At 44.8% G+C, this 71,012-nt stretch overlaps 2 protein-coding genes and 2 pseudogenes across 2 annotated transcripts; 3 read left to right on the top strand and 1 right to left on the bottom strand.

The window, feature by feature from the left end:
- The first annotated feature begins 5,807 nt into the window (after positions 1 to 5,807).
- Positions 5,808 to 6,855, top strand: LOC147977228 (uncharacterized). The gene is made up of 2 exons (XM_087521104.1): positions 5,808 to 6,543; positions 6,824 to 6,855. Exons 1-2 carry the CDS (start codon positions 5,823 to 5,825, stop codon positions 6,853 to 6,855), a joined length of 753 nt encoding a protein of 250 aa, XP_087377230.1. The 5' UTR covers positions 5,808 to 5,822.
- Positions 6,856 to 24,746: 17,891 nt separating this feature from the next.
- Positions 24,747 to 28,208, top strand: LOC125554983 (uncharacterized). Its single transcript, XM_087521103.1, has 2 exons — positions 24,747 to 25,882; positions 27,898 to 28,208. Exons 1-2 carry the CDS (start codon positions 24,919 to 24,921, stop codon positions 28,206 to 28,208), a joined length of 1,275 nt encoding a protein of 424 aa, XP_087377229.1. The 5' UTR covers positions 24,747 to 24,918.
- A 36,236-nt stretch (positions 28,209 to 64,444) lies between these two features.
- Positions 64,445 to 70,522, top strand: LOC125532405 (uncharacterized; annotated as a pseudogene).
- A 233-nt stretch (positions 70,523 to 70,755) lies between these two features.
- Positions 70,756 to 71,012, bottom strand: part of LOC147977227 (uncharacterized) — a 2,431-nt pseudogene continuing 2,174 nt past the window's right edge.

Raw genomic sequence — 71,012 nt, 5'->3', positions numbered from 1 at the left:
CACTCTTGATGTGGAAGAAAAGGCGAGAGCAAAGGACACACGTGCTCGAGGTATTGAGGGAGGATCTAGTGCCAATGTGGTACAGAGGCAGAACTTCCAGCCCAACAAGTTCAAGAACAAGGGCAAGTTTGATGGTAAAGCAAAGGTTGATGGGAAGAACAACGCTGTCTAGCACAATAACTTCAAGAAGAAAGGTGCCTGTCATGTGTGTGGGGATCCTTATCATTGGGCTCCTAGTTGCCCTAATCGCTATGACAAGCGTCATCCTGGAAAAGACGGCAAGACCGCTAATATTGTCATTGGAGACATTGATATGAAGGATGTTGGGTATGGTATATTTCCCACTATTCTTTCAGTATGTCATTCTCCTGATTGGTTGATTGACACGGGTGCTAATGTGCATGTATGCGGTGATATTTCCATGTTTTCGTCTTATCAGACCGCAGGGGCATCAACCGTGCAAATGGGCAATGGTTCAAGTGCTTCTGTTCGTGGTGTTGGCACGGTCGATCTGAAGTTTACTTCGGGGAAGATCGTGCGGCTGAAGAACGTGCATTATGTCCCCTCCGTCAATAAAAATCTTGTTAGCGGATCTCTTCTGTGTAGAGATGGCTACAAGCTTGTCTTTGAGTCGAATAAATTTGTAATATCCAAGTATGGAACCTTTGTTGGTAAAGGTTATGAGTCAGGAGGTTTGTTTCGTTTATCCTTATCAGACGTTTGCAATAAAGTTGTCAATCATATTTGCAACAATAGTGAATCCAATGTGTGGCATTCACGTCTCTGTCATGTTAATTTTGGTTGTCTGTCACGACTAGCGAAGTTGAACTTAATCCCTAGTTTCACCACTGTCAAGGGATCTAAGTGTCAAGTTTGTGTGCAAGCTAAGCAACCTCGTAAGTCTCACACGACTGCGGAAACGAGAAATCTTGCACCACTAGAGCTCATACATTCAGATCTATGTGAAATGAATGGTGTTTTTAGAAAAGGTGGAAAGAAATATTTCATGACGTTAATTGACGACTCCACTAGATACTGCCGTGTGTATCTTCTGAAATCTAAGGATGAGGCTTTGAATTTTTTCAAGATCTATAAAGCTGAAGTGGAAAACCAACTTGATCAAAAAATCAAGAGGCCTAGGTCCGACCGTGGTGGAGAGTATTTTTACAATGAATTTGATACTTTTTGTGTGGAACATTGTATAATCCATGAGAGGACGCCTCCCTACTCACCACAGTCAAATGGGGTGGCCGAAAAAAAGAACCTTACTCTAACTGATTTGGTTAACGCCATGTTAGACACATCGGGTCTCTCCAAGGCATGGTGGGGGAGGCGATATTGACAGCATGTCATGTCCTGAACCGAGTCCCCACAAAGAACAAAGAGATAACTCCATTCGAGGAATGGGAGAAGAAAAGGTTAAAACTCTCTTATCTGCGAACATGGGGTTGTTTGGCGGAAGTCAATGTTCCAATTCCAAAGAAGCGGAAGCTTGGACCAAAGACTGTGGATTGTGTTTTCCTGGGATATGCTTTTCATAGCATTGGCTATAGATTCTTGGTTGTAAAATCTGAGGTACCTAACATGCATGTCGGTACCATCATGGAGTCGAATGATGCGACTTTCTTTGAAGATATCTTTCCCATGAAGGATATGGCTACCTCATCTAATCAGGAGATGCCTAGTTCATCGAATCAGAAACCAGTAACAATAACCGAACCTGCCATTTCGATGGAATACTTTGAAAGTTCTGTCGAGAAGAACAATGAAGTTCCTACTAGGAGCAAGAGAGAGAGGACTGTAAAGTCCTTTGGTGATGATTTTCTTGTGTATCTCATAGATGACACTCCCAGTTCTATTTCAGAGGCCTATGCATCTGAAGATGCTGACTACTAGAAGGAAGCGGTTCGTAGCGAGATGGATTCCATCTTGGCGAATGAAACTTGGGAAATAACTGATCGTCCTTATGGGTGCAAACCTATAGGATGCAAATGGGTATTCAAGAAGAAGCTGAGGCCTGATGGTACTATTGAAAAGTACAAGGCTCGGCTCGTGGCTAAGGGTTATACCCAAAGGGAAGGTGAAGACTTCTTTGATACTTACTCACCTGTGGCTCGACTGACCACTATTCGAGTTCTGCTTTCACTAGCTGCCTCACATGGTCTTCTCGTTCATCAAATGGATGTTAAGACTGCTTTCCTAAATGGAGAGTTGGACGAGGAAATTTATATGGAACAACCAGATGGGTTTGTACTAGATGGTCAGGAAGGGAAAGTGTGCAAGTTGCTGAAGTCTTTGTACGGACTTAAGCAAGCACCCAAACAGTTGCATGAGAAGTTTGAAAGAACTTTAACAGCTGCAGGCTTTGTTGTGAACGAAGCTGACAAATGGGTGTACTATCGCCATGGTGGGGGCGAGGGAGTTATCCTGTGCTTGTATGTTGATGACATACTGATTTTCGGAACAAATCTGAATGTTATTAAGGAGGTCAAGGATTTCCTATCTAGTTTTTTTGAGATGAAGGATTTAGGAGTGGCTGATGTCATTCTGAACATCAAGTTGTTGAGAGACGATGATGGTGGGATAACATTGCTTTAATCTCACTATGTGAAAAAGATCTTGAGTCGCTTTGGCTATAGTGAATGCAAGCCCTCGCCACCACCATATGATGCGAGTGTGTTACTTATGAACTGCGACAATAAAACTGTGATCACGAAAGTGAGCAGCTCAAAGGATAACATGAAGTCATCCAGACATGTTCAGAGAAGGTTAAAGTCTGTTAGAAAAATGAGAAACTCCGGAGTTATTGCATTGGATTATATCCAAACGTCTAAAAATCTGGCAGATCCTTTTACTAAGGGTCTATCACGTAATGTGATAGATAATGCATCGAGGGAGATGGGTATGAGACCCACAATATGAGTTGTTCACAGTGGTAACCTATTCTTTGTGATCGAAGATCCCGTGAATTAGATGTGGAAGACAAGTTGTTGGTCAACTGGGAGGACTGTTAAAATACCACTCCATAAAGATGCAATACTCTCCTAATCTGCATGGTAGGTTGATGTATATCTTAATGTGTTCTAAGTGGCTCTTTGAAGCAGAGATGTTGTCCTGCAGAACATCTTTTGAAGAACACACAGATATGAGTCTGATTGTTAAACGTCGCAATCTATGAGAGTAGGGTTCTCTCTAGTAAACTCATGAAAGTTCTCATAGTATGACGCATAAGCTCCATCCGCGGGGAAGACCCACGGTAGCCACGTATCGGTCAAGGCTTTATGTGAAGCTAGATTCGCAGAAAACTTGCAGTTCAAGGCCCAGTCCACTGTTCAAGTTGCTTACTAGTGTAGCATAGAGTTCTAGGTGGAAATTCAAGTTAACAGTCTCCACTCCAGTACCAGTATATAAAACAATGTTTTGGAACCAAAGGCAAATTTCTGTGTGCCTCTGGGATCTGGTGGGGGGTTGCTAGAATTTAGTCTATATTGGAGGCAGCCCAATAACTATTTCATAAATTTCTAATAAATCCTAGAGGCCCACTTAGCCCATTTGTGCAAAGCTAGGGATACTACTAAAGTTTAGTCCCATATTGCTAGTTTAGTGGGAGTTGGACCTCCTTATAAGGGAGATTCTTTCCCCACTTGTATGAGCATGAGAACAAGAGGGACATCCACGCGCGCTCCTCCGCCGCCGCCCGCCACGCCACGCCTCGTCACGACGCGACGCGACGCGGGTTGCGGGAATGAGCCGATGTCTAAATTTTTGCCATGCACTACGGGTATACAAAAGTTCACTCGGGAGCTGGAAAGTTTTTGCTGTAGTGGATATTGAATACGAACGCTACACCCTTCGGCTGATGTCTGTTCGTTTCATCTCCCGCATTCCCTTCAGCTCCCGGAGCAGCCTCTCGCCTGCTTCTCTTGTGCCTATAAAAGGGAGGTCGCTCCTCTTAGAGAGACGCACCAGAACCTCTTCCTCCTCTCGCCACAAGTTCCTGAGCACTGCGCTGCTGCTACGATCTTCCCCATCCCGGCTTGCGGCGTGCACCGCAGGTCGGGACAGTAGGCCTCCGAAACCGCACCTTTTGAGTCCTGTACGGGAGAAGGGTGATAAGGTTTTTGGGGAGCGCTCAGCGCGACTGCTGGCTGCTTCATCACGGACGATCCGGCCGCCGACGACTACTTCCCCGACGCCGACTTCTTCCCCGACGTCCACTACCTCCTCGACGACATGACAGGCGAGGACACCGACCCCAAGTCCAGCACTTCTACTGCTGTTGTCCCGTACGTGTTCTTGCTCTTTCTGTTAGATGTCATGACACTGTTCTTTGCTCTACTTTCCGTCCTACATGTGTTAGGTTCTACTTCATATATGCAACTTCATCTAGTGTTTGTTCTAGATGTGTTTAGTTCAAGTTCATATATGCAGATGCTCTTTACCTTCTCTCTGTCTGCACGCATGACTTGTTTTATCTCTACAATATTAGTCATGCTTTATCTAGTAGTTTTGTTAATAAAATCATTCAGTAAATTGCTCATATTTCCAACATCAGGCCCCATGGCTAGGTGCCGAGCGTGACGAACAACTCCTCCATCGGGAGCTTCTGCCAGTTCAGGTCGAAGGCGTGGTCCTCGTCGTCATCTTCAGCTGCTCCTCTCCCTTGCGAGGCCACACCGGGGGCGGGATGGCTCGGCGTCGTCGTCGTCCAGGTGCACTGTTTCCCGTGGTTGGCCATGGCGACGAAGGAGGTGGCGGCTGCTGATCGATGAGTTTGGCTTGGCGGGTTACTTCCGGCGGATCTGATATGGAGTATCTTCACACGAAGATGGTAAGAAACAAACACGCGGCAATGCAAAACCGATTCCAAAACCACTCGCTTTTATTTACACACAAGGATAGTTTTTTATTTCCATGTGTGTGTTTGTGCCTCAATATTTTGATTTCTTATTACTCCTTGCAAAGTTGCAAGCACAGAGTTCAGCCTCTGTTCGATTGCAAGAATTCGGTTGATCGACAAAATTCAAGTTCAGCCTCCAATCCAATTCAGCTCTGAAATGACAACGTGCTACGATTCTAATTTTCTTTGTTTGTTGCTAGCACAAATGCCCGTGCGTTGCAACAGAAAAAATAATTGACATGTCCATGAAAACATCCATGACCACAACACAACAATGACTAAACGGTGCCATCCGGCAGCGGCAGGGAAGCGCATGCCGAAAGCTAGCAAAAATGCATATAAGTCATACTCCCTCGGTTCCTAAATATAAGTCTTCCTAGAAATTTGAATATGAACTATATACAGATGAATATAGACGTATTTTAGAGTGCAGAATCACTCATTTTGCTGAGTAAACTGAAAAATAATTTATCATTCAAACAGCTTTGCATGAAGCAAAACCATAACGAAAGCACTGAAAAGTATGAAGGGCCATGAATGATGTCCGAACAACGGTTTAGTGCTCCTGAATAAACTGTCCTAAATTCCAAACTTTCAAAAGAAAACCATTAAAGAACTGAAAAACATTGAAGAAGTGATCATGGATGCACAAGTCACATAAAAAATCATAACAGTGACCCTGCTAGCACACTGCACTTGAACAAAGGCATCATTCTTGAACACTATGAATTCCGGTTGGATCAAACTAACAACGCAAAAAATACAAACCATGTAGTCACTACCATAGAAATCCAGACCAAATTGTGAAGCACTAGTACAATGGCAAAAGTCCATGTTGAGACCCCATGACGGGTCGCCAACGCACCTTGTTGTTTGGGACCCCATGACGGGTCGCCAAAGAAAGCTAAAAGTGCCCACATCGATGGGATACGTTGATGGGGCCACTGCACTCTTTTGTGCAGCGAGCGGTTGTGACCATCACGCGTGTCATGCAGGGCCCTTCCAAGTGGTATTCTTGGGCCTTGACATGACATACAATGACAATTGTGTTGCACACGCATGTGTGTCCGCGCCGGTGACAAGTGACTGGAGCAAGTCATGCTCTGATGTTGAGTGGAGCGATATGTGCTCTAGTCTACAACTTGCACCTGATGCATTCATCGACTCAATGCCCTCCATCCTTGTTGAAAACGCACTTCACTTCATGCTTACACACGATGATGATGATAGTGTAGAAATTCTCAAATATGACTTGAGCTCTAATTGCTTATCACTCATTGATGCACCATTGTCCGGGGCTATCGTTAGCGGTTCCACTATCCTCATGGCATTGGAGGATGGCAGTTTGGGTTTTGCGCATGTGGACAAGGTAACCCTCAACATATGGTCAAGAAAATTGGATGTTAATGGAATTGTGTCATGGACTATGCATAGAGTCGCCGAACTCATGAACCTTATCCCTATTCAAAATCCAACCAAAAGGCTTAAACTGATTGGATCTGTGGAGGGCAGTGATATCATTTTCATAACTGCGGACCTTGGCATCTGTGAGGTTAATATCAGGACACTACAATGGAAGAAGCTATGGAAGAGAGAGAAATTCCGTTATTTGGTTCCATACATGAGTTTCTACAATCCACCAGGTACATCTATATGTCATTTCTTTCTGGATTTGGAACAATTTTTATATAGATACGTGTACATTAGTTAATGTATAATTAGATTAGTGATGATCACATAGAAAGTTATATATTTCATATGTGCGTGAACAAACTTCCAGTAATATATGTCATTTGTGCTCGATCAAACTTCAAGTAATATGGATCCTCGAATGTTACACCTAATTATGCTTACATCTACTTAATTGGAAATTTTATCGTAGCATCCCTTTTTGGAATCACACTGACACAATTATATTTACAGAATGGCTGAGACCTTGTGATGTGGCGCATTGAGAATGTTTGATCAAAAAGTCTTAAACGAAGGGGCCACTCTCGTCAACAAGAAATATAATCAACTCAGAGGCAACAAAGGTCTTTGGATGAATCATGTCACTAATTAGCACCTGGTGTGGTGCAATGGTTCTTGTTTTCTCGCATTCTCGCACTATTTTTCTTTTGCTAGTAAGCTTGACAATTCCTAGTGTTGTTGGCATGTGCCAGCGGGCAAATGAATTATGTTGTAATGAATCTCAATTTTCTCGCAACATCAACTTTGTGCTTTGTGGTTTAATTGCCTTCAAATTTTATTTGTAGCTAGTATCTTAGTCTTTCCATTTGAACTCTACAACTTGCACCCCTAGTTTTGATATAATCTCTAAATTGGTCTCTGAAAAGATGTGGCGTTGATGAGAAAATGGTGATGGCATGTACATGGCTAGTGATTCCTATCGCCCAAGACATGATATGATGATGGTTTTGCATGATGGCTCGTTGACATGTCTTAGTAAATCTTTTGGATATAAGTAAATGTTTTTGCGGTTTTATTTGTTTATCAAGCAATGTTACTGAATAGTATAACATATGAAGTAAAATCTTGAGCCGGAAACTGAAGGTGGATGGGATATGAGCTGCATGCCCGCATGAAGATCTCATAAAACCTTTTCTTTCTTTAGTTCCTCCACCAATCTCTTTGGTGTTTGTTCGGTAATTGTGCCAATGCAGACACAATTAATAGGAGACTGTGACGTCCATGAAGTGAGATGGAGATGTGCATATGCTTGGTCACACAGTGGCGGAGCTAGCAGCAGGTCATGCCTGAGGCTATGCTATGTTGAGTGATGATTTTCTATGATTTTATATTTTCTATGAAGGAATTATAAGGAAAGTTGTTGTTAGGCCTCTGATGACCCACAAGTATAGGGGATCTATCGTAGTCCTTTCGATAAGTAAGAGTGTCGAACCCAACAAGGAGCAGAAGGAAATGATAAGCGGTTTCCAGCAAGGTATTCTCTGCATGTACTGAAACAAGTGGTAATAGATAGTTTTGTGATAGGATAATTTGTAACGAGCAACAAGTAACAAAAGTAAATAAAGTGCAGCAAGGTGGCCCAATCCTTTTTGTAGCAAAGGACAATCCTGGACAAACTCTTATATAGAGAAAAGCGCTCCCGAGGACACATGGGAATATCATCAAGCTAGTTTTCATCACTCTCATATGATTCGCGTTCGGTACTTTGATAATTTGGTATGTGGGTGGACCGGTGCTTGGGTACTGTCCTTACTTGAACAAGCATCCCACTTGTAATTAACCTCTATTGCAAGCATCCGCAACTACAACAAAAGTATTAAGGTAAACCTAACCATAGCATGAAACATATGGATCCAAATCAGCCCCTTACGAAGCAACGCATAAACTAGGGTTTAAGCTTCTGTCACTCTAGCAACCCATTATCTACTTATTACTTCCCAATGCCTTCCTCTAGGCCCAAATAATGGTGAAGTGTCATGTAGTCGACGTTCACATAACACCACTAGAGGAGAGACAACATACATCTCATTAAAATATCGAACGAATACCAAATTCACATGACTACTAATAGCAAGACTTCTCCCATGTCCTCAGGAACAAACGTAACTACTCACAAAGCATAAACACGTTCATAATCAGAGGGGTATTGATACGTCTCCAACGTATCTATAATTTTTGATTGCTCCATGCTATATTATCTACTGTTTTGGACATTATTGGGCTTTATTATCCACTTTATATTATTTTTGGGACTAACCTATTAACTAGAGGCCCAGCCCAGAATTGTTGTTTTTTGCCTGTTTTAGGGTTTCGAAGAAAAGGAATATCAAACAGAGTCCAAACGGAATGAAACCTTCGGGAACGTGATTTTCTCAACGAACAAGACCCAGGAGACTTGGACCCTACGTCAAGACACAAAAGAGGAAGCCACGAGGTAGGGGGCGCGCCCACCCCCACCAGGCGCGCCCTCCACCCTCGTGGGCCCCCTGTTGCTCCACCGACGTACTCCTTCCTCCTATATATACCTACGTACCCCCAAACGATCAGATACGGAGCCAAAACCCTAATTCCACCGCCGCAAATTTTTGTATCCACGAGATCCTATCTTGGGGCCTGTTCCGAAGCTCCGCCGGAAGGGGCATCGATCACGGAGGGCTTCTACATCAATACCATAGCCCCTCCGATGAAGTGTGAGTAGTTTACTTCAGACCTACGGGTCCATAGTTAGTAGCTTGATGACTTCTTCTCTCTTTTTGGATCTCAATACAAAGTTCTCCCACTCTCTTCTGGAGATCTATTCGATGTAATCTTCTTTTTGCGGTGTGTTTATTGAGACCGATGAATTGTGGGTTTATGATCAAGTCTATCTATGAACAATATTTGAATCTTCTCTGAATTCTTTTATGTATGATTGGTTATCTTTGCAAGTCTCTTTGAATTATCAGTTTGGTTTGGCCTACTAGATTGATCTTTCTTGCAGTGGGAGAGGTGCTTAGCTTTGGGTTCAATCTTGCTGTGTCCTTTCCCAGTGACAGTAGAGGCAGCAAGGCACGTATTGTATTGTTGCCGTCGAGGATAACAAGATGGGGTTTTCATCATATTGCATGAGTTTATCCCTCTACATTATGTAATCCTGCTTAAGGCGTTACTCTGTTTTAACTTAATACTCTAGATGAATGTTGGATCCCAGTCGATGAGTGGAGTAATAGTAGTAGATGCAGTCAGGAGTCGGTCTACTTGTCTCGGACGTGATGCCTATATACATGATCATACCTAGATATTCTCATAACTATGCTCAATTCTGTCAATTGCTCAACAGTAATTTGTTCACCCACCATAGAATACTTATGCTCTCGAGAGAAGACACAAGTGAAACCTATGGCCCCCGGGTCTATCTTCATCATATTAATTTACCAATACTTAGTTATTTCTTTTGCTTTTACTTTGCTTTTATTTTACTTTGCATCTTTATCATAAAAATACCAAAAATATTATCTTATCATATCTATCAGATCTCACTCTCGTAAGTGGCCGAGTAGGGATTGACAACCCCTATTTGCGTTGGTTGGGAGGATTTATTTGTTTTGTGCAGGTACGAGGGACTAGCGCATAGCCTCCTACTGGATTGATACCTTGGTTCTCAAAAACTGAGGGAAATACTTACGCTACTTTGCTGCATCATCCCTTCCTCTTCGGGGAAAACCAACGCATGCTCAAGAGGTAGCAAGAAGGATTGCTGGCGCCATTGCCGGGGTGGTCTACACAAAAGTCAATATACCAAGTACCCATCACATACCCTTATCTCCCGCATTACATTATTTGCCATTTGCCTCTCGTTTTCCTCTCCCCCACTTCACGCTTGCCGTTTTATTCGCCCTCTCTCTCTATCCTCCCTCTCTTTCTCTATTTGCCTCTTTTTGCCCGCTTGCTTTTTGTTTGCTTGTGTGTTAGTTTGCTCGCTTGTCGTTATGGCTAGTCCCTTATGTTCTCCGTTGTCTCCCGAGAATGAAATTCTAAATTTTAAGTAAAGGGAGGGAGAAAATCTAAAAGACGCTTGGTATAGAATTTGCAATGCTCAAAATAGATCTACTAGGAAGCAATCTACCTCCGTTCTTCTTTGCAATTTTTATGTAGTCATTACTCCTTGGCATAGATATGTTCTTGATACTATTACCGGAGGGAACTTCTTGGGTAGCCATACTTTTGATTCTTATAATGCTATTATAGATTTATTTGGTTCACCCCCTCTTTTGGTTAATGGAACTATATTAACTTTGGAGCATGTAATGCAAAGGCTTGAAATTATTGAAAATAAAGTTGCTACCATAGAGCTAATTGAAAATTTGGATAAAAAGATCCACATCCGAATCTCTCAATATGGATCTAAAGTAGGAGTTACTTTGAAAAATATTAAATAAAAGGAACCCGTAGTTAAGGAGAAAATAAACCATGACCACTAGAATCGATAAACTTGAGGATATTATTACCAACTTGGGAACCGCTTTTTCTTCCGTAAAGAATACTCCAAGTCCTCCCACTAAAATTGCCAAGCTTATGTATGTTCCTAAAAATAAGGGTGAATCTTCTAGTAAGGAAACTGCGGATCTCAAATCTATAAGTATTCATCCCAATCTTTTTGCTATCATTAAGGAACCATTTGTTGCTAATGAATTTTTCGATCTTGTGCCTAAAAGTTTGATAATTATTAAAAATAAAGAAATTCCTAAAGATGGTAGATGCCTCATTGAAGAATTACCTACCAAAGATGGCAATACCTAGATCTATTCTTGCTTGTTATGCCTAGCTAGGGGCGTTAAACGATAGCGCTTGTTGGGAAGCAACGCAATTTTATTTTTATTCCTTGATTTTTGCTCCTGTTTAGTAATAAATAATTTATCTAGCCTCTGTTTTGGTTGTGTTTTTTGTGTTTACTTAGTGTTTGTGCCAAGTAGAACGGTTGGGAAGACTTAGAGAAAGTCTTGTTGAACTTGCTGTAAAAAACAGAAACTTTAGCACTCACGAGAACTGCTGCCATTTTTATTTCGAAAGTGCTATTTAGTTAATTCTTTTTGAAGATGATTAATAGATAAATTCCTCACGTCCGGCAATTTATTTTAGAATTTTTGGGGTTCCATATCTTGCGCTAGCTACAGATTACTACAGACTGTTCTGTTTTTGACAGATTCTGTTTTTCGTGTGTTCTTTGCTTATTTTGATGAATCTATGGCTAGTAAAATAGTTTATAAACCATAGAGAAGTTGGAATACAGTATGTTTAACACCAATATAAATAAAGAATGAGTTCATTACAGTACTTTGAAGTGGTCTTTTGTTTTCTTTCGCTAACGGAGCTCACGAGATTTTCTACTTTGAGTTTTGTGTTGTGAAGTTTTCAAGTTTTGGGTAAAGATTTGATGGATTATGGAACAAGGAGTGGCAAGAGTGAGGGAGTCCAGGATTAGGGGGTCTACGGACAGCCGGACTCTATCCTTTGGTCGGACTGTTGGACTATGAAGATACAAGATTGAAGACTTCGTCTCGTATCCGGATGGGACTCTACTTGGCGTGGAAGGCAAGCTAGGAAGTACGGATATGGATATCTCCTACTTTGTAACCGACCTTGTGTAACCCTATCCCCCTCCGGTGTCTATATAAACCGGAGGGTTTTAGTCCGTAGGACAACATACAATCATACCATAGGCTAGCTTTTAGGGTTTAGCCTCTCCGATCTCGTGGTAGATCAACTCTTGTAATACCCATATCATCAAGAATAAATCAAGCAGGACGTAGGGTTTTACCTCCATCAAGAGGGCCCGAACCTGGGTAAAACATTGTGTCCCCTGCCTCCTGTTACCATCTGCCTTAGACGCACAGTTCAGGACCCCCTACCCGAGATCCGCCGGTTTTGACATCGACATTGGTGCTTTCATTGAGAGTTCCTCTGTGTCGTCGCCGTTAGGCTTGATGGCTCCTACGATCATCAATAGTGATGCAGTCCATGGTGAGACTTTTCTCCCCGGACAAATCTTTGTGTTCGGCGGCTTCGCACTGCGGGCCAACTCGCTTGGCCATCTAGAGCAGATCGAAAGTTACGCCCCTGGCCACCAGGTCAGGTTTGGAAGCTTAAACTACACTTCTGATATCCGCAGAGACTTGATCTTCGACGGATTCGAGCCTCTGCCTTGTGTGTCATATGGTCACGATGAGTATGATTTAGCTCTACCATCGGACAGTGTTCAGGAGATCGCACCGGCAGCCGCTCCGACCCTCAATTCGAAGCCAGTTGCGCCGTCCATAGACGGGTGGATGGACCCCGCCACGGAGGCCTTATCCTTAGCGGCGATCGAGCCGAACATCGACCTTACCCTGCACGAGAGCCGTGTTGTCAAACTGCCGGATCCTTCCCCGGCCATAGACTCCGAACCGCCTGCGCCCGTTCCTAGCGAATCCGATTAGGCACCGATCATGGAGTTTACCTCCGCGGATATTTTTCAGCACTCGCCCTTTGGCGACATACTGAACTCATTAAGGTCTCTCTCCTTGTCAGGAGGATCCTGGCCGAACTATGTCCGGCAGGATTGGGATGCGGACGACGAAGAAATTCGCTGCCCACCCACCACCCACTTAGTAGCCACTGTCGGCGACTTAACCGACATGCTCGACTTCGACTCCGAAGACATCGATGGTATGGACGATGATGCAGGAGATGAAGAGGAACCACTGCCCACAGGGCACTGGACAGCCACCTCATCATATGATATATATACATGGTGGACACACCCAAAGAAGGAAATGGTGACGAGACAGCGGAGGATGACCCCTCCAAGAAGCAACCCAAGCGCCAACATCAGCAGCGCCGCTCTAAGTCCCGCCAAAGCAAAAGTGGTGATACCGGCACAGGAGATAATAGCACTCCGGATAGTGCCGAAGATGGCAACAATCCCCCCAGCACGATTTAGGGCAGGAGGAGGGAGAAGTCAGCCCTCCTGAGAGAGCGCATAGTGCCGAAGATGGCAACAATCCCCCCCCCCCCGCCGGGAAGCAGTCGCCCGTGATCGCGGACTAGTCGACCATGATGGTCGTCGCCGCCTGCGACTCCTCAACCGACAGCAGCCTCGCGTCCACCGGGATGATGTCGCCGGACATGATCCAGATGATGTCCCCTGGCACGACCGCTCCCTTGTCCTGCACTGACCACGCGCCGTCCCTCAGCAGCCAGCAGTCCCGCCAGGAGGGTGCGAGGCGGGCGGCGAGTGCGGCCGCGGTGGATTTGCCGACGCTACTCCTCTCCGCGAGGCCGACAACGAGGTCGGTGCCGAAGGCCCCGTTCCCGCCTCCCCTGGCGAGGTCGACAACCATGGCGACCGCCGCGGCGGCCTCCACCGCCAGCGGCAGGAGCTTCAAGAACAAGCTTTGTTTCCTGGGCTCCAGCTCGTTGGCTCCCCAGACACGGAGGCGGATGACGGCCGCGACACCGGAGGTCAGGTGCTAGAATTTAGTCTATATTGGGGGCATCCCAATAACTATTTCAGAAATTCCTAATAAATCCTAGAGGCCGACTTAGCCCATTTGTGCAAAGCAAGGGATACTACTAAAATTTAGTCCCACATTGCTAGTTTAGTGGGAGTTGGACCTCCTTATAAGGGAGGTTCTTTCCCCACTTGTATGAGCATAAGAACAAGAGGGACATCCACGCGTGCTCCTCCTTCGCCGCCCGCCTCGCCACGCCATGCCTCGTCACGACGCGCCACGCCTTGCGGGAATGAGACGACCCGATGTCTAAATTTTTGCCACGCACTACGGGTATACGAAAGGTCACTCGGGAGCTGGAAAGTTTTTGCTGTAGTGGATATTGAATACAAACGCTGCACCCTTCGGCTGCTGTCTGTTCGTTTCATCTCCCGCGTTACCTTCAGCTCCCGGAGCAGCCTCTTGCCTCCTTCTCTTGCGCCTATAAAAGGGAGGTCGCTCCTCTCAGAGAGACACACCAGAACCTCTTCCTCCTCTCGCCACAAGTTCCTAAGCACTGCGTTGCTGCTACGATCTTCCCCATCCCGGCTTGCGGCGTGCACCGCAGGTCAGGACAGTAGGCCTCCGAAACCGCACCTTTTGAGTCCTATACGGGAGAAGGGTGATAAGGTTTTTAGGGAGCGTTCAGCGCGACTACTGGCTGCTTCATCATGGACGATCCGGTTGCCGACGACTACTTCCTCGACGATGACTTCTTCCCCGACGTCCACGACCTCCTCGACGACATGGCAGGCGAGGACACCGACCCCAAGTCCAGCACTTCTACTGTTGTTGTCCCGTACGTGTTCTTGCTCTTTCTGTTAGATGTCATGACACTGTTCTTTGCTCTACTTTCCGTCCTACATGTGTTAGGTTCTACTTCATATATGCAACTTCATCTAGTGTCTGTTCTAGATGTGTTTAGTTCAAGTTCATATATGCAGATGCTCTTTACCTTCTCTCTATCCGCACGCATGACTTGTTTTATCTCTACTATATTAGTCATGCTTTATCTAGTATTTTTGTTAATAAAATCATTCGGTAAATTGCTCATATTTCCAACAATCCAAAAACCTTATTATAGGCAACTTACCCCAAGTGGTTTTGCTGCTTCCATGAGACCTCCTATGTTTGAGGGTATCCATTATAAGAGGTGGCGCGTGAGAGCAGTCTTGTGGTTTCAAACCATGAGTTGCTATGACGCCACGCTTGGCAAGCCTGAAGGGGAGCTTGATGCCCAACAGGAACAAGCGTTTCAAAAAATGGAGACTCTGTTCACTACTAGGAAAAGGCCTACTAATGGCGCACCAGTTTTGCCTACTAATGGCGCATCACTGGTGCGCCATTACTAGCACGCCATTAGTAATACTAATGGCGCACTACCGTTGCGCCATTAGTATCTGGTATACTAATGGTGCACCACTGGTGCGCCATTAGTATAGGCCGCGGTGCGCCATTAGTATAGGTCACTGGTGCGCCATTAATATAGACCATGGTGCGCCATTAGTATTTTTAATTTTGAAGGCGGGAAAATAGTAGTGGCGCACCGTCTAATCCCCACCGTGCGCCATTGCTATTTTTGAATTTTGAATTTGGATCTGGATCGCGATTTTTTTGCCCATTTTTTGCTCGTTTTTTTGCTCATTTTTTTGCACGATATTATTTCAAATTTTGTTCCCGTTGGATCTTGTACATTCTTTTGCCGTGTTCTTTTACCGGAGAGGAGGAGGAGGAGGTGACCGGAGAGGCGCTCGCCTACATCGCCGGAGAGGAGGAGGAGGTCGCCGGAGAGGAGTTCACCAGAGCATCGAAGAGGAGGAAGGAGAAACCATGAGGAGATGGGAGGAGAGGAGGGAGGAGGAGCTCACCGGAGAGGAGGGAGGAGGAGCTCACCGGAGATGAGGGAGGAGGAGCTCACCGGAGAGGAGGGAGGAGAAATCATGAGGGGAGGGGAGGGGAGGAGAGGAGGGAGGAGGAGGTCGCCGGAGAGGAGGAGGAGGTCGCCGGAGAGTAGGAGGAGGAGGTCGCCGGAGAGGAGGAGGGTAGTATGGTGGAGGAGAGAAGGGAAGATGGAGTGGAGGAGAGGAGGAGATGGAGTGGAGGAGAGGAGAGGAGGGGATGGAGTGGAGGAGAGGAGAGGAGGCGGGAAGATACTAATGGCGCACCATGGGCAGGTGCGCCATTAGTATCTTTTTTTTAATTTTTTTGACTTATTTTGAATTTTGAAGGCGGGAAGATACTAATGGCGCACCATGGGCAGGTGCGCCATTAGTAACTTTTTTTTATTTTGTTGACCTATTTTGAATTTTGAAGGCGGGAAGATACTAATGGCGCACCATGGGCAGGTGCGCCATTAGTAAGTTTGAATTTTTTTGCCTCTCGAGATCTTAAAAGCCCCGTATTTTTTTTCTGTTAGGTTTTTGAGGATTTTGAAAATGTTTAACGGGGTTCCCCCAGTTAAATTCAGATGTAACTTTTCGAGTAGATGATTTTTCATATAAAAAACTTTTTCATCCGAGTTAGTATGCAAAAGTTATGCCCATTTTTACAAATTCTCGAGAGATTTTGCAAATGAAGTCGAAATTCATATTTGCAAATTTTCCCAACAACTAGACCACATATCACATGGGAAACTTATTTTCTTTTATTTTTTTGACATTTTCATCATTTTCTTTTATTTTTTTAAAACTGAAAAGGCGATCCAGGGGGGGTGCATTCGGTGGAAGTGGTGGCCAAGTTACTAATGGCGCACCGTGGCATGGTGCGCCATTACTAGTTCAACTAGTAATGGCGCACCACTCCCACGGTGCGCCATTAGTAGTTTTGACAAAAATTTAAAAAAAAATTTGAACGCACCACATCCACGGTGCGCCATTAGTAGTTTTGAAAAAATTAAAAAAAATTACTAATGGAGCACCGTGGACGTGGTGCGCCATTAGTGTCTACCACACTAATGGTGTACCAACACATGGTGCGCCATTAGTATATAGTAATGGCGCACCACATGTCTGGTGCGCCATTAGTGTCAATTCCATCTATAGCCCTTTTCCTAGTAGTGGTTTAAGGCTACTCTCTTGAGTGTTCTTGGTGAGAACATAGTTGATGCTTATGCATCAATTGATAATGGAAAAGATACGTCGGACGCACTCGAGGCCAAGTTTGGGGTCTCGGATGCAGGCACTGAGTTGTACATCATGGAACAATTCTATGATTACAGGATGACTGAAGAGCGCTCCGTGGTTGAGCAAGCTCATGAGATACATTCATTTTCTAGAGAACTTGAGCACTTCAATTGTATGCTACCGGACAAGTTTGTTGCCGGAGGTATCATCACTAAGCTTCCTCCTTCATGGAGGAACTTTGCTACCTTACTGAAGCATAAGAGGCAGGAGTTTTCCGTTCTGGATCTCATTGGCACTCTTGATGTGGAAGAAAAGGCGAGAGCAAAGGACACACGTGCTCGAGGTATTGAGGGAGGATCTAGTGCCAATGTGGTACAGAAGCAGAACTTCCAGCCCAACAAGTTCAAGAACAAGGGCACGTTTGATGGTAAAGCAAAGTTTGATGGGAAGAACAAGGCTGACCAGCACAAGAACTTCAAGAAGAAAGGTGCCTGTCATGTGTGTGGGGATCCTGATCATTGGGCTCCTAGTTGCCCTAATCGCTATGACAAGCGTCATCCTGGAAAAGGCGGCAAGACCGCAAATGTTGTCATTGGAGACATTGATATGAAGGATGTTGGGTATGGTATATTTCCCACTATTCTTTCACTATGTCATTCTCCTGATTGGTTGATTGACACGGGTGCTAATGTGCATGTATGCGGTGATATTTCCATGTTTTTGTCTTATCAGACCGCAGGGACTTCAACCGTGCTGATGGGCAACGGTTCAAGTGCTTCTGTTCGTGGTGTTGGCACGGTCGATCTGAAGTTTACTTCGGGGAGATCGTGCGGCTGAAGAACGTGCATTATGTCCCCTCCGTCAATAAAAATCTTGTTAGCGGATCTCTTCTGTGTAGACATGGCTACAAGCTTGTCTTTGAGTCGAATAAATTTGTAATATCCAAGTATGGAACCTTTGTTGGTAAAGGTTATGAGTCAGGAGGTCTGTTTCGTTTATCCTTATCAGACGTTTGCAATAAAGTTGTCAATCATATTTGCAACAATAGTGAATCCAATGTGTGGCATTCACGTCTCTGTCATGTTAATTTTGGTTGCCTGCCGCGACTAGCGAAGTTGAACTTAATCCCTAGTTTCACCACTGTCAAGGGATCTAAGTGTCAAGTTTGTGTGCAAGCTAAGCAACCTCGTAAGTCTCACACGACTGCGGAAACGAGAAATCTTGCACCACTAGAGCTCATACATTCAGATCTATGTGAAATGAATGGTGTTTTTAGAAAAGGTGGAAAGAAATATTTCATGACGTTAATTGACGACTCCACTAGATACTGCCGTGTGTATCTTCTCAAATCTAAGGATGAGGCTTTGAATTTTTTTCAAGATCTATAAAGCTGAAGTGGAAAACCAACTTGATCGAAAAATCAAGAGGCTTAGGTCCGACCGTGGTGGAGAGTATTTTTACAATGAATTTGATGCTTTTTGTGCGGAACATTGTATAATCCATGAGAGGATGCCTCACTACTCACCTCAGTCAAATGGGGTGGCCGAAAAAAAGAACCGTACTCTAACTGATTTGGTTAATGTCATGTTAGACACATCGGGTCTCTCCAAGGCATGGTGGGGGAGGCGATATTGACAGCATGTCATGTCCTGAACCGAGTCCCCACAAAGAACAAAGAGATAACTCCATTCGAGGAATGGGAGAAGAAAAGGTTAAAACTCTCTTATCTGCGAACATGGGGTTGTTTGGCGAAAGTCAATGTTCCAATTCCAAAGAAGCGGAAGCTTGGACCAAAGACTGTGGATTGTGTTTTCCTGGGATATGCTTTTCATAGCATTGGCTATAGATTCTTGGTTGTAAAATCTGAGGTACCTGACATGCATGTCGGTACGATCATGGAGTCGAATGATGCGACTTTCTTTGAAGATATCTTTCCCATGAAGGATATGGCTACCTCATCTAATCAGGAGATGCCTAGTTCATCGAATCAGAAACCAGTTACAATAACCGAACCTGCCATTTCGATGGAATACTTTGAAAGTTCTGTCGAGAAGAACAATGAAGTTCCTACTAGGAGCAAGAGACAGAGGACTGCAAAGTCCTTTGGTGATGATTTTCTTGTGTATCTCATAGATGACACTCCCAGTTCTATTTCAGAGACCTATGCATCTGAAGATGCTGACTACTGGAAGGAAGCGGTTCGTAGCGAGATGGATTCCATCTTGGCGAATGAAACTTGGGAAATAACTGATCGTCCTTATGGGTGCAAACCTATAGGATGCAAATGGGTATTCAAGAAGAAGCTGAGGCCTGATGGTACTATTGAAAAGTACAAGGCTCGGCTCGTGGCTAAGGGTTATACCCAAAGGGAAGGTGAAGACTTCTTTGATACTTACTCACCTGTGGCTCGACTGACCACTATTCGAGTTCTGCTTTCACTAGCTGCCTCACATGGTCTTCTCGTTCATCAAATGGATGTTAAGACTGCTTTCCTAAATGGAGAGTTGGACGAGGAAATTTATATGGAACAACCAGATGGGTTTGTACTAGATGGTCAGGAAGGGAAAGTGTGCAAGTTGCTGAAGTCTTTGTACGGACTTAAGCAAGCACCCAAACAGTTGCATGAGAAGTTTGAAAGAACTTTAACAGCTGCAGGCTTTGTTGTGAACGAAGCTGACAAATGGGTGTACTATCGCCATGGTGGGGGCGAGGGAGTTATCCTGTGCTTGTATGTTGATGACATACTGATTTTCGGAACAAATCTGAATGTTATTAAGGAGGTCAAGGATTTCCTATCTAGTTGTTTTGAGATGAAGGATTTAGGAGTGGCTGATGTCATTCTGAACATCAAGTTGTTGAGAGATGATGATGGTGGGATAACATTGCTTCAATCTCACTATGTGAAAAAGATCTTGAGTCGCTTTGGCTATAGTGAATGCAAGCCCTCTCCACCACCATATGATGTGAGTGTGTTACTTCGAAAGAATCAAAGAATTGCTAGAGATCAATTGAAATATTCTTAGATTATTGGCTCGCTTATGTACTTAGCCAGTGCTATAAGACTTGACATCTCTTTCGCTGTTAGCAAACTGAGTCGGTTTGTCTCAAAACCAGGAGATGTGCATTGGAAAGCTCTAGAAAGAGTTTTGTGTTATTTGAAAGACACTGCTAATTATGGAATTAACTACACCGGGCACCCAAAGGTGCTTGAAGGGTATAGTGACTCAAACTAGATCTCAGATGCTGATGAGATAAAGGCCACGAGCGGTTATGTATTCACTCATGGAGGTGGTGCTGTTTCTTGGAAGTCTTGCAAGCAGACCATCTTAACGAGGTCAGCAATGGAAGCAGAACTCACAGCACTAGATACAGCTACGGTCGAAGCAGATTGGCTTCGCCGGCTTTTGAATGACTTGCCGGTTGTTGAGAAACCTGTACCGGGTATTCTTATGAACTGCGACAATAAAACTGTGATCACGAAAGTGAGCAGCTCAAAGGATAACATGAAGTCATCAAGACACGTTCAGAGAAGGTTAAAGTCTGTCAGAAAAATGAGAAACTCCGGAGTTATTGCATTGGATTATATCCAAACGTCTAAAAATCTGGCAGATCCTTTTACTAAGGGTCTATCACGTAATGTGATAGATAATGCATCGAGGGAGATGGGTATGAGACCCACAATATGAGTTGTTCACAGTGGTAACCTATTCTTTGTGATCGAAGATCCCGTGAATTAGATGTGGAAGACAAGTTGTTGGTCAACTGGGTGGACTGTTAAAATACCACTCCATAAAGATGCAATACTCTCCTAATCTGCATGGTAGGTTGATGTATATCTTAATGTGTTCTAAGTGGCTCTTTGAAGCAGAGATGTTGTCCTGCAGAACATCTTTTGAAGAACACACATATATGAGTCTGATTGTTAAACGTCGCAATCTATGAGAGTAGGGTTCTCTCTAGTAAACTCATGAAAGTTCTCGTAGTATGACGCATAAGCTCCATCCGCGGGGAAGACCCACGGTAGCCACGTATCGGTCAAGGCTTTATGTGAAGCTAGATTCGCAGAAAACTTGCAGTTCAAGGCCCAGTCCACTGTTCAAGTTGCTTACTAGTGTAGCATAGAGTTCTAGGTGGAAATTCAAGTTAACAGTCTCCACTCCAGTACCGGTATATAAAACAATGTTTTGGAACCAAAGGCAAATTTCTGTGTGCCTCTGGGATCTGGTGGGGGATTGCTGGAATTTAGTCTATATTGGGGGCAGCCCAATAACTATTTCATAAATTTCTAATAAATCCTAGAGGCCCACTTAGCCCATTTGTGCAAAGCAAGGGATACTACTAAAGTTTAGTCCCATATTGCTAGTTTAGTAGGAGTTGGACCTCCTTATAAGGGAGGTTCTTTCCCCACTTGTATGAGCATGAGAACAAGAGGGACATCCACGCGCGCTCCTCCTCCGCCGCCCGCCTCGCCACGCCACGCCTCGTCACGACGCGACGCGACGCGGGTTGCGGGAATGAGCCGATGTCTAAATTTTTTCCATGCACTACGGGTATACGAAAGGTCACTCGGGAGCTGGAAAGTTTTTGCTGTAGTGGATATTGAATACGAACGCTACACCCTTCGGCTGCTGTCTGTTCGTTTCATCTCCCGCGTTCCCTTCAGCTCCCGGAGCAGCCTCTCGCCTCCTTCTCTTGTGCCTATAAAAGGGAGGTCGCTCCTCTCAGAGAGACGCACCAGAACCTCTTCCTCCTCTCGCCACAAGTTCCTGAGCACTGCGCTGCTGCTACGATCTTCCCCATCCCGGCTTGCGGCTTGCACCGCAGGTCGGGACAGTAGGCCTCCAAAACCGCACCTTTTGAGTCCTATACGGGAGAAGGGTGATAAGGTTTTTGGGGAGCGCTCAGCGCGACTGCTGGCTGCTTCATCACGGACGATCTGGTCGCCGACGACTACTTCCCCGACGACGACTTCTTCCCCGACGTCCATGACCTCCTCGACGACATGGCAGGCGAGGACACCGACCCCAAGTCCAGTACTTCTACTGCTGCTGTCCCGTACGTGTTCTTACTCTTTCTTTTAGATGTCATGACACTGTTATTTGCTCTACTTTTCGTCCTACATGTATTAGGTTCTACTTCATATGTGCAACTTCATCTAGTGTCCGTTCTAGATGTGTTTAGTTCAAGTTCATATATGCAGATGCTCTTTACCTTCTCTCTGTCTGCACGCATGACTTGTTTTATCTCTACTATATTAGTCATGCTTTATCTAGTATTTCTGTTAATAAAATCATTCAGTAAATTGCTCATATTTCCAACATCAGGCCCCATGGCCAGGTGCCGAGCGTGACGAACAACTCCTCCATCGGGAGCTTCTGCCAGTTCAGGTCGAAGGCGTGGTCCTCGTCGTCATCTTCAGCTGCTCCTCTCCCTTGCGAGGCCACACCGGGGGCGGGATGGCTCGGCGTCGTCATCGTCCAGGTGCGCTGTTTCCCGTGGTTGGCCATGGCGACGAAGGAGGTGGCGGCTGCCGATCGATGAGTTTGGCTTGGCGGGTTACTTCTGGCGGATCTGATATGGAGTATCTTCACACGAAGATGGTAAGAAACAAACACGCAGCAATGCAAAACCGATTCCAAAACCACTCGCTTTTATTTACACACAAGGATAGTTTTTTATTTCCATGTGTGTGTTTGTGCCTCAATATTTTGATTTCTTATTACTCCTTGCAAAGTTGCAAGCGCAGAGTTCAGCGTCTGTTCGGTTGCAAGAATTCGGTTGATCGACAAAATTCAAGTTCAGCCTCCAATCCAATTCAGCTCTAAAATGACAACGTGCTACGATTGTAATTTTCTTTGTTTGTTGCTAGCACAAATGCCCGTGCGTTGCAACGGAAAAAATAATTGACATGTCCATGAAAACATCCATGACCACAACACAACAATGACTAAACGGTGCCATCCGGCAGTGGCAGGGAAGCGCATGCCGAAAGCTAGCAAAAATGCATATAAGTCATACTCCCTCGGTTCCTAAATATAAGTCTTCCTAGAAATTTGAATATGAACTATATACAGATGAATATAGACGTATTTTAGAGTGCAGAATCACTCATTTTGCTGAGTAAACTGAAAAATAATTTATCATTCAAACAGCTTTGCATGAAGCAAAACCATAACGAAAGCACTGAAAAGTATGAAGGGCCATGAATGATGTCCGAACAACCGTTTAGTGCTCCTGAATAAACTGTCCTAAATTCCAAACTTTCAAAAGAAAACCATTAAAGAACTGAAAAACATTGAAGAAGTGATCATGGATGCACAAGTCACATAAAAAATCATAACAGTGACCCTGCTAGCACACTGCACTTGAACAAAGGCATCACTCTTGAACACTATGAATTCCGGTTGGATCAAACTAACAACGCAAAAAATACAAACCATGTAGTCACTACCATAGAAATCCAGACCAAATTGTGAAGCACTAGTACAATGGCAAAAGCCCATGTTGAGAGTTACAACAGAGCATGCTACTTCAAAGTTATTCATAATCTGATCGCATAAAATCTAGTACTCATGTTGTAATTGATCGACGAGGTACATCTTTTGTCACCGCTTCAGAAAAAAAAAAGTACTTGTGTTATACGACAGCGTATCACATAATAGATGAAGCACTGCCGTTGTATTCATACTCTCCTTTTTCTGAAAAACATATGAATATCTCCTATGCAATTGTACTGCAAAAAGAAGTCTAAAGAACCAGATGATTTCATGATTTGTATTGAACACAGTGTATATTGAGTAATATTGCAATAGAAAGCACAAAAGAGAATCTAATCTAGAGAATATTATAGAAGAAATAATAAATAGTCAGTTCAATTTGCAAGAAATTTAAAATACAGGTCATATTCTATCTAGCTACTGTATAGGGAAGTACTAAAAGCAGCAGCCAGCAGCCAGCAGGAGCCAGGAGGAGTAGCAATCAGCGGCAGCAGCACAGAATCAGCGTCACAAAGGGATGCCCAGGAAGCCGTATATCATGCACGCGCACGGCGCACACCACACAGACACACGCACGCGAGCCAGGCATGCACGCAGCGGCAGGCAAACGCATGCATGTGGAGCACACACAAACACGCATGCAGAGCACGGGTGAGCCGATGAACCCGGATGTCAGTTCCCTCGGGTGGCGGCCTAGGCGACTCGCTGGAGAGCGGAGGTCGCCGTGCTCTTTCCGGCAGCGGCTGGGTGGGTGTGGTAGACTGTGGAGTGGAGCGGAGCGCAGACAGGGAAAGGGGAAGGGGGAGAGATAACTAGTGTGAGCGTCCTGGTGCGTGGGGCGCCTCCGTCTGTCGGCCAAGTCGTCACCATACACGTACACGCCACGCGCCTACATTCGGACCCTCCATTTCCTCGATACACTTTGTTTGTAGCCGTTAGATTAGTAGTTTGATAAAAATAACTATCTAAGTAGACACATTCCGTAATATACCGGGTTCGCCTCTTGATCGGAAGCCTCACATCGGGCCTGCCTCCGGGCCCGGCTAGCCTGCCAGGGGCCCGCGTGTCTTGATTTTAGCCCAAGCTCGCCCTTTCAATTCTTTGGCTAGCCTTGAGCTTTCGGTGGCCCATACGATGGTCAATCTTGGCAGGAAACACTAACCATCCAAAACCAATATAAAAACCTACTCTCAAACCTTCTTCCCTTCGAAACCCTTGCCTCCACCAACCATGCCTCCGCCGCCCCCGTGTCGCCCATACAATCGCTGCCCGACGAACTACTCGAGGAGATCTTCTTTCGCCTCCCGCCGAACGAGCCCGCGTGCCTCGTGCGTGCCTCCGTCGCCAACAAGCGATGGCTCGGTATTCTCTCCTGCCACGCCTTCCGTGGTCGCTATCGTAAGTTCCATGGATCTCCTCCCATGCTGGGGTTCCTTTATTCCTGGCCCCTTGAGTTTTTCCCGAGGAAAGCCCCCTCCCCACGCTTCATCTCCACCATGAAATTCGGTCGAGACATTCCCGACAACCGCGGGGGTAACTATAAATACCCTGCGTGGGACTGCCGCCATGGTCACGTTCTCCTTCGGGAGAATTGGGCGCCCACGCACCTTGTTGTTTGGGACCCCATGACGGGTCGCCAAAGAAAGCTAAAAGTGCCCACGTCGATGGGCTACGCCGATGGGGCCACTGCACTCTTTTGTGCAGCGAGCGGTTGTGACCATCGCGCGTGTCATGCAGGGCCCTTCCAAGTGGTATTCTTGGGCCTTGACATGACAGATGATGACAATTGTGTTGCACACGCACGTGTGTCCTCGCCGCTGACAGGTGACTGGAGCAAGTCGTGCTCTGATGTTGAGTGGAGCGATATGTGCTCTAGTCTACAACTTGCACCTGATGTACTCATCGACTCAATGCCATCCATCCTTGTTGAAAACGCACTTCACTTCATGCTTACACATGATGAGGATGATAGTGTAGAAATTCTCAAATATGACTTGAGCTCTAATTGCTTATCGTTGATTGATGCACCATTGTCGGGGACTGTAATTAGCAGTTCCACTATCCTCATGGCGATGGAGGATGGAAGTTTGGGGTTTGCGCATGTGGACACAGTAAACCTCAACATATGGTTAAGACAACTGGATTCTAATGGATTTGCCACATGGACTATGCCTAGATTCATCGAACTCACGAACCTTATCCCTATTCAAAATCCAACCAAAAGGCTTAGACTGATTGGATCTGTGGAGGGCAGTGATATCATTTTCATAACTGCGGACCTTGGCATCTATGAGGTTAATATCAGGACACTACAATGGAAGAAGCTATGGAAGAGAGAGAAATTCCGTTATTTGATTCCATACATGAGTTTCTACAATCCACCAGGTACATCTATATGTCATTTCTTTTTTTGATTTGGAACAATGTTTATATAAATACTTATACATTAGTTAATGTATAATTAGATTAGTGATGATCACATAGAAAGTTATATATTTCATATGTGTGCGAACAAACTTCCAGTAATATATGTCATCCGTGCTCGATCAAACTTCAAGTAATATGGATCCTCGAATGTTACACCTAATTATGCTTACGTCTACTTAATTGGAAATTTTATCATAGCATCCTCTTTTTGGACTCACACTGACACAATTATATTTACAGAATGGCTGAGACCTTGTGATGTGGCGCATTGACAATGTTTGATCAAAAAGTCTTAAAGGAAGGGGCCACTCTCGTCAACAAGAAAGATAATCAACTCAGAGGCAACAAGGGTCTTTTGATGAATCATGTCACTGATTAGCACCTGGCCTGGTGTGGTACAATGGTTCTTTGCTTTCTCGTACTATTGTTCTTTTGCTAGTAAGCTCGACAATTCCTTGTGTTGTTGGCATGTGCCAGCAGGCGAATGAATTATGTTGTAATGAATCTCAATTTTCTCGCAACATCAACTTTGTGCTTTGTGGTTTAATTTCCTTCAAATTTTATTTGTAACTAGTAGCTTAGTCTTTCCATTTGAACTCTACAACTTGTACCCCTAGTTTTGATCTAGTCTCTAAATTGGTCTCCGAAAAGATGTGGCATTGATGAGAAAATGGTGACGGCATGTACACGGCTAGTGGTTTCTATCGCCCAAGACATGATATGATGATGGTTTTGCATGATGGCTCGTTGACATGTCTTAGTAAATCTTTTGGATATAAGTAAATGTTTCTGCGGTTTTATTTGTTTATCAAGCAATGTTACTGAATAGTATAACATATGAAGTAAAATCTTGAGCTGGAAACTGAAGGTTGATGGGATATGAGCTGCATGCCCGCATGAAGATCTCATAGAACTTTTACTTTGTTCAGTTCCTCCACAAATCTCTTTGGTGTTTGTTCAGTAATTGTGCCAATGCGGACACAATTAATAGGAGATTGTGACGTCCATGAAGTGAGATGGAGATGTGCATATGCTTGGTCACACGGTGGCGGAGCTAGCAGCAGGTTATGCCTGGGGCTATGCTATGTCGAGTGATGAATTTCTGTGATTTTATATTTTCTATGAAGGAATTATAAGGAAAGTTGTTGCTAGGCCTCGGGCTATAGCCATAACTGCCCAGGCCTGTCTCCGGCACAGTGGTCACGTATTTTAAGGCTATAGTGATCATTGCAGTTGTTTTGGGTTTTATCATATTCTAGATTGATTTTATTAAGACATTTTACTCAAAATCACGAACACACATTTCTCTCTCTATGTTTTTTGTACCTATATATGGAAGAGGTGGGGCTCCATTCCAAGTTCCTCGATAGCTGATGATTAACATTGTTCACCGTTCATGGCCAAAATAAATCTTATTAGTGCACATTCTTGGTTGATTATGTTGAAGAACCAGTTGCCACACCAGGTAATTAAGAATGTACTACTGATGTATGGCTACACTATGGTCCTTCGTGTATTGAGGCACTTTTACCACTAGACTCTAATCCTGCCATTATATATAGAATAAAACTCCTATTTACCTCGGGGGGAAAAAGATGGCCAATAGGAGTGAGCCGACATGGGTCTTGTGATTAACCATGTCACCAGCTGGTAGGTATTTATGGTGGTGCTGAGTTTTTCATGCTGTATATTTGTTGGATTTTTTGTAAGTTAGAGCAACTCCAACGCAAGGACCCAAACGGACACCGATTCTGTCCGTTTCGTGTTTGTTTGGGTCACCTGTCCGCCTAGTGGACATGGGGCGGACAAGCCTTGTATCCAACGCACGTCGATCCAAACTCTCCGCACCGCCCGCCCCCTCCTCTCTCCCTCGCGCCGCCCGCCCCCTTCTCTCTCCCTCGCGCCGCCCCTCCTCTCCTCCTTGCGGATCCCCTCCCGCACGAGATTTTTCTCTGCTCGCGCCTCTGCTGCAGCCAACCTCTGCTCGCGCCGCCGTCCGGGCCTCGAGCCCCAGCAGGAGCGCGCGGAGGAGCCCTGCGCCGGTGGCCTCGCTGGGGCGTGGAGGAGCGGCCGAGCGCGCCGTGGCGACCTGCTCCGATGGCCTCGCGGCGGCATGGAGGAGCGGCCGAGCGCGCGTCGGCGACCTGCGCCGGTGGCCTTGCTGCGGTGCGGAGGAGCGACCGAGCGCGCGGTGGAGACCAGCACCGGTGGCCTTGCTGCGGGCATTGCAGTCGCTGACATATGGGACCAGGGGCGGACACGAGCGGACGACAGCGGTGGATGAGAGCGTCCGCTTCCGTCCGCTTCGTACCCATTTGTTCCCAGATTTGGGTCAGGTTTGGGTCGGGGACGGACAGCAGGCGGACACGGACGTCCGTTTGGGTCGCCCCGTTGGGCTAAGTTTTCTGTCTAGATGATCCAAACGGACAAAATGGATCCTCCCATTAGAGTTGCTCTTATAGTTTGCTCTAATGTGGGCATGTCCGGAGCTGCTATTTTCTGTAACCCAACACATCCAAAACAATAAGGTACGGGAGAAGTGCGTCCTCTCGTTGTGTCCACGTTGGATTCAGTAAACGTCAACGAACTGCTGCGTGCGAATGAACTGAACCTGTACTTACATGGCAAACGACGTTGCTAGTACTACAGTAGTTTTGTTATATTAGTAGGAAAAATGTTACTGCAGCAGTACAGTACACACTGGTGTAGGAGGAGGAAAGTTACTGAACCGTACGTGTCTGAATTCTGAAACATTGACAAATCGCTAAGAAGAAACTGTACGTTCAATAAAATCTGAACATATTGATCACTATAAAATAAAGCATGCAAATATCATCACAAAAAATTTAAGTACATGAGGAAATTAACATCCTTTTCAAACTGCCTGATCCTAAACAGGATTGGTCGTCGTGCTTAAAATTTCTCTAAAATATACTCCACTACTCCGTTTGAATCGTCAAGAGAAAAAGCTATTCGAATTGATGCTTATGTTTCAAGCCGCCGACACCCTCCCACGAGCCAAGTAGCTGGCCAGCGTCGCCACCAGCTCGTCGCCGACCGGCTCAGCTCCGAATAGGCGGCGGCACCTCCAAGCCTCCCCCGCCGAGATCTTGCCCTGCTCTCGGAGCTCTCTGAGCTTCCGCATCATCCCCTCCGTCTCCAGGTCACGGCGGTGCTTCGCCACGCGCAGCCTCCTTCGGCGTTCCTCCCACGACACCTCGACCACGCCATCTTCGGCCAACGTGGCGCCCGTCGCGACCAAGAAGATGACGACGAGCATCAACTATTTAGGAAGTCCCTAGAAGCATTGGTTGGTTCATTATAGAAGATGTCAGGTATTTCATTTTTCTTAAGTGGATGATCAGGCAAAGCATTAAGTAATTGGCAAAGCCTCCCCCAAGCTTGTGGGAGACTCTTTTCTTTGATTTGTACAAAGTTAAATATTTCCTGTAAGGCAGCTTGTTTCTTATGAGCAGAAAAATATTTTTCAGAGAAGTAATAAATCATATCCTGAGACTACGCACACAACCAGGAGTAAGAGTATTGTACCAAGCTTTAGCATCACCCTTCAATGAAAACAGAAATAATTTGAGAATAAAGTAATAGCGAGTTTTCTCATCATGAGTAAAAATGATGGCTATATCATTCAACTTAGTAAGATGTGCCACAATAGTTTCAGTTTCATAACCATGGAAAGGGTTAGATTCAACCAAAGTAATTAACTCTGAGTCAACATAGAATTCATAATTCTTATCATCAATAAAAATAGATGAAGTAGCAAACTTAGAATCACATTTCATTCTAGTATTCAGAGATTTTTCTTTATACTTGCATAATAATTTCTCTAGATCATCTCTATCATTGCAAGCAAGAATATCTCTAGTTGTTTCTTCACTCATAACATAACCTTCCGGTACCTTAGGCAATTCATATCTAGGAAGGCTTGTTCTAGTAGGTGTTTCAGGAGATTCAGTTTCAAGCTCATCATCAGATTCAACAACATGATGTTAACTCTAGCAATTTTTTATCAAGAAATTCACCAAATGGCACATCATCATTATCAAGCAAGGTACTGGCATCATCATAAACATTATCCATAGTAGAAGTAGTATCATCAATAACTTGCGACATATCAGAAGTAATAGCATGTGATGGTGTTGCAAGTTTACTTATAATAGAAGGTGAATCTAAAGCAGAACTGGATGGCAGTTCCTTACCTCCCCTCGTATTTGAGGGAAAAATCTTAGTCTTAGCATCCTTCAGATTCTTCATAGTGATAATATGATAATAATCCCAAGTGACTCAACGAATATAGCTATGCTCCCCGGCAACGGTGCCAGAAAAAGGTCTTGATAACCCACAAGTATAGGGGATCGCAACAGTTTTCAAGAGTAGAGTATTCAACCCAAATTTATAGATTCAACACAAGGGGAGCCAAAGAATATTTGAAAGTATTAGCAGCTGAGTTGTCAATTCAACCACACCTAAAGATTAATTATCTGTAGCAAAGTGATCCGTAGCAAAGTGGTTTGATAGTTTTGATAATAGTGACAACAACAATAGTAACGGTAACAGTGATAGCAGTAGTTTGGTAACAAGTGTAACAGTGATGATAGCAGTAGTAACTTAGCAAGAACAATATAAGATAAATTCGTAGGCATTGAATTGGTGACTTGTTGGATGATATTCATCATGAGACAGTTACAACCTAGGGTGATATGGCAGTAGCTCCAGTTCATTGATATAATGTAGGCATGTATTCCGTAAATAGTCATACGTCCTTTATTAAAAGAACTTGCTTGACATCTTTTGTCCTACCCTCCCGTGGCAGCGGGGTCCATATGGAAAACTAAGGGATATTAATGCATCATTTTAATAGAGAACCGGAACAAAGCATTAACACACGATGAATACATGAACTCCTCAAACTACGGTAATCACCAGAAGAAGTCCCGGTTATTGTCACTCCAGGGTTAACGGATCATAACACGTAGTAGGTGACAATAACTTGCAAGATCGGATCTAGTACATGGATATAATGGTGATAACATAAACGGTTCAGATCTGAAATCATGGCACCGGGCCCAAAGTGACAAGCATTAAGCATGGCAAAGTCATAGCAACATCAATATAAGAACATAATGGATACTATGGGTGCAGTCCTAACAAAACTAACTCGATTACATGATGAATCTCATCCAACTTCTCATCGACCAGCGAGCCTAAGAAGAAATTGCTCACTCCCGGTGGGGAGCATCATGGAATTGGCGATGGAGAAGGGTTGGTGATGACGAAGAACGAAGATCCCCCTCTCCGGAGCCCCAAACGGACTCCAGATTTGCCCTCCCGGGGAAGAACAGGGCTTGGCGACGGCTCCATCTCATGGATCACGATAATTCTTTCTCCCTGATTTTTTCTCCGAAAATAGGATTTTATAGCATTGGTTTCAGGGTCTGCGGGGCCACCAGGGACAACCCACCTGGTGGGCGCGCCAGGAGAGGGGGCGCATCCTGGTGGATTGTGCCCACCCAGGGGCCCCTCTCCGGTAGGTCTTGGCTCCATAAATTCTTATATATTATATAAAAATTTCTCGCAAAGTTTCGTTCCATTCCAAGAACTTTTATTTCTGCACAAAAACAACACCATGGTAGTTCTGCTGAAATCAGCGTCAGTCCGGGGTTAGTTTCATTCAAATCATGCAAATTAGAGTCCAAAACAAGAGGAAAAGCGTTAGAAAAAATAGATACGTTGGAGACGTATCACCTCACAGCCCCTTACTCGCCGCAGCAGAACGGCGTCGTGGAGCGGAGGAACCAGACGGTGCTCGGGATGGCACGTTGCATGCTCAAGGCAAAGCAGGTGCCAAGCACGTATTGGGGGGAGGTCATACTCACGACCGTCTTCATCCTCAAGCCTGATGTACGCTTCCTCCGCACCTTTGGCTGCCTCAGGCACGTCAAGATGATGTGCCCACAGCTGAAGAAGCTCGACGACAGGAGCACCCCAATGGTGCTCATGGGCTATGAGACGGGCTCTAAGGCGTACAAGATGTACGAACCCATCTCGAAGTGTGTGCATGTCTCGTGCGACATCATCTTCGACGAAGACGCGTGATGGACTTGGGAGGCGTCAGGGAGGCCTCGGCAAGCAGCTCCTTCACGGTGGAGTACCGGATGTACTCTACAACCCTGGGAAGCAAGACCCCGGGAAGTCCGGAAGGTGTGGATCCAGGAACCGCAACCCCGAGAACAGCGTCCCCGGGTATGATGTCCCCGGACACCCCGATGCCAAGCAAGGTGGGTCCCGGGAGGCAGCTTGCGACCCCGTCAACAGCAAGGTCGGAGTTGTTCGACTCCGACGACAGCGTTGGCGTCCCCCCCATGTTTCGGCACATGGGGGATCTCCTCGGCGAGGCTGCAGCAACACCGCAACAGCCCGATGAAGAGGACGTTGATGATGACGACGTCTTGCATTGAAGGAAATATGCCCTAGAGGCAATAATAAAGTTATTATTTATTTCCTTATATCATGATAAATGTTTATTATTCATGCTAGAATTGTATTAACCGGAAACATAATACATGTGTGAATACATAGACAAACAAAGTGTCACTAGTATGCCTCTACTTGACTAGCTCGTTAATCAAAGATGGTTATATTTCCTAACCATGAACAAAGAGTTGTTATTTGATTAACGAGGTCACATCATTAGTTGAATGATCTGATTGACATGACCCATTCCATTAGCTTAGCACCCGATCATTTAGTATGTTGCTATTGCTTTCTTCATGACTTATACATGTTCCTATGACTATGAGATTATGCAACTCCCGTTTGCCGGAGGAACACTTTGTGTGCTACCAAACGTCACAACGTAAATGGGTGATTATAAAGGAGCTCTACAGGTGTCTCCAAAGGTAGATGTTGGGTTGGCGTATTTCGAGATTAGGATTTGTCACTCCGATTGTCGGAGAGGTATCTCTGGGCCCTCTCGGTAATGCACATCACATAAGCCTTGCAAGCATTGCAACTAATGAGTTAGTTGCGAGATGATGTATTACGGAACGAGTAAAGAGACTTGCCGGTAACGAGATTGAACTAGGTATTGGATACCGACGATCGAATCTCGGGCAAGTAACATACCGATGACAAAGGGAACAACGTATGTTGTTATGCGGTCTGACCGATAAAGATCTTCGTAGAATATGTAGGAGCCAATATGGGCATCCAGGTCCCGCTATTGGTTATTGACCGGAGACGTGTCTCGGTCATGTCTACATTGTTCTCGAACCGTAGGGTCCGCACGCTTAACGTTACGATGACAGTTATTATGAGTTTATGCATTTTGATGTACTGAAGTTAGTTCGGAGTCCCGGATGTGATCACGGACATGACGAGGAGTCTCGAAATGGTCGAGACATAAAGATTGATATATTGGACGGCTATATTCGGACACCGGAAGTGTTCCGGGTGATTTCGGAGAAAACCGGAGAGCCGGAGGGTTACCGGAACCCCCCGGGAGAAATAATGGGCCATATGGGCCTTAGTGGAGAGAGAGAGGGGCTGCCAGAGGTGGGCCGCGCGCCTCCTCCCCCCTGTCCGAATTGGACTAGGAGAGGGGGGCGGCGCCCCCCCTTTTTCCCTCTCCCCCTCCACCTCTTTCCCCCTCCTAGTAGGAGTCCTACTCCTACTAGGAGGAGGACTCCTCCTGGCGCGCCAAACAAGGGCCGGCTGGCCTCCCCCTTGCTCCTTTATATACGGGGGCAGGGGGCACCCTAGAACACACAATTGATCCTCGTGATCGTTCCTTAGCCGTGTGCGGTGCACCCTGCCACCATATTCCACCTTGGTCATATCGTTGTAGTGCTTAGGCGAAGCCCTGCGTCGATAGAACATCATCATCGTCACCACGCCGTTGTGCTGATGGAACTCATCCCCGAAGCTTTGCTGGATCGGAGCCCGGGGAGCGTCATCGAGCTGTACGTGTGCTAAGAACTCGGAGGTGCCGGAGTAACGGTGCTTGGATCGGTCGGATCGGGAAGACGTACGACTACTTCCTCTACGTTGCATCACTGCTTCCGTTGCGATCTACAAGGGTACGTAGATCATACTCTCCCCTCTCGTTGCTATGCATCACCATGATCTTGCGTGTGCGTAGGAAATTTTTTGAAATTACTACGAAACCCAACAGTGGCATCCGAGCCTAGGTTTTATGGTTTGATGTTATTTGCACGAGTAGAACACAAGTGAGTTGTGGGCGATATAAGTCATACTGCCTACCAGCATGTCATACTTTGGTTCGGCGGTATTGTTGGACGAGACGACCCGGACCAACATTACGCGTACGCTTACGCGAGACCGGTTCCCCCGACGTGCTTTGCACACAGGTGGCTTGCGGGCGACTGTCTCTCCAACTTTAGTTGAACCAAGTGTGGCTACGCCCGGTCCTTGCGAAGGTTAAAACGGAGTCTATTTGAAAAACTATCGTTGTGGTTTTGATGTGTAGGTGAGATTGGTTCTTGCTTAAGCCCGTAGCAGCCACGTAAAACTTGCAACAACAAAGTAGAGGACGTCTAACTTGTTTTTGCAGGGCATGTTGTGATGTGATATGGTCAAGGCATGATGCTGAATTTTATTGTATGAGATGATCATGTTTTGTAACCGAGTTATCGGCAACTGGCAGGAGCCATATGGTTGTCGCTTTATTGTATGCAATGCAATCGCGATGTAATGCTTTACTTTATTACTAAGCGGTAGTGATAGTCATGGAAGCATAAGATTGGCAAGACGACAACGATGCTACGATGGAGATCAAGGTGTCGCGCCGGTGACGATGGTGATCATGACGGTGCTTCGGAGATGGAGATCACAAGCACAAGATGATGATGGCCATATCATATCACTTATATTGATTGCATGTGATGTTTATCTTTTATGCATCTTATCTTGCTTTGATTGATGGTAGCATTATAAGATGATCTCTCACTAAATTATCAAGAAGTGTTCTCCCTGAGTATGCACCGTTGCGAAAGTTCTTCGTGCTGAGACACCACGTGATGATCGGGTGTGATAGGCTCTACATTCAAATACAACAGGTGCAAAACAGTTGCACACGCGGAATACTCAGGTTATACTTGACGAGCCAAGCATATACAGATATGGCCTCGGAACACGGAGACCGAAAGGTCGAGCATGAATCATATAGTAGATATGATCAACATAATGATGTTCACCAATGAAACTACTCCATCTCACGTGATGATCGGACATGGTTTAGTTGATTTGGATCACGTGATCACTTAGAGGATTAGAGTGATGTCTATCTAAGTGGGAGTTCTTAAGTAATATGATTAAATTGAACTTAAATTTATCATGAACTTAGTACCTGATAGTATCTTGCTTGTTTATGTTTGATTGTAGATAGATGGCTCGTGTTGTTGTTCCGTTGAATTTTAATGCGTTCCTTGAGAAAGCAAAGTTGAAAGATGATGGTAGGAATTACACAGACTGGGTCCGTAACTTGAGGATTATCCTCATTGCTGCACAGAAGAATTACATCCTGGAAGCACCGCTGGGTGCCAGGCCTGCTGCTGGAGCAACACCAGATGTTATGAACATCTGGCAGAGCAAAGCTGATGACTACTCGATAGTTCAGTGTGCCATGCTTTACGGCTTAGAATCGGGACTTCAACGATGTTTTGAACGTCATGGAGCATATGAGATGTTCCAGGAGTTGAAGTTAATATTTCAAGCAAATGCCCGGATTGAGAGATATGAAGTCTCCAATAAGTTCTATAGCTGCAAGATGGAGGAGAACAGTTCTGTCAGTGAGCATATACTCAAAATGTCTGGGTATAATAATCACTTGATTCAATTGGGAGTTAATCTTCCAGATGATTGTGTCATTGACAGAATTCTCCAATCACTGCCACCAAGCTACAAGAGCTTCGTGATGAACTATAATATGCAAGGGATGAATAAGACTATTCCCGAGCTCTTCGCAATGCTGAAAGCTGCGGAGGTAGAAATCAAGAAGGAGCATCAAGTGTTGATGGTCAACAAGACCACTAGTTTCAAGAAAAAGGGCAAAGGGAAGAAGAAGGGGAACTTCAAGAAGAACGGCAAGCAAGTTGCTGCTCAAGAGAAGAAACCCAAGTCTGGACCTAAGCCTGAAACTGAGTGCTTCTACTGCAAGCAGACTGGTCACTGGAAGCAGAACTGCCCCAAGTATTTGGCGGATAAGAAGGATGGCAAGGTGAACAAAGGTATATGTGATATACATGTTATTGATGTGTACCTTACTAATGCTCGCAGTAGCACCTGGGTATTTGATACTGGTTCTGTTGCTAATATTTGCAACTCGAAATAGGGACTACGGATTAAGCGAAGATTGGCTAAGGACGAGGTGACGATGCACGTGGGAAACGGTTCCAAAGTCGATGTGATCGCGGTCGGCACGCTACCTCTACAACTACCTTCGGGATTAATATTAGACCTAAATAATTGTTATTTGGTGCCAGCGTTGAGCATGAACATTATATCTGGATCTTGTTTAATGCGAGACGGTTATTCATTTAAATCAGAGAATAATGGTTGTTCTATTTATATGAGTAATATCTTTTATGGTCATGCACCCTTGAAGAGTGGTCTATTCTTATTGAATCTCGATAGTAGTGATACACATATTCATAATGTTGAAACCAAAAGATGCAGAGTTGATAATGATGGTGCAACTTATTTGTGGCACTGCCGTTTAGGTCATATCGGTGTAAAGCGCATGAAGAAACTCCATACTGATGGACTTTTGGAACCGCTTGGTTATGAATCACTTGGTACTTGCGAACCGTGCCTCATGGGCAAGATGACTAAAACACCGTTCTCCGGTACTATGGAGAGAGCAACAGATTTGTTGGAGATCATACATACAGATGTATGTGGTCCGATGAATATTGAGGCTCGTGGCGGATATCGTTATTTTCTCACCTTCATAGATGACTTAAGCAGATATGGGTATATCTACTTAATGAAACATAAGTCTGAAACATTTGAAAAGTTCAAAGAATTTAAGAGTGAAGTTAAAAATCATCGTAACAAGAAAATAAAGTTTCTACGATCTGATCGTGGAGGAGAATATTTGAGTTACGAGTTTGGTGTACATTTGAAAAATTGTGGAATAGTTTCGCAACTCACGCCACCCGGAACACCACAGCGTAATGGTGTGTCCAAACGTCGTAATCGTACTTTACTAGATATGGTGCGATCTATGATGTCTCTTACTGATTTACCGCTATCATTTTGGGGATACGCTCTAGAGACAGCCGCATTCACGTTAAATAGGGCACCATCAAAATCCGTTGAGACGACGCCTTATGAACTGTGGTTTGGCAAGAAACCAAAGTTGTCGTTTCTGAAAGTTTGGGGTTGCGATGCTTATGTGAAAAAGCTTCAACCTGATAAGCTCGAACCCAAATCGGAAAAATGTGTCTTCATAGGATATCCAAAGGAAACTATTGGATACACCTTCTATCACAGATCCGAAGGCAAGACTTTTGTTGCTAAATTCAGAAACTTTCTAGAGAAGGAGTTTCTCTCGAAAGAAGTGAGTGGGAGGAAAGTAGAACTTGACGAGGTAACTGTACCTGCTCCCTTATTGGAAAGTAGTACGTCATAGAAAACTGTTTCAGTGACACCTACACCAGTTAGTGGGGAAGCTAATGATAATGATCATGAAACTTCAGATCAAGATACTACTGAACCTCGTAGATCAACCAGAGTGAGATCCGCGCCAGAGTGGTACGGTAATCCTGTTCTGGAAGTCATGCTACTAGATCATGATGAACCTACGAACTATGAAGAAGCGATGGTGAGCCCAGATTCCGCAAAATGGCTTGAAGCCATGAAATCTGAGATGGGATCCATGTATGAGAACAAAGTATGGACTTTGGTTGACTTGCCCGATGATCAGCAAGCAATTGAGAATAAATGGATATTCAAGAAGAAGACTGACGCTGACGGTAATGTTACTGTCTACAAATCTCGACTTGTCGCAAAAGGTTTTCGACAAGTTCAAGGGATTGACTACGATGAGACCTTCTCACCCGTAGCGATGCTTAAGTCTGTCCGAATCATGTTAGCAATTGCCGCATTTTATGATTATGAAATTTGGCAGATGGATGTCAAAACTGCATTCCTGAATGGATTTCTGGAAGAAGAGTTGTATATGATGCAACCGGAAGGTTTTGTCAATCCAAAGGGAGCTAACAAAGTGTGCAAGCTCCAGCGATCCATTTATGGACTGGTGCAAGCATCTTGGAGTTGGAATAAACGTTTTGATAGTGTGATCAAAGCATTTGGTTTTATACAGACTTTTGGAGAAGCCTGTATTTACAAGAAAGTGATTGGGAGCTCTGTAGCATTTCTGATATTATATGTGGATGACATATTACTGATTGGAAATAATATAGAATTTCTGGATAGCATAAAAGGATACTTGAATAAGAGTTTTTCAATGAAAGACCTCGGTGAAGCTGCTTACATATTAGGCATAAAGATCTATAGAGATAGATCAAGACGCTTAATTGGACGTTCACAAAGCACATACCTTGACAAGATTTTGAAAAAGTTCAAAATGGATCAAGCAAAGAAAGGGTTCTTGCCTGTGTTACAAGGTGTGAAGTTGAGTAAGACTCAATGCCCGACCACTGCAGAAGATAGAGAGAAAATGAAAGATGTTCCCTATGCTTCAGCCATAGGCTCTATCATGTATGCAATGCTCTGTACCAGACCTGATGTGTGCCTTGCTATAAGCTTAGCAGGGAGGTACCAAAGTAATCCAGGAGTGGATCACTGGACAGCGGTCAAGAACATCCTGAAATACCTAAAAAGGACTAAGGATATGTTTCTCGTATATGGAGGTGACAAAGAGCTCACCGTAAGAGGTTACGTTGATGCAAGCTTTGACACTGATCCGGACGATTCTAAATCGCAAACCGGATACGTGTTTACATTAAACGGTGGAGCTATCAGTTGGTGCAGTTCTAAACAAAGCGTCGTAGCGAGATCTACATGTGAAGCGGAGTACATAGTTGCTTCGGAAGCAGCAAACGAAGGAGTCTGGATGAAGGAGTTCATATCCGATCTAGGTGTCATACCTAGTGCATCGGGTCCAATGAAAATCTTTTGTGACAATACTGGTGCAATTGCCTTGGCAAAGGAATCCAGATTTCACAAAAGGACCAAACACATCAAGAGACGCTTCAATTCCATCCGGGATCTAGTCCAAGTGGGAGACATAGAGATTTGCAAGATACATACGGATCTGAATGTTGCAGACCCGTTGACTAAGCCTCTTCCACGAGCAAAACATGATCAGCACCAAGACTCCATGGGTGTTAGAATCATTACAGTGTAATATAGATTATTGACTCTAGTGCAAGTGGGAGACTGAAGGAAATATGCCCTAGAGGCAATAATAAAGTTATTATTTATTTCCTTATATCATGATAAATGTTTATTATTCATGCTAGAATTGTATTAACCGGAAACATAATACATGTGTGAATACATAGACAAACAAAGTGTCACTAGTATGCCTCTACTTGACTAGCTCGTTAATCAAAGATGGTTATGTTTCCTAACCATGAACAAAGAGTTGTTATTTGATTAACGAGGTCACATCATTAGTTGAATGATCTGATTGACATGACCCATTCCATTAGCTTAGCACCCGATCGTTTAGTATGTTGCTATTGCTTTCTTCATGACTTATACATGTTCGTATGACTATGAGATTATGCAACTCCCGTTTGCCGGAGGAACACTTTGTGTGCTACCAAACGTCACAACGTAAATGGGTGATTATAAAGGAGCTCTACAGGTGTCTCCAAAGGTAGATGTTGGGTTAGCGTATTTCGAGATTAGGATTTGTCACTCCGATTGTCGGAGAGGTATCTCTGGGCCCTCTCGGTAATGCACATCGCATAAGCCTTGCAAGCATTGCAACTAATGAGTTAGTTGCGAGATGATGTATTACGGAACGAGTAAAGAGACTTGCCGGTAACGAGATTGAACTAGGTATTGGATACCGACGATCGAATCTCGGGCAAGTAACATACCGATGACAAAGGGAACAACGTATGTTGTTATGCGGTCTGACCGATAAAGATCTTCGTAGAATATGTAGGAGCCAATATGGGCATCCAAGTTCCGCTATTGGTTATTGACCGGAGACGTGTCTCGGTCATGTCTACATTGTTCTCGAACCGTAGGGTCCGCACGCTTAACGTTACGATGACAGTTATTATGAGTTTATGCATTTTGATGTACCGAAGTTAGTTCGGAGTCCCGGATGTGATCACGGACATGGCGAGGAGTCTCGAAATTGTCGAGACATAAAGATTGATATATTGGACGGCTATATTCGGACACCGGAAGTGTTCCGGGTGATTTCGGAGAAAACCGGAGAGCCGGAGGGTTACCGGAACCCCCCTGGGAGAAATAATGGGCCATATGGGTCTTAGTGGAGATAGAGAGGGGCTGCCAGAGGTGGGCCGCGCGCCTCCTCCCCCCTGTCCGAATTGGACTAGGAGAGGGGGGGCGGCGCCCCCCCCTTTTTCCCTCTCCCCCTCCACCTCTTTCTCCCTCCTTACTCCTACTAGGAGGAGGACTCCTCCTGGCGCGCCAAACAAGGGCCGGCCGGCCTCCCCCTTGCTCCTTTATATACGGGGGCAGGGGGCACCCTAGAACACACAATTGATCCTCGTGATCGTTCCTTAGCCGTGTGTGGTGCCCCCTGCCACCATATTCCACCTCGGTCATATCGTTGTAGTGCTTAGGCGAAGCCCTGCGTCGGTAGAACATCATCATCGTCACCACGCCGTTGTGCTGACGGAACTCATCCCCGAAGCTTTGCTGGATCGGAGCCCGGGGAGCGTCATCGAGATGTACGTGTGCTAAGAACTCGGAGGTGCCGGAGTAACGGTGCTTGGATCGGTCAGATCGGGAAGACGTACGACTACTTCCTCTACGTTGCGTCACTGCCTCCGTTGCGATCTACAAGGGTACGTAGATCATACTCTCCCCTCTCGTTGCTATGCATCACCATGATCTTGCGTGTGCGTAGGAAATTTTTTGAAATTACTACGAAACCCAACACTGATGGCTGGCGAGGAACCGACCACGTTCGCGGAGGCTGAGCAAGAGTATTGCTGGCGCCACGCGATGCTGGATGAGCTGGCATCGATCAACGACAACGCCACTTGGACACTCACCACACTGCCTGTTGGGCACCGAGCCATCGGGCTCAAGTGGATGTTCAAGGTGAAGAAGGACGAGCACGGCGCGATTGTCAAGCACAAGACGCGCCTCGTCGCAAAGGTCTACGTGCAGCGTGAAGGAGTGGACTTCGAGGAAGTCTTTGCTCCGGTGGCAAGGCTGGAGTCCGTGCGGCTCATCCTTGTAGTGGTTGCTCACCGCGGGTGGGAGGTACACCACATGGACGTCAAGTCGGCGTTTCTCAACGGCGACCTCAACAAGGAGGTGTACGTCTCCCAGCCTCCACGGTTTGTCGCCAAGAACCACAAGCAGGGTGTGCACAGGCTACACAAGGCCCTGTACGGTCTCTGGCAAGCCCCAAGGGCATGGAACACCAAGCTTGATGCAAGCCTCGCATCCCTTGGGTTCTCACGCAGTGCTTCTGAGCATGGCGTGTACTCGCGTGGCACCGTGAACACGTTGCTCATCGTCGGCATCTACGTCGATGACCTGGTCATCGTCGGGGCAGAGCCCGAAGAGGTTCGACGCTTCAAGGGAGAGATGCATCGTCTTTTCAGCATGAGCGACCTCGGGCTGCCCCGGTACTACCTCGGATTAGAGGTAAGCCAGGAGGGTGGTCGCACCACGATCACGCAGGCGGCCTACGCCGCCAAGATGCTCAAGCGAGCAGGCATGAAGGACTGCATGCCGTGCATGCTCTATTGGAGGCACGACTGAAGCTCAGCAAGGATAGCTCCAAGAAGGCGGTGGACGCTACGCTCTACCGTAGCATCATCGGGAGCCTCAGGTATCTTGTGCACACCCGACCGGACATTACGTTCGTTGTCGGGTACCTAAGTAGGTTTATGGAAGCCCCGACAGTCGATCACCTCGCTGCTGTCAAGCACCTGCTCCGGTACATCGCGGGTACGCTAACGCATGGATGCGTGTATCGTCGTGGCGACGGCGAGAGCTTAGTTGGGTACAGCGACTCCGACCACGCTGGTGATGTGGACTCCCAGAAGAGCACCTCGGGCATATTGTTCCTTCTCAGGAATAGTCCAGTCAGCTGGCAATCGGTGAGGCAGAAGGTTGTCGCCGCATCTTCATGCGAGGCGGACTACATCGCGGCAGCTACAGCAGCCTGTCAAGGCATTTGGCTTGCTCGCCTTCTCAGCGAGATGCTGAATCAGGACACCACCCCTGCGCTCATCTTCGTCGACAACAAGTCGGCGATTTCACTCTGCAAGAATCCAGTGCTTCATGACCGCAGCAAGCACATCGATCTCCTCTATCACTTCATACGTGACTGCGTCGAGAAAGGTATGGTGATCATGGAGTTCATCAGGACCGGTGAGAAGAAGGTGGATATCCTGACAAAAGCTCTTGGCCGCGTCCGGTTCCAAGAGCTGCGTGACAAAGTCAGGATCATTGACGTCAAGTCCCTTCGACAGGTTTGAGGGGGAGATTGTTGTATCAAACCTAGTCTACAGGACAGAACACAATTGCCGTTGCTTGGAAAATAGCTAAGCACTATGCTAGGCTTTCTCCGGTCCTAAAGGCTGAGGTAGCTAAGTAATGTTAGACTTTATCTAGTCAAAAGCCTGAGGTGGAGAAGCAGCTAAGTAGTATTAGACTTTAGCTGGTAAGAAGACTGAGCTGAACTAGTCTTTTAGCTTTAGTGCATTGAGTTTCTAGGCAGCCACCACTCTCTCACGTACAGCTGCAATAGGCACTTTGTAAATCCCTATATAAGGACCCTGAGTCCTTGCAATGTAACGCAGGCCATTCCCGTGCAATATCAATCGGCCTCAAGAGCTCTCCCATATGTGTGTGTGTTCAGTGTAGAAGCATTGTTCAGCCACTAGCAGTCTAGTACGTGAGCTCCGCTCCAACTCGATTGTGTGTGTGTAGCACCCAGTTCGTGTCCTCCTCTGCTAGTGTAGCAAGGCATCCGGCAGTAGTTCATCTCTAGTCTGTAGTTGGGCTAACACGGGTTACTTCCGTTCCGGTGGATTTGATAAGAGTATGTTCACACGAAGATGGTAAGAAACAAAGACGCGGCAATGCAAAACCGATTCCGAAAAATACTCGCTTTTATTTACACAAAAGGAAAGTTTTTTTATTACCATGTGTCTGTTTGTGCGTCAGTATTTTGATTTCTTACTCCTTGCAAAGTTGCAAGTGCAAAGTTCAGCCCCTGTTCGGTTGCAATAATTCAATTGATCGACGAAATTGAAGTTTGGCCTCTAATCCAGTTCACTTCTGAAATGGGAACGTGCTATGTGTTGGGAAACGTAGCATGCAATTTTAAAATTTTCCTACGCTCACATAAGATCTATCTAGGAGATGCATAGCAATGAGAGAGAGAGAGCATCTTCATACCCTTGAAGATCGCAAAGTAGAAGCGTTTATCAATGTGGTTAATGTAGTCGTACACCTTCACGATCCATCCCGATCTAGTACCGAACGTACGGCACCTCCGCGTTCAGCACACGTTCAGCTCGATGACGTCCTCGTCTTCTTGATCCAGCAAAAGGGGCGAAGTAGTAGATGAGTTCCGGCAGCACGACGGCGTGATGACGGTGTTGGTGAAGAACAATCTCCGCAGGGCTTCGCCTAAGCATTACGAAAATTATGACGGAAGATAAACTAGAGGGGACGGGGTTGCCGGCAAACGGCTTGGTGTTTCTTGATGTGTTCTAGGTGCTAGCCCTGCCCTCTATTTATATGTTGAGCCCTAGGGTCGAAACTTGAAGTAAAAGCCTCCTTAAAGTCGGTTTTGCCCGCAAGGGAGAGTCTTACTCGGACTTCCAGGACCAGACGCCACAGTCCTTGGCATCTGGCCTAGGGCCAGACTCCAGGGTCTACGGCGTTTGCCCCCCCCCCCCCCCCCCCCGGGCCTCCGCAAAACTCTTTTTGCACCGACCTAAAGCCTCATGGGCTTCACCCATTGGCCGAACCATATCATCCTATATATCAATCTTTACCTCCGGACCATTCCGGAGCTCCTCGTCATGTCCGTGATCTCATCCGGGACTCCGAACAATATTCGGTTACCAACATACATAACTCATATAGTACTATATCGTCAACGAACGTTAAGCGTGCGGACCCTACGGGTTCGAGAACTATGTAGACATGACTGAGACACCTTTTTGGTCAATAATCAATATCGGAACCTGGATGCCCATATTGGTTTCTACATATTCTACGAAGATCTTTATCGGTCGAACCTTATGACAACATACATTATTCCCTTTGTCACGGTATGTTACTTGCCCGAGATTCGATCGTCGGTATTCTCATACCTAGTTCAATCTCGTTACCGACAAGTCTCTTTACTCATTCCGTAATACATCACCCCGCAACTAACTCATTAGTCACATTGCTTGCAAGGCTTATAGTGATGAGCACTACCGAGAGGACCCAGAGATACCTCTCCGATACACGGAGTGAAAAATCCTAATCTTGATCTATGCCAGCTCAACAAACACCATTGAAGACACATGTAGAGCATATTTATAATCACCCAGTTACGTTGTGACGTTTGATAGCACACAAGGTGTTCCTCCGGTATTCGGGAGTTGCATAATCTCATAGTTAGAGGAATATGTATAAGTCATAAAGAAAGCAATAGCAATAAAACTATACGATCATTATGTAAGCTAGCGGATGAGTCTTGTCCATCACATCATTCTCTAATGATGTGATCCCGTTTAGCAAATGACAACACATGTCTATGGTTAGATAACTTAACTATTTTTTGATTAACGAATTAGTCAAGTAGAGGCATACTAAAGACACTCTGTTTGTCTATGTATTCACACATGTACTAAGTTTCCGGTTAATACAATTCTAGCATGAATAATAACATTTATCATGATATAAGGAAATATAAATAACAATTATATTATTGCCTCTAGGGCATATTTCCTTCACTATGATTCCAATTTCTTTGCTTGTTAATTAAAACATGGGAATATCTAGTTCACATTTGATTGAAAACAAATTGAACTCAATCAAATTTCGCAGCCGATAAAAACATGACAATCATATGTATATGCACCAACAAATTCACCTTGACCCAGAAACATATTTAGCATCACTGGTAATTTTCAACGCATTAATTCTAAGGATTAAAAACAAGCCATCAAATAAAATCCGGGCTAACATGCATATAATTACAATAGTACATCAAGTTCTAATAGTGCATGAGGTGCACTGTTTCCCGTGGTTGGCGGCCATGACGATGGAGGAGGGGGCGATCGAGTGAGAGTTGGCAACGGGTTGCTTCCGGTGGTTTGATATATGTACACAAGAAGATGACAAGTAACAAAGAAGCAGTTCTATTCCACAACCACTCGCTTTTACTTACACATAAGGAATTTTTTTATTTCCATGTGTCATTGTTGGGAGCACCTATGCTCGGGTGCCTGAAAAATTTATTCGTTTCAGTAACTTTTCGTCTGGATCTTTGATTTACATCCAACGAACAACACAAAAGCTACTTGTCCTGTCTCGAGTTTATTGAAAACGTGCGACGACTATATCTCGCATTAAGTGAGACAGTAGGATGTCTCGCTGAAGTGTGTACAGTAATCGGGCTGAGCTATTCGCGCATAGTTAACCTGGAAGATGGCCAAAGCTACTAGCGACTGCGCCCGAGTCTTGTACGTGATAATTACTAGGCGCAACTTACTTGAGGAAAATCGAGCTGGGCTTTTCGTTGGTTTGCTGGGGCTTTTCTTTTTTCCTTTTTCACGGGTTTTGTTCCTTTTTTCTGTTTTACTGGGTTTTTTCTCTATTTTTTCCTTTATTCTTCTTGGTGTTTCATTGTTTCTATTCATGGTTCTCATTGTTTTCTTTATTTCTTTTTTCTTCATTTTTACTTCAGTTTTGTTTGCCTTTTTCTTGTTTTTCATTGGTTTTTCTTATTTTCTCTCGGGTTTCACTGGTTTTTGTTTACACATGATCGGTATATATCTAATACAGTTTTTTAGTACACGTTTAAAATTTTCAAATTCTTGATTAATATTTTTCAAATACCAAATTAACATTTTTAAATACATGGTCGAATTTCTTTATGTACACATTTAACATTTTTTAGATGCTTTATTTTTCAAATACAAGTTTAACATTTTTTTAATACATGGTCAATATTTTTTTGTATACGCATTTAACAAATCATGACAAAAACTTGTACACAATTTGCATAGAAACGACACTGTTTTTATAATATGCAGAGAAATAAACGTATAATAGGGCAATTTTTGCATTCTAGTAAAATTTACATGCATACTATATACTAGTTGCGTGTATAACATACAACAAAATAAAAGAAATAAAATTTTATATCAAAAAATAAATTAGTGCCATTGGTATTACCTTCACAGAAGAAGAAAACTAAAAGAGATCCTAAAACATTTATGAAAAACTTGCACACAATTTGCACAAAAAATACACTTTTCATAATATACAAGAATAAACATATGATAGTGAAAATTCTGCCTTTTAGTATAATTTAGACACATATTTACTCGCAATTCCAGGAGTGTGGACACATATGCTCCCATGCTTCCTCGAGATAGCGAGAGGATGGCTAATCTGAACTACACCTACAAGCGTAACGACATAGAGTCTGTGAACATGCTTCGAATGAGAAGTGCCCCTTTTCCAAGCTTGTGAAGACATTTAGAGAGAGGCAGTTGATAAAACATAGCATCCCCGCCTCTTTCAGAGAGCAAGTGACAATGTTTCTTAATGTTGTTAGTCATAATCAGAGATTCAGAGTGATTCACAACATATCCAGAAGATCCAATGAGACAATATACTTGTATTTCAAGCAAGTCATGTATATGAATGGAGAGTTGAGAGGAGAGATAATGAAGCAATTTACTGGTCAAACTCCTCCGAAGGTATGAACGAGCTATAGATGGTATCCATATTTCAAGATGAGCAGTACTAACTATTAGTTTATGCCATGACATGAATTTATTGTAGTGAACAATAACATTTTAGTTTGTTCATGCCTTCACATGATTGTATTGATGCAATTGATGGTACTCATATGCAAACCTGCCAAACAGGCCGAATTTCGTTGGTCGGCAGTGGAACCATCAATAATGTTCTCATCATCCCAACATTAGGATGACCTAGGTGACCATGCCGTATCTTGACTTACCAAGATTCTAGAAAATTAATTTGTATGCCAAACATGTACCTAGTTTAACGCATGTATAGTACAATCCACAATATAGAGAAGCATTTACTCTAAATTTCCTTGAAAAACTCTTTTGCCGAGTTACAAGTAGGTTTTCAACCTCACTCAGTTTATGAGTTTCAACATGAAAACCATTATAAATATTCTTAAAATTCAGTAAAGTATGGGTAGAATATAGATACATCCAGCAAAAATTACCATATAGTACCCATAGGGAATGCAATTGTTGCTTGACTAGAACCAACAATTACTGCATCATGACCAATAATTGTCATGACACTTCAGAAATCCAACTCGGTGCCTAGGCTCATCTGCTCACGCTCAGAAAAAGATTAAAATAAATACTATAAAAATTCGAAAAATTCCAAAAAAAATTGGGTGGTGGATAATTTGATGCGTGAAGTCTGCTCAAAATTTCAGCTCATTTGGACTTCTGAGCAGCTCGCCAAAAAAGACAAATCGGGTCAAAACAGTACGTGAATACTAAACATTTTTACAGACCCCGATTTTGTCTTTTTTGCCGAGAGCTGCTCCGATGTCCAACTGGGTTGAAATTTGGGACGGATCTCACGCATCAAATTATCTATCACCCAAAAAAATTTAGATTTTTTTAAATTTTGTTAGCATTTGTTTTGAATTTTTTTCTGAGAGGGGGTGCAGATGAGCCCAGGAGCAGAAACTCCGCGTCCATGACACTTACACTACTCTTCTCAATAGTCTGGAAATACTGAATCTCCCTTAGACCCAGTTTCCACTTAACACATTTCCTTCTCAATTGGATCATTTTCAGAAATTATCTATAGAGTATAGTATATATATAAACTCATGTAGAAATACACACTATATGTCACTAGAGAGTGAAGTCCACCAGCATGTCATCGACACTAAGTAGTGGGCCTTTCTATTTGCTAAGCGTGCTCCTGGCTGCCCACATTCTGAGGAACGTCTCGAGCCTCGAATCCATGAGAACATAACGGATCCATACAGCGCAATATGCCTATTTTTTTCGAGAGTACGCCAAAAGCGTACCTTAGCTTTATAGAAGAGTGAAAATATTTACAAAAGCATTACAAATTGCAGGCGTCGCACGTGGCACGCCTACCCTCCCCTACTCCGAACCACCTAGCTGACTACTCACTACCCGTTTGCACTCCTCTCCCTCTGGCGATCTCCCAAAGGTGTCGCTCTCTAAGAATGATCAGAACCGTGCCTTGTTCGTTACACGTATCGTTCCTACCAAAGGCTCTCCCATTTCTCTGCTTCCAAATACACCAACACACCAACATGACTAGCGAGTCAAAATCCTTGCGATGCGCCTTCTCCACCCGCTTCCTTGATCTGACCCACCAATCCTGCAAGGAGTCCTGTCTTGTTGGCTGCATCGATAAGTTCATCCCCAATACCAGGAAGCACTGGTGCCAAACCTGCTTGGCAAACACGCATTGCATCAACATGTGTTCAACCGTGTCCTCCTCTTGCTCACATAGATAGCAAGGCGAGGTCGTGTCCTGCAGCCCGTGGCGCGCACGCCGATCTGACGTCCAGAGTCTATGCAAGATGGCTAACCAGATGAAGATTTTGCAACCCAAAGGCGCCCAGCACTTCCAGATTGCTGCTACCGCCTGAAATTTGATTCCTCCTTCACACATCATCTTATAAGCCGAGGCTGCCGAGTACTTCCCAGTGGAGTTCCAAGCCCAGACTGGCCTGTCTTCCTCCTCTTGCCGCAAGTGGACCTCGATCAGCATGTCCCAGAGCTTGATGAATTGAGCCAGGCCATCCGTGTCCAGCTCGCCTATAATGTCATTCGTCCAGGCATGCATGTACATCCCCTCGCACACTAATCTCCTGTTTGCCACTTGTGTCCTGACCTTCGCGCCCGAGCAAGGGTGCAATCTCTTTAACCGTGCATCCACCGATCCACCTGTCTTTCCAGAACAAGATTTTCGATCCATCTCCAATGGACCAACTCACCAGGCTCGTGAATGCCTCTTGCATCTGCTTGTCAATCATCGCACTCAACCCCTGCCAAGGTCTCGAATCGTCTGTTCGTTTAAGCCATTCCCATCTCAATCTGAGTGTGATGCCCTGCTTGTGCGGATCGATCACTCCCAATCCGCCTAGATGTTTAGGTCTTCACACCCTCTGCCATGCCACCGCGCACTTCCCTCCGTGTATCTCCTCCGAGCCAGCCCAGAAAAAAGCTCGGCATCCTTTGTTCACCCTCTCCAGTGGCCTCCATTTATTTCAGGTGTACATAAACATGTATGCATCCACTGATGCCAAAGGAAAGAAAGTTTCATAGATGGCTTGACTCAGAAGTAACAAATCATTTCTCTCTCAAGCTCTCGATGGTCTCCTTGGGGCTCGTCTCCAGGGGAATCAGCTCCATACCCAGACTTCTTATCTTGTCCTTCGATACCTGGTAGATAGGGACAAATGGTGCGTCATCTGCACACCTGCACAAAAAATGGAAAATAATGAGTCCACAAAGCCTCAACAAGAAATGGTGCAAATGAACAGCTTAAGCGCTCTACAGTGTCCGTGAAGCCTCAACGAGAAACGAGTAACTAATATTTGTTCGGCCTTTGTTCGGTTGCAAGAATAACTAATATTTTGATTTCTTACTCCTTGCAAAGTTGCAACTGCAAAGTTCAGCCTCTGTTCGGTTGCAAGAATAAGTTGCAAGTGCAAAGTTCAGCCTCTGTTCGGTTGCAAGAATTCAATTGATCGATGAAATTGAAGTTCAGCCTCCAATTCAATTTAGCTCTGAAATGGGAACGTGCTATGATTCCAATTTTCTTTGTTTGTTGTTAGCACAAATGACCGTGTGTTGCAAAGGAAAGATAATTGACATGTCCGTGAAAACATCTATGAGCACAACGCAACAATAACTAAACGGTGTCATCCGGCGGCGGCAGGGAAGCGCATGCCGGAAGCTAGCAAAAATGCATATAAGTCATACTCCTTCGGTTCCTAAATATAAGTCTTGCTAGAGATTTGAATATGCACTACATACAGATGAATATAGACGTATTTTAGAGTGCAGAATCACTCATTTTGCTGAGTAACTGAAAAATAATTTATCATTCAAACAGCTTTGCATGAAGCAAAACTATAATGAAAGCACTGAAAAGTATGAAGGGCCCTGAATGATGTCCAAACAACGGTTTAGTGCTCCTGAATAAACTGTCCTAAATTCCAAACTTTCAAAACAAAACCATTAAAGGACTGAAAAACATTGAAGAAGTGATCATGGATGCACAAGTCACATAAAAAATCATAACAGTGACGCTGCTAGCACACTGCACTTGAACAAAATGGGCATCACAAGGCATCATTCTTGAACACTATGAATTCCGGTTGGATCAAACTAACAACGCAAAAAATACAAACCATGTAGTCACTACCATAGAAATCCAGACCAAATTGTGAAGCACTAGTACAATGGCAAAAGCCCATGTTGAGAGTTACAACAGAGCATGCTACTTCAAAGTTATCCATAATCTGATCGCATAAAATCTAGTACTCATGTTGTAATTAATCGATGAGGTACATCTTTTGTCACCGCTTCAGAAAAAAAAGAGTACTTGTGTTATACGACAGCGTACCACATAATAGATGAAGCACTGTTGTTGTATTCATACTCTCCTTTTTCTGAAAAACATATGAATATCTCCTATGCAATTGTACTGCAAAAAGAAGTCTAAAGAACTAGAGGATTTCATGATTTGTATTGAACACAGTGTATATTGAGTAATATTGCAATAGAAAGCACAAAAGAGAATCTAATCTAGAGAATATTATAGAAGAAATGATAAATAGTCAGTTCAATTTGCAAGAAATTTAAAATACAGGTCATATTCTATCTAGCTACTGTATAGGAAAGTACTAAAAGCAACAGCCAGCAGCCAGCAGCCAGCAGGGGCTAGGAGGAGTAGCAATCAGCGGCACCAACATAGAATCAGCGTCACGAAGGGATGCCCAGGAAGCCGTATATCATGCACGCGCATGGCGCACACCATACAGACACACGCACGTGAGGAGTAAATTGCAGAAAACCACCACTTTAAAGGCTAGGTTTGCAAAAAACACTATGATACATATTTTTGGCAGAAAACACCATGTCTACCGTAATCTTTTGACAAATAACACTGATCGGCGTATTAGAGTTGTTTGAGCGTGTTTATGACAGGTGGGGCTCACTTGTGAGGAGCTGACTTGGCAAAAAAAATGCCACATAGGCGTGTTGACTCTTCCTTCTCTCTGTCCACTCGCTTGAGCATTACGTCGAACAAGTCGTGTGCGCTCACAGTGGCGGCAGCCTTCGCCGGAGTCCGGCGAGGCTGCTGAGCCACGAGCTCCAAAGTGCTGCAGATCTGCACCCCGTTCTCCTCCGTCGCCTCACAGCAGTAGGTTTGGTGCGCGCCGCCTCCGCTGCATCCGTCCGCGACGACGCAGAGCCACCGCAGCACCAGGTTCACATGCGCCGCCGCTGCGTCCGGCTGCTTCTCCCCGTCCCACACAGAACCAATGAGGAAGATGTCGCGCCACCTGCTGCAGCAGTCCGTCGACCGCCTGGCCGCGCTGGCGGCGGCCAGCGGTGGTACGAGCGTGCTCACGGACACGCTGCTCGTCCTGGCGGCGGTGCTCTGCTTGATGCTCCACATGGTCGGGGCTGGCCATGGTGGCCCAGTGCTCCCGCCTGTGCAATCCCTCCGCCTTATTCGTCGACGCGCCGGGGCAGTCGCTGCATTGTGCAAGGGGATCAAGAAGAAGGCGCTGCAGTCGCTGCCCACGGACGAGCGCATCCGGCGGAGTTAGCGCCCCTGCCGTTTCCGCCCTGTCCGTGATCTCAGGCTGATTGGAGGTACGAGCTTGTTCGATTGCTATTGTCCAGCGATTAGCTAAGCACCCACTGACCTCCACGATTTCTGGCCGCACACGGCACCCCGTCTAGATCCCTAGGTAGCAACTAGCAAGGCGTCCAAGATGAGATTCCTGCGGAGTTTCTTCTGTTCATGTCACCGAGATGCATTTGGACAGCCGGCATCGAGCCGCAGTCGACGCACATCGAGTATGCATTCCCGACGAATCTGGTGCAGGGCGGGGATGATGGAGATGGATGTCTCCTGATCCAGCTGGGGGTACGACGGTGGCGGCGGGGGCACGGCCGGAGGGCCTGGGCGGCGCTGGGACGCGATGGGTGCGCTGGGGAAGAAGGGATGGCCGACACAGTTTTTGCAGAGGGATAGGAAAGAGTAGACTAGTCAACACGCCTATGTGGCACTTTTTGCCAAGTCAGCTTCTGACGAGTGTGCCCCACCTGTCATAAACGCGCTCAAACGATCCTAATAAGCCAATCAGTGTTATATATCAAAAAATTACGATAATGTAACATCGCAAATTTTGAATTTAGAATGTTATACATAGATCATCCAGGCATATCACGTTTTATTGCTTTTCCATTCCGTAATCTTCGAAATCCTAAGCAGCTCAAGGACCCTCGGAGAGAGTTAGGATTTCCCGGTCTTCATATTTGATTCTTTTATCAAATAATGAAAAGAGGATTTGATTTTAATTATTTCTCTCCGAAAAATATTTCACATTAAAAATTAAAGAGAGGAGATAATATGACAAAATAAATGAAATATTGGAGGAAAAATATTAAAATCATTAAATTGATTTTTATTGGATTTTATTTGCATTAGAAAAATTGCATGTTTTTTAAAATTGCATTTTAGGGCCAAGAAAATGTTCATCTTATTCTAAATATTTTATTTAGACGGTGAAAAATTGTTTTGGCATTTTTAGGTTTTTATTTATTTTTTTCTAGGATTTTATTTCGGTCGGCTAAATTTTTCTTTAAAAAAAGAAAGGGGTTCCGCGCCGACTGGGCCTAAGGCCCAGCCGCGCCAGGCCGCCGCCGCCACTCGGACCGGAGTCTGAGTTAGACTCCGCCTCCGCCGCGCCTTGCCCCCTCCTCCAAGTCGCCGCCCCCGCCCCTTTATATACGCCGCCACCCCCGCCCCCAACACCACCACCACCGCCGCCAACCCTGCCGCCCGCACTCGCCGCCGCAGTCGCCGCCGCCAAGCGCCCCCGCCGCCGCCAAGCCCCGCCGCCCCGCACCCCGCCCCGCCGGAGCCCCTCGCCGGAGGTAGCCACCGCGCCCCGCCGCCGGTTTTTTTATAAAGACCGTTTGGTTTTTTTAGAAACCCTAGATCCGTTTTTTTGGATTTGCCGATTTTTTTCGGTTCTTCTAGTTAGGGGACGTTCGTCCGAACGTTCGTTTTAACGAACGGTTCCTCGCCCGTTAGAAACAACTAACGAACACTCGTTCGTTAGTCTGTTCGTGAGTTTTATTTTATCGGATTTATTCCATGATTTTTCTGATCGTGATTTCTGATTCGATCTTAGTTTCTGTTTATCTTTTCGCTCGTTTAACGGAATCAGGCGATTCAAGCGCCTGGAGTTTCGTCTCGAAACACTCTTTCCGTTTAACCAACTCAAACAAGTTTTTGCTACTATAAAAATTTGACCTAGTTTCAGATTAGTAAACGAAGCTTCTTTCTTTCGCCGTTTGAGTTTTGTTGCTCCGTTTGTTTTGATTCTTTTTGCGAACCGGAGTTCTTAATTTGAACTTTCTGGTCAACCTCTCTTATTTGAGTTTTGCTTGTGCATCGTTGCTTGTTACTTATGTATGTTATTGTTTGCTTGCGATAGAATTCCCGGAGTGCGAAGCGTGTTACTACGAGTCTCTAGGATTCGCGGATCGTCAGCAAGACAAGTAACACTTTGATCATATCCCATTATTACCTAGTTTTTATGCATTAGTTCCAATCCTCAAACATTGCATGATTAAGATGTCATTAACTTGTGGGTTGGGAAGTAGTTGCTGAGGTAGAACCTATTACCCTGTTATATTCAAACCCTTGTGAGTTACTTCTACGTATTGCTTATATTGCTATGCTATGCTCGTAGACGTGGTTTGGATTTGAGTGAAATTCATGTCAGATGTGAGATTGGTAATTAATGGTTCAACTTAAGGTGGCAACTTAATCAAACAACTGGGTGGATTGAGGCACCTGGGGAACCCAGTGTTGTTTGTTTTTTTTGGAAATCCCGGGGTACCCGTGTGATCTTCCTATGGACCGCCACCCATGCTCAAAGGGAACTGAGATGATTCATGCTAGAAACTTTCGTGTGCAGCCATAAGCTATTATGGGCTCTAGCATAGTTGGGTAAGTTACGTGAAGCTCTTGAAGAGGTAGATCAGCAGGTAGTGGGTTTTTTAGGTTTGGTATGGTCTACCCGGAGTAGAGAGTTAACGTTTCTGAAAGACTGTGTCTCGGTCATCCGTTTCTCAAACACCATGTAGTGCGAGAAATCCAACGGAGGCGATCGAGTCTTGTGGGGAAAAGTGCGCAAACCTCTGCAGAGTGTACAATCTAATCATGGTTAGCCGTGTCCCCGGTTACGGACAATTCTTGAGTATCTAGTACTTGGGTTATCACATGTATCTCACCATGCTTAATTAATACTATTGGGATGTTAATTCACTTTAATTGGGATTGAGTTGGGGATACCTTCTCAATGATGTTTCAACCACCATGATAGTAAATTAAAATCTATTCCGTTGTTGTAGGGAAAAATTAGATTTTTCGCAAAACTACAACCATACAGCTTTCCACCAGCCATATATGCATGTAGTGATAGCATTATTCTGTTTCTGCTCTACTGTGTTATATTGCCAGCATATTCCATGCGCTGACCCATTTTCGGGCTGCAACGTATTATGTTGCAGACTTTTCAGACGAGGAGTAAGGTTCGTTAGGTCGTTGCCGTGCAGCTCAGCTATGCCGTTGGAGTTGATGGATTCACCTTATCTTCCAAGCCTTCCGCTGTTATCGCATTAGATGGCCTTAAGCCATATTGTTGTAATAAGTTCTCTTTGGAGACATTCGATGTAATAGTGTGTGATTGCTACTCTGTTATAAATCCTTTGAGTACTGTGTGTGTCAGCATTACCGATACAGGGATGACACTGAAGCACAGAGACTTGACCATCTGAGGTCGGGTCGCTACAAGATGGTATCAGAGCACACGCTGAGTGTAGGACACGACCACTAAGATAAACCCTAGGTCACACTTCTCTTCTCATTTCCGACTCCTCTCCATTTTCTACTCTTTAGGATGACGGAGATGAAGAACAAGTTTGCACAACCGGATGAAGACACACCTTTTGGACGCCACTTGAAGGAAGTCACTAGGTACTTGAACATTGGAATACCAAGCTTCACCGGGACGTACAACGCCACTTTACCTGAAGAGGAGCGCTGGATGATTCAAGTACAAGTTCCAGGAAGGACGTTCTCGCCAACTTCTAAACCCATAGAATTTTTCTTCGACGCACCAACCTGGAGTTTAGGAAAGAGTATGGCAGCTCACATCACCATGGGACGCATTGCAGAAGTTGTTTACAACAGGGAGCTTAAGGACACTATTTACCAAATATGTGGGCACCGAGACGAGCAATGGGAAGTAATCAGCACTAAGAAGGATAGATCCATTGCAGCTTTCATCTAGGAGTTAAACTAGCACATTCGATGTTAGGAGAACCAGATGTGTGCGGACATGATGGACTTGAAGAAGGCAAAGACTAGGATCATCGAGCTGGAGGAAGAACTCAAGTTTACCTGCGATGGATATGAGGAGGAAATCAAGACCCTACTGGAGAAGAATGACGACTTAGTCAAGAAGATTGGAGTATTCATGGGAGGACCAGCACCAATAGAAGAAGAAGAACCCAAGGAAATACGCCCCGAGGACTACATCATCATCGACGACACTGACTCCGACCCTAGTGATGATGACTTTGAAGACGAAGCTGGAGCAGACACCATGGAGTCTTCCACCGATCAAAATTTCTAGATGACTACCATATATTAGTAGTATTTCCCCCATGTATATAGTAGTAGTGAGCACTTTTGCGATAGTTCTAGACCGTTTGTATGCCCTTGCTTGATTGATTGAGTGAAATGATTGTGTTTCTCTCATGTGCATATGGGTAGTGTTTTCTCATTAGACCTCTTCTATTCTAAATCTCTCCCATCTAAACCCCTCAGATGCCTCCGAGACGTGACCCTGGTTTTGCCTTCCCGCCGGAGCTCACCTAGTTGATCCAGCAGCAGAATGCCTTGATGCAATTGCTAGTTCAGAATCAGGGCAACAACTACAACAACCCACCGCCAGTGGACAACCTAGCCCATTTTCTAAGGTTACAGCCGCCGGTGTTTTCCAGTAGCACCGAGCCTATAGTTGCTAATGATTGGCTACGCCGTATTGGAAGGGAGTTGACCACCGCATGTTGCACAGATGCTGAGAAGGTGCGCTTTGCCGCACATCAATTTGATGAACCAGCAGCCTCATGGTGGGAGAATTACACGGCCATTTTCCTATAGCCAATGTCACTTGGGACCAGTTTCAGCAAGCTTTCCGCACAACCCATGTCTCCACTGGAGCTATGCAGATGAAGAAGCGGGAGTTCCGCAACCTACGCCAGGGGAACCGTACTGTGGCTCAGTACGTGGATGAGTTTAGCAAGTTATCTCGCTACGCCCCTGATGATGTGGCCACAGATGCCACGAAATAGGAGAAGTTTATGGAAAGGCTGAATGATGAGATGAGCATGCAGTTGATGGTAGCAACCTTCAACAACTACCAGGAGTTGGTAGATAAGGCTCTTATGATTGAAAGAAAACAGCAGCAGATTGAGAGCCGCAAGAGAAAGTATGGACAAGGGAAGTATAACTCAGGAGCTCAACAGAAGCCTCGCCTAACCCCGAACACGGGAGGACTTGTTCACAACCATGGAGGTCACAACACACTGGAGGAGGATCACATAACCACAGTGGTGCTAAGAATGGGAATGGGAACGGAGCTAACAACAATCAGAACCGCTCCAACCCGTCCACTCCCGCCAAAAGAGACTTAAGTCAGGTTACCTGTTTTAAGTGCGGGAAGACAGGGCACTATGCCAATGATTGCCCCGAAGGAAGGAATGGAAACAGAAATGGAAGCACTGGGAAGAAGCCCAATCCATTCAACAAAGGACAAGTGAACCACGTTAACGTGGAGGAGGTTGAAGAGCAGCCGGACGCGGTAATAGGTAAGTTTTTGGTTAAGTCATTTACAGCTCTTGTTCTTTTCGATACTGGTGCATCACATTCATACATATCAAGGGGATTCGTGGATAAGTTTAAACTACCAACCCAAACCCTTAGGACCCCTCTTTTAGTGAGTTCACCCGGAGCAGAGTATATGGCTAGCCGATGGTGTGACCAGATACCCTTAACCATTGGTACACATGTTTTTCCGTCCGACCTAATTATCTTGGAGTCACAAGGATTGAATGTGATATTGGGTATGGACTGGATGTCAAAGTTTGGAGGAAGCATTGACTGTGCTAGTAAGTCGATTTATCTCACCACCCCGGAAGGAAAAAGGATTAAGTATGTATCTAGGCATGTGCCTAGGAGGAGTCAAGTGAATGCCCTTACGGGAGTTGTTCAGGAGGAAATGCCTGTAGTGAAGGATTACCCGGATGTTTTCCCAGAGGAGTTACCAGGCATGCCACCGGACAGAGATATTGAGTTTTGATAGAGCTGTTACCAGGAACAGGACCAATATCCAAGAGACCCTATCGGATGCCCGCAAATTATCTGGAAGAAATTAAGAAACAGATCAAGGAGTTATTGGAGAAAGGATATATCCGAAGAAGTTCATCACCTTGGGGAGCCCTAGTACTTTTGGTTGAGAAGAAGGATAAATCCCTGAGGATGGTTGTTAATTATCGAGCATTGAATGAAGTGACGATTAAGAACAAGTACCCACTGCCGATGATCAACGATCTGTTTGATCAGTTGCAAGGAGCTAAAGTGTTTTCGAAGATCGATTTGCGATCGGGGTATCATTAGTTAAAGATACGAGAGAAGGACATACCAAAGACGGCGTTCACAACGCGATATGGATTATACGAGTACACATTCATGTCGTTTGGGCTGACTAACGCCCCTGCCTATTTCATGAGCATGATGAACAAGGTGTTCATGGAGTATTTGGACAAGTTTGTTGTGGTGTTTATTGATGATATCATGGTATACTCGAAGAACGAGGAGGAGCACAAAGAGCATTTGCGTTTAGTTCTCGAGAAGCTCAGGGAACACCAGTTGTATGCTAAGTTTAGAAAATGCGAGTTTTGGCTGAAGGAAGTCGGATTCCTTGGACATGTTATATCAGGAGAAGGTATAGCAGTAGACCCCAGCAAGGTTCAGTCAGTCACTGAATGGTTGGCACCCACCTCAGTTAGCGAGATCTGCAGTTTTCTTGGACTCACAGGATACTACCGGAGATTCATTGACAATTTTTCCAAGATTGCAAAACCAATGACTGAACTGTTGAAGAAGGATACCAAGTTTAAATGGACAGAAGATTGTGAAGCAAGTTTCCAGGAGTGGAAGAAATGTTTGACTACAGCCCCAGTGCTAGTACTGCCAGATATACATAAGGAGTTCCAAGTGTATTGCGACGCCTCTCACTTAGGACTTGGATGTGTGCTTATGCATGACGGAAGAGTTGTTTCGTATGCCTCACGACAACTAAAACCTCATGAGTTGAATTATGCCACGCATGATTTGGAGCTAGCAGTCGTAGTGCATGCATTGAAGACTTGGAGACATTACCTTATTGGAAACCGTTGTGATGTGTACACGGATCACAAGAGTTTGAAGTACATCTTCACCCAGAAGGAGCTGAACCTTAGGCAGAGGAGATGGTTGGAGCTTATAAAGGATTATGACATGAAGCTACACTATCATCCAGGAAAGGCCAATGTCGTAGCAGACGCATTGAGTAAGAAGAGTTATGCTAATACCCTTGAAAGTAAAGGACTGCCGAAGGAATTAGCAAAGGACATCATGGAACTTCGGTTAGATATTGTACCTAGAAGGTTCATTGCCACAATGGAGGTTCAGTCGACATTGCTAGACAAGATTCGGGAAGCTCAAAAAGATGATAAGGAGATTGCCGAGATAAAGGAGAAGATGGGCAAAGGAAAGGCCAAAGGTTTTCGTGAGGATGAGCACGATACCCTATGGTTTGAGGACCGAGTTTATGTGCCCAACAACCAGGAGATCAGGAAGTTAATACTTCAAGAGGCCCATGACTCACCATACTCGATACACCCCGGAAACACCAAGATGTATTTGGATTTGAAGGAACGTTTCTGGTGGACTGGTATGAAGAAGGATATTGCCGAGTATGTAGCCATATGTGATGTATGCCAGAGAGTTAAGGCAGAACATCAGAAGCCAGCAGGACTGTTACATCCTATGCCGATACCCGAATGGAAGTGGGATAAACTTGGCATGGACTTTATCACCGGATTACCCAGGACTAAAGCAGGATATGATTCCATATGGGTAGTAGTTGATCGTTTGACCAAAGTAGCTCACTTCATCCCAGTGAAAACCACATATACAAGTGCAAAGTTGGCCAAGATCTATATGTCCAGGATCGTATGTCTGCATGGAGTTTCGAGGACCATCGTATCGGATCGAGGAACACAGTTTACTTCAAAGTTTTGGCATCAGTTACACCAGACTTTGGGAACGAGATTGGAGTTCAGTACAGCATTTCATCCACAGACAGATGGACATACTAAGAGAGTCAATCAAATTTTGGAGGACATGTTGAGAGCCTGTGCGCTAGATTATGGATCTAGTTGGGATGACAATTTGCCGTGTGCAGAGTTCTCATACAACAATAGCTACCAAGCCAGTTTAAAGATGGCACCGTTTGAAGCCCTGTATGGACGCAGGTGCAGAACACCGTTGATGTGGGATGAGGTAGGAGACCGACAGTTGTTTGGACCAGACTTGATTAAAGAATCTGAGGAGAATGTAAAACTGATCCGAGACCGACTGAAGATTGCTCAGTCCAGGCAGAAGAGTTATGCAGACTCAAAACGCAAGGAGGTAACCTACGAAATTGGAGACAGAGCATATCTGCGAGTATCGCCCTTGCGAGGGGTGAAACGTTTTAGAGTTAAAGGAAAGTTAGCCTCGAGATTTGTAGGACCGTATCGCATTTTGGAACGGATGGGAGAAGTCGCCTACAAGTTGGAGTTACCTGAGGGATTGTCAGGAGTCCACGATGTGTTCCACGTTTCACAGCTGAAGAAGTGTCATGCTGAGATGGCGGAAATACCATTAAGAGATACAGTACCCTTAGAGGCGATTCAGTTGGACAGTGATTTGACTTACGAGGAGAAGCCAGTTAAGATTCTTGAGTTTGCCAGCAGAGTCATCCGCAGTAAGGTTATCAAGTTTTGTAAAGTTCAGTGGAGCCACCATACCGAGGATGAAGCTACCTGGGAACGAGAGGATGATCTCCGCAAGGACCACCCATACCTATTTTCTAGCCAACCCGAATCTCGAGGGCGAGATTCATCTTAAGGGGGGTAGGTTTGTAACATCCCAAATTTTCAATTTGGAATGTTATACATAGATCATCCAGGCATATCACGTTTTATTGCTTTTCCGTTCCGTAATCCTCAAAATCCTAAGCAGCTCAAGGACACTCGGAGAGAGTTGGGGATTTCCCGGTCTTCATATTTGATTCTTTTATCAAATAATGAAAAGAGGATTTGATTTTAATTATTTCTCTCCGAAAAATATCTCACATTAAAAATTAAAGAGAGGAGATAATATGCCTTCTCCAAAATAAATGAAATATTGGAGGAAAAATATTAAAATCATTAAATTGATTTTTATTGGATTTTATTCGGATTTTATTTGCATTAGAAAAATTGCATGTTTTTCAAAATTGCATTTTAGGGCCAAGAAAATGTTCATCTTGTTCTAAATATTTTATTTAAACGGTGAAAAATTGTTTTGGCATTTTTAGCTTTTTATTTATTTTTTCTAGGATTTTATTTCGGTCTGCGAAGTTTAAAAAAAGAAAGGGGTTCCGCGCCGACTGGGCCTAAGGCCCAGCCGCGCCAGGGTGCCGCCTCCTGCGTGCGCGCCGCCATCGCCGCCGCCACTCGGACCGGAGTCCGAGTTGGACTCCGCCTCCGCCGCGCCTTGCCCCCTCCTCCAAGTCGCCGCCCCCGCCCCTTTATATACGCCGCCACCCCCGCCCCCAACACCACCACCACCGCCGCCAACCCTGCCGCCCGCAGCCGCCGCCGCCTCGCGCAACCACCGCCGCCCGCGCTCGCCGCCGCCAAGCCCCGCCGTCGCCGCCAAGCCCCGCAGCCCCGCGAGCCGCCGCCCCGCACCCCGCCCCGCCGGAGCCCCTCGCCGGAGGTAGCCACCGCGCCCCGCCGCCAGTTTTTTTTATAAAGACCGTTCGGTTTTTTAGAAACCCTAGATCCGTTTTTTGGACTCGTCGGGTTTTTTCGGTTCTTCTAGTTAGCGGACGTTCGTCCGAACGTTTGTTTTAACGAACGGTTCCTCGCCCGTTAGAAACAACTAATGAACGCTCGTTCATTAGTCTGTTCGTGAGTTTTATTTTATTGGATTTATTCTGTGATTTTTCTGATCGTGATTTCTGACCCCGATCTTAGTTTCTGTTTATCTTTTCGCTCGTTTAACGGAATTAGGCGATTCAAGCGCCTGGAGTTTCGTCTCGAAACCCTCTTTCCGTTTAACCAACTCAAACAAGTTTTTGCTACTGTAAAATTTGACCTAGTTTCAGGTTAGTAAACGAAGCTTCTTTCTTTCGCCGTTTGAGTTTCGTTGCTCCGTTTGTTTTGATTATTTTTGCGAACCGGAGTTCTTAATTTGAACTTTCTGGTCAACCTCTCTTATTTGAGTTTTGCTTGTGGATCGTTGCTTGTTACTTATGTATGTTATTGTTTGCTTGCGATAGAATTCCCGGAGTGCGAAGCGTGTTACTACGAGTCTCTAGGATTCACGGATCGTCAGCAAGGCAAGTAACACTTTGATCATATCCCATTATTACCTAATTTTTATGCATTAGTTTCAATCCTCAAACATTGCATGATTAGGATGTCATTAACTTGTGGGTTGGGAAGTAGTTGCTGAGGTAGAACATATTGCCCTGTTATATTCAAACCCTTGGGAGTTACTTCTACGTATTGCTTATATTGCTATGCTATGCTCGTAGACGTGGTTTGGGTTTGAGTGAAATTCATGTCAGATGTGAGATTGGTAATTAATGGTTCAACTTAAGGTGGCAACTTAATCAAACAACTGGGTGGATTGAGGCACCTGGGGAACCCAGTGTTGTCTGTTTTTTTGGAAATCCCGGGGTACCCATGTGATCTTCCTATGGACCACCACCCAGGCTCAAAGGGAACTGAGATGATTCATGCTAGAAACTTCCATGTGCAGCCACAAACTATTATGGGCTCTAGCATAGTTGAGTAAGTTACGTGAAGCTCTTGAAGAGGTAGATCAACAGGTAGTGGGTTTTGTAGGTTTGGTATGGTCTACCCGGAGTAGAGAGTTAACGTTTCTGAAAGACTGTGTCTCGGTCATCCGTTTCTCAAACACCATGTAGTGCGAGAAATCCAACGGAGGCGATCGAGTCTTGTGGGGAAAAGTGCGCTAACCTCTGCAGAGTGTACAATCTAATCATGGTTAGCCGTGTCCCCGGTTACGGACAATTCTTGAGTATCTAGTACTTGGGTTATCACATGTATCTCACCATGCTTAATTAATACTGTTGGGATGTTAATTCACTTTAATTGGGATTGAGTTGGGGATACCTTCTCAATGATGTTTCAACCACCATGACAGTAAATTAAAATCTATTCCATTGTTGTAGGGAAAAATTGGCTTTTCGCAAAACTACAACCATACAGCTTTCCACCAGCCATATATGCATGTAGTGATAGCATTATTCTGTTTCTGCTCTACTGTGTTATATTGCCAGCATATTCCATGTGCTGACCCGTTTTCGGGCTGCAACGTATTATGTTGCAGACTTTTCAGATGAGGAGTAAGGTTCGTTAGGTCGTTGCCGTGCAGCTCAGCTATGCCGTTGGAGTTGATGGATTCACCTTATCTTCCAAGCCTTCCGCCATTATCGCATTAGATGGCCTTAAGCCATATTATTGTAATAAGTTCTCTTTGGAGACATTCGATGTAATAGTGTGTGATTGCTACTCTGTTATAAATCCTTCAAGTACTGTGTGTGTCAGCATTACCGATCCAGGGATGACACTGAAGCACAGAGACTTGACCATCTGAGGTCGGGTCGTTACAGATAGATATGGTGTTTTCTGCAAAAAATATGTAACATAGTGTTTTCTGCAAATCTAGCCTTCAAAATGGTGGTTTCATGCAATTTACTCCGCACGCGAGCCAGGCATGCACGCAGCAGCAGGCAAACGCACACATGTGGAGCACACAAAAACACGCATGCAGAGCACGCGGTGAGCCGATGAACCCGGATGTCAGTTCCCTCGGGTGGCGACCTAGGCGACTCGCTGGAGAGCGGAGGTCGCCGTGCTCTTTCCGGCAGCGGCTGGGTAGGTGTGGTGGACTGTGGAGTGGAGTGGAGACAGGGAAAGAGGAAGGGGGAGAGATAACTAGTGTCAGTGTCCTGGTGCGTGGGGCGCCTCCGTCTGTCGGCCAAGTCGTCACCGTTCACGTACACGCCATGCGTCTACAGCCGGACCCTCTATTTCCTCGATACACTATGTTTGTAGGCATCAGATTAGTAGTTTGATAAAAATAAAAAAAATCTAATTAGACCCATTCCATAATACACCGGGTTTGCCTCTCGATGGGAAGCCTCGCAGCGGGCCTGCCTCCGGGCCCGGGTAGCCTGCTAGGGACCCGCGTGTCTTGATTTTAGCTCAAGCTCGTCTTTTGAATTATTTGGCTAGCCTTGAGCTTTCGGTGGCCCATACGATGGTCAATCTTGGCAAGAAACACTAACCATCCAAATTCAATATAAAAGCCTATCTCAAACCTCCCCCCCCCCCGAAACCCTCGCCTCGACCAACCATGCCTCCGACGCCGCCGCCACCGATACAATTGCTGTCGGACGAACTACTCGAGGAGATCTTCTTTCGCCTCCCGCCGAACGAGCCCACGTGCCTCGTGCGTGCCTCCGTCGCCAACAAGCGATGGCTCGGTATTCTCTCCTGCCAAGCCTTTCATGGTTGCTATCGTAAGTTCCATGGATCTCCTCCCATGTTGGGGTTCATTTATTTCTGGCCCCTCGACTTTATCCCGAGGAAAGCCCTCTCCCCGCGCTTCATCTCCACCATGGAATTTGGTGTAGACATTCCCGACAACCGTGGGGGTAACTATAAATACCCTGCGTGGGGCTGCTGCCATGGTCGCGTTCTCCTTCGGGATAATTGGGCGCCAACGCACCTTGTTGTTTGGGACCCCATGACGGGTCGCCAAAGAAAGCTAAAAGTTCCCACGTCGATGGGCTACATCGGGATAATTTGTGCAGCGATCGGTTGTGACCATCACGCATGTCATGCAGGGCCCTTCCAAGTGGTATTCTTGGGCCTTGACATGACAGATGATGACAATTGTGTTGCACACGCATGTGTGTCCGCGCCGGTGACAAGTGACTGGAGCAAGTCATGCTCTGATGTTGAGTGGAGCGATATGTGCTCTAGTCTACAACTTGCACCTGATGCATCCATCGACTCAATGCCTCCATCCTTGTTGAAAACGCACTTCACTTCATGCTTACACACGATGCTGATGATGGTGTAGAAATTCTCAAATATGACTTGACCTCTAATTGCTTATCACTGATTGATGCCCCATTGTCCGGGGCTATCATTAGCGGTTCCACTATCCTCATGGCGTTGGAGGATGGCAGTTTGGGTTTTGCGCATGTGGACAAGGTAACCCTCAACATATGGTCAAGAAAATTGGATGCTAATGGAATTGCGTCATGGACTATGCATTGAGTCGTCGAACTCATGAACCTTATCCCTATTCAAAATCCAACCAAAAGGCTTAAACTGATTGGATCTGTGGAGGGCAGTGATATCATTTTCATAACTGCGGACCTTGGCATCTATGAGGTTAATATCTGGACACTACAATGGAAGAAGCTATGGAAGAGAGAGAATTTCCGTTATTTGGTTCCATACATGAGTTTCTGCAATCCACCAGGTACATCTATATGTCATTTCTTTCTGGATTTGGAACAATTTTTATATAAATACGTATACATTAGTTAATGTATAATTAGATTAATGATGATCACATAGAAAGTTATATATTTCATATGTGCGCGAACAAACTTTCAGTAATATATGTCATTTGTGCTCGATCAAACTTCAAGTAATATGGATCCTCGAATGTTACACCTAATTATGCTTACGTCTACTTAATTGGAAATTTTATCGTAGCATCCCTTTTTGGAATCACACTGACACAATTATATTTACAGAATGGCTGAGACCTTGTGATGTGGCGCATTGACAATGTTTGATCAAAAAGTCTTAAAGGAAGGGGCCACTCTCGTCAACAAGAAAGATAATCAACTCAGAGGCACCAAAGGTCTTTTGATGAATCCAGTCACTAATTAGCACCTGGTGTGGTGCAATGGTTCTTGTTTTCTCGCACTATTGTTCTTTTGCTAGTAAGCTTGACAATTCCTAGTGTTGTTGGCATGTGCTAGCGGGCGAATGAATTATGTTGTAATGAATCTCAATTTTCTCGCAACATCAACTTTGTGCTTTGTGGTTTAATTGCCTTCAAATTTTATTTGTAGCTAGTATCTTAGTCTTTCCATTTGAACTCTAGAACTTGCACCCCTAGTTTTGATCTAGTCTCTAAATTGGTCTCCGAAAAGATGTGGCATTGATGAGAAAATGGTGATGGCATGTACATGGCTAGTGGTTTCTATGGCCCAAGACATGATATGATGATGGTTTTGCATGATGGCTCGTTGACATGTCTTAATAAATCTTTTGGATATAAGTAAATGTTTTTGCGGTTTTATTTGTTTATCAAGCAATGTTACTGAATAGTATAACATATGAAGTAAAATCTTGAGCCGGAAACTGAAGGTGGATGGGATATGAGTTGCATGCCCGCATGAAGATCTCATAGAACTTTTTCTTTCTTCAGTTCCTCCACCAATCTCTTTGGTGTTTGTTCGGTAATTGTGCCAATGTAGACACAATTAATAGGAGACTGTGACGTCCATGAAGTGAGATGGACATGTGCATATGCTTGGTCACACAGTGGCGGAGCTAGCAGCAGGTCATGCCTGAGGCTATGCTATGTTGAGTGATGATTTTCTATGATTTTATATTTTCTATGAAGGAATTATAAGGAAAGTTGTTGCTAGGCCTCGGGCTATAGCAATAACTGCCCAGGCTTGTCTCCGGCACAGTGGTCACATATTTAAGGCTATAGTGATCACTGCAGTTGTTTTGGTTTTTATCATATTCTAGATTGATTTTGTTAAGACATTTTACTCAAAATCACGAACACATATTTTTCTCTCTATGTTTTTTGTACCTATATATGGAAGAGGTGGGGCTCCTTGATTTTTTTCCAATTTTCAAATTTCTGAATTATTTGACAATTTAATCTCTAATCACTGCTCAAGTGTGGAACAATCATTCCAAATCGTCTAACCTCTCGGCAGGTCACCCATCTCTCTCACTACTTCAACCTGAGCACGCTTAGTTCTCACTACTCCAAACTGAGCACGCTTAACTTTCGAGTTCTATTTCCCCTAGTTTCCAAGTCTGCATTTGTTGTTTTCCTGACAATAGTAAGCTGTTAATCTTATTAATCCTTAGGAGTTTAGCTTGAGCATTAAGTCACACGTTTCACCGTTTGAGTTTGAAAATATTATTGTAAAAAAATTATTATTATTAACACTAATATTTCTTGAGTAAGTAGTTTGACCATAGTTTGACCAAAATTGAAAAATAATTGAAATTTGAGCATAATTTTTTTTCCTTTCAGAATTTAGGATTCTAAAAATTTGCAAAACAGCCTACGGCGGTCGAATTCGGAACCGGCTTTTCGTGTTGAATATTTTGATATATTATACGTTTTTTTCGACATCGTATGCAAAAGTTATGGTCGTTTTATTTTTCCATAACACTTTTTTCAAAATATATCAAAATTTATGTTTTAAAATTTCCCTAACTAGTAGATTAGTAACATAACTACATCTCGAAGGATTTTAATTTTTGGAATTTTTATCATTTTTTTGTTTTTTTTCAAAACTGAAAAGGAGATACAGAAAAGAAAGGTAGAGTTTGCAAATTACAGAACCTTTTTAGTCTGGGTTAAAGCCACCAACTGAAACTAAAAGCCTTTAATACCAGTTAGTGGCTCCAACCCAAACTATAGGCCCCGTTCGGTCTGCAGGAATTTTCATAGGTCAGGTTTCCTTCAGAAAAATAACCTGTGATGCGTTCGATTCGAAGGAATGTCCTCACTCGTCCCGCAGCAAAGTTTACCCAGCCTGTACTTTTCACGGGAAAGAAAAAATCTACTGCGACCCAATGTTGGGGTGGAGGCCCGATGCAAGCTGTCAGTTGGCCGTATTAAAAAATACTTGCATGTGACTGTTTGGCGAGCGGCTAGGCAAGCTGCATGTTCCGATGAATAAAAAATTATTTTCATACAGTTGAAGACAAGTGCATGCGTTGACTTTTATTCTCTAGTTCCTTTGCTTTCCTAGTTCACACCGAACGCGGCAAAATTTTGCATCCCTCTATTTCACGTTCCAAAGCTTACACAAGTGACGCAAATTACATTCCTGTAAAGTTTTCAATTCATTTGCTTTCTATCCCTCCGCTCCGAATGGAGTCTAAAGGTCTTACTGAAATTTAGTCTATTTTGGGACAGCCCAATAATTATTTCAAAAATTCCTAATAAATTCTAAAGGCCCATGCAGCCCATTTGTGCAAGGCAAAAGGTGGAACTAAACTTTAGTCTCATATTGTTAGTTTGGTGGGAGTTGGACCTCCTTATGAGGAAGGATGTTTTTCCACATGTATGAGCATGAAAATAAGAGAGACATTCACGCGCGCTCCTCCTCCGCCGTCCGCCATGCCACGGGTTGCGGGAATGAGCAAGCCGATGACGAAGTTGAAAAGATTTTGCTATAGTGGAGACTAAATGCGAACAACGCATCCTTTCGGTTGCTGGCTGTTCACTTCACCTCCCGCGCTCTGTGCAACTACTAACTTCTTCATCACGGACGTTTCGGACTCCGATGACTTCTTCCCCGACGTCGACAACCTCATCAATGACATGGCTGGCAGACTCCGACGACTTCTTCCCCGACGTCGACAACCTCATCAATGACATGGCTGGCAAGGATGTCGACCCCAAATCCAGTGCTTCTGTTGTTGCTGATGTCCCGTACGTGTTCTTGCTCTTTCTGTTAGAAGTCCTGCCACAGTTCTTTGCCCTAGTGTCTGCCCTACATAAGTTAGGTTCTACTACATATATGCAACTTGATCTAGTGTCTGTTCTAGATGTGTTCAGTTCAAGTTCATATATGAAGATGCTATTTACCTTCTCTCTGTCAGATTGCATGACTTACTTTATCTCTGCTATATTAGTCATGCTTTATCTAATATTTCTGTTAGTAAAGTTATTTGGTAAATTGCTCATATTTCCAACAGGTCTAACTTATAGTCCGGTTTTGTGTTACAAACCGGGACTAAAGGGGCTCATGGGGCCCCGGCTTGCCACCACCCCTTTAGTCCTGGTTTGTGACACAAACGGGACTATAGGTCACAAATGAATTGGGACTAACGTGTAGCCTTGAACTGGGAATAATGGTATCATTAATGTGGTCCGTAATTGAGCCGGGACTAATGAGGTGAACATTAGGTCGTTTTTCTACTAGTGATTGTTCATCGTTCATGGCCAAAATAAATCTTATTAATGCACATTCCTGGTTGAGTATGTTGAAGAACCAGTTGCCACACCAGGTAATTAAGAATGTACTACTGATGTATAGCTACACTATGGTCCTTGTGTATTGAGGCACTTTTACCACTAGACTCTAATCTTGTCATTAGGCTGGCCATAGTGGGGGTAACATAGGTAGTACTCCCTCCGGTCCTTTTTACTCTGCATATTAGGTTTGTCTGAAGTCAATCTAATCGAACTTTGACCAAGTTCATATAAAAAATTATAGACATTCACATAACAACACCAATATCATTAGATTCATCTTGGAATATATTTTCATATTATATTTATTAGATTATAGATGCTAATAATTTCTAATATAAATTTGGTCAAAGTTAGCAAAGTTTGACTTTCGGCAAATTCAATGTGCAGAATAAAAAGTACCGGAGGGAGTATCATGCACTTGGGACTCGCAAACATGCTTATGTAACAGACAATTAAAGAAGAGAGATGGTTATAGTAACATAGGTAGATACCGTAATATAATAAATATGTGTTGACAATAAATACAGGAAAGATGTGGCCGGACATGATCCAGATGACGTCCCCTGGCACGACCGCTCCCTTGTCCTGCATCGACCACGCGCCGTCCCTCAGCAGCCAGCAGTCCCGCCCGGAGGGCGCAAGGCGGGCGGCGAGTGCGGCCGCGGTGGGTTTGCCGGCGCTGCTCCTCTCCGCGAGGCCGACGACGAGGTCGGCGACGAGCAGAGCGATGATGGCGGCGCCGAAGGCCCCGTTCCCGCCTCCCATGGCGAGTCCAACCACCATGGCGACCACCGCGGCGGCCTCCACCGCCAGCGGCAGGAGCTTCAAGAACATGCTTTGTTTCTTGGGCTCCAGCTCGTTGGCTCCCCAGACACGGAGGCGGACGGCGGGGTCAGGCCCCACGGCCAGGTCGCGAGCGTGACGAACAACTCCTCCATCGGGAGCTTCAGCCACTTCAGGTCGAAGGCGTGGTCCTCGTCGTCGTCTTCAACTGCTCCTCGCCCTTGCGAGGCCACACCGGGGCCGGGATGGCTCGGCGTCGCCGTCGTGCAGGCAGGGGCGGGCCCAGGAATTCAAGACTGTGTATTCAAATTTTGTATTTTTTTGAAAGTCTATGGCCTTCCTTTCAGGCGTATAATCAATTACAGAAGCATATTGTACTAGTTCTAAACTATATAAAAGATACCACATAATATATTATATTCACAAAAATTGATTATAACTTGGTATTGTTCACCATATGGAAGTAAAAAACATTGTTCAACATATCATCGCAAAATCTAAAATATATAGAGGATCGATAAAAACTTACAAATCACAGGATAACTTTGCGATCCTTGATGCTTTGAAAATGTGTGATAATGTCCTCATCCTTAACTTGCAAGAAGAAATCCCTTTCAATGAATGTGACCAAGCAACCATTCAAGTATTTTTGCCCCATCTTGCTTCTTAGCTTGTTTTTTATATAGTTCATTGATGAAAAGACCCTCTCAACACCGGCTGTTGCAACAGGAAGGACTAGCACCAATTTGAGAAGTTTGTAAACAATATCATACCGAAGAGCCCTCCCTGTTCTAACAAGCATCATAGACAACTCTGCTAGACTTCTCAAGTTTGTGAAGTTTTCATCATTCCTCACATCAGTAATATAGAG

The sequence above is a fragment of the Triticum urartu genome, chromosome 4A, assembly GCF_056163025.1.
Source record: "Triticum urartu cultivar PI428250 chromosome 4A, HENAU_Tu73, whole genome shotgun sequence".
NCBI classification, from domain to species: Eukaryota; Viridiplantae; Streptophyta; class Magnoliopsida; order Poales; family Poaceae; genus Triticum; species Triticum urartu.
The sequence above is the reverse complement of the archived record's forward strand: the minus strand, read 5'-3'. Positions and strand labels throughout refer to the sequence as shown.

Coding starts and splice junctions, on each gene's coding strand:
- LOC147977228 (XM_087521104.1), top strand. CDS start 5,823: ATGGGATACGTTGATGGGGCCACTGCACTCTTTTGTGCAGCGAGCGGT. Junction 6,544..6,823: donor GAGTTTCTACAATCCACCAG/GTACATCTATAT, acceptor TTATATTTACAG/AATGGCTGAGACCTTGTGAT.
- LOC125554983 (XM_087521103.1), top strand. CDS start 24,919: ATGCTGGGGTTCCTTTATTCCTGGCCCCTTGAGTTTTTCCCGAGGAAA. Junction 25,883..27,897: donor GAGTTTCTACAATCCACCAG/GTACATCTATAT, acceptor CCTCTGCTGCAG/CCAACCTCTGCTCGCGCCGC.